General features: G+C 42.8%; 1 protein-coding gene across 1 annotated transcript; it reads right to left on the bottom strand.

Annotated features, from left to right (window-relative positions):
- Positions 1-22,071: 22,071 nt before the first annotated feature.
- LOC121560998 (CD209 antigen-like protein 2) lies at positions 22,072-37,011 on the bottom strand. Its single transcript, XM_045214783.1, has 7 exons — positions 36,723-37,011; positions 26,981-27,082; positions 26,494-26,603; positions 26,088-26,463; positions 25,833-25,975; positions 25,536-25,636; positions 22,072-22,823 (listed from the first exon to the last, which is right to left on the bottom strand). Exons 1-7 carry the CDS (start codon positions 36,823-36,825, stop codon positions 22,664-22,666), a joined length of 1,095 nt encoding a protein of 364 aa, XP_045070718.1. The 5' UTR covers positions 36,826-37,011; the 3' UTR covers positions 22,072-22,663.
- Between the last annotated feature and the right edge of the window lie 35,078 nt (positions 37,012-72,089).

Below are 72,089 nucleotides of genomic sequence, written 5' to 3'. Positions count from 1 at the left end.
ATCATACTATGTGATTTTCTGGATTTTTGTTTTAGATTCCGTCTCTCACAGTTGAAGTGTACCTATGATACAAATTACAGACCTGTATATGCTTTGTAAGTAGGAAAACCTGCGAAATCGGCAGTGTATCAAATACTTGTTCTCCCCACTGTAGAATATACATAAAATGCATCCTCCATTTGCAACGTCTGCCTATGCACACACATATTGTCTCTAGAAAAAGTTATAATGTTTTAAAAATCTCAAAACACACCAAGTTAGGCATACCTAATTTCAAAATAGGCAAACATCACTGTCAATCTTGAATGATAATTCTTCACGTTTTACTGGTGAAATGTCCAAACTGCATTCCAATCATCTCAATCATTTTCATGGGAATATGCATTTAGATCTTCTTGAATTACTGTTTTGTGAGGTAATCAACCCAGATGGTGTTAACATAACTTTTAGCCTTTCTTGTAGGCCTATTTTGTTTCAATCAAAGCATATATCCTGCCTACAGTGCTGTTGAGTTCTTCAGATAAGAAATGACTGAGGAGGTGTTTTTGGTGTAACATATTATAGACCTACTATGCTACAGTACAGTGCTCATAGAAGGTCTAAACCCCCTTGATATTTTTTTCACATTTTGAGCCTTAAAATGACATCTTAAAAGGGTTTAATAAAAAAAAAAATCTACAGATCTACACAACCTACTCCACATTTTCAAAGTGAAAGACAGTTATAGAACAAAGAAAACTGAAATAAAATAATTGGATAAGTCTCCACCCCCCTGAGTTAATACTGCTGCAATTACAGCTGTGAATCATTTGAATTAAGATTCTACCAATTTTGCACAACAAAAATATACCCATTGTTTTTGTCAAAATTGCTCAGACCGCTTGCCTTCTGCCTAGGCAGCATTGCTACAATGCTTGAGCTGGTCCCATGGTTGATTCAGAGCGGTAGCAAAGACAGTGCAGTATGAAGATATGCTAAAACTGCGTCTCCAATAGAAATCCCTGATCACATTTGTAGGCGATGTCATGGCGACGTTGGCTAGAGAAGCTCATGCGCAGAAACACGTCATTGGGTCTAATGGTCATCTTGCGCCGAAGTGCATATGTACAGGACATATACATTTGTTTTTGTTACATTCATGAGGTTGGAGTAATAACATGTAGAACTATTTAAGACATTGGCTTGAATCTAGGTTGTGCCTTTAGATTTTGAGAAAATTAACAACTAAGGAATAATTTTTCACATCTCTCATTAACTTCCCCAAACGCCAGCCTTGTCTGTTTGGTCTGTTTCGCAAGTGTTCAGGAAGTCTTGCGATGTTGTGCTTCTGGGTTTAGCAACCCTGCATTATTGTGACGCTGTTGTCTTAACCTTTGTCATTTTCAAGCTAGGATCAGTGTCACTCCTAGTGGCCATTGACTTTAATGCAGGAAAACTGAATTCTGTTTAACCTCATTTCTACCAGCACTTCACCTGTGCAACTGGAAGTGAAAAACTCGAAATCACCTTTACTCCACACACAGAGACACATACAAAGCTCTCCCTTGCCCTCCATTAGGCACATCTGACGATAACTCTATCCTCCCTGATTCTTGCCTACAAGCAAAAACTAAAACAGGAAGTACCAATGATGCACTCAAAACAGAAGTGGTGCAATGAAGTGAATGTTAAGCTACAGGACTGTTTCTCTACAAATGACTGGAATATGTTCTGGGATTCATCATATGGCATTAAATAATTTACCACATCAGTCACCAGCTTCATTAATGAGTGCATTGACGACATATTCCCCACAGTGACCATACGTACATATCCCAACCAGATCCATGGATTACAGGGAACATCGGCAGTGAGCTAAAGGCTAGAGCTGCCACTTTCAAAGAGCGGGACACTAATCCAGACCCTTGAAAGAAATCCCGCTACCTCCTCTGATGAACCATCAAACAGAAAAAGCTTCAATACAGGACCAAAATCGAATTCTACTACACAGGTTCTGACGCTCGTTGGATGTGGCAGGGCTTGCAAACTATTACAATGGGAAACCCAGCAGCGATCTGTCCAGTGACGCGAGCCTACCAGACAAGCTAGTTACACTATATATACAATAGTATGTGGACACCCCTTCAAATGAGTGGATTCGGCTATTTCAGCCACACCCGTTGCTGACAGGTGTATAAATTCGAGCACACAGCCATGCAGTCTCTGTAGAAAAACGTTGGCAGTAAAATGGCCTTACTGAAGAGCTCAGTGACTTTCAATGTGGCACCATCATAGGATGCCACCTTTCCAACAAGTCAGTCAAATTCCTGCCCTGCTACAGCTGCCCCGGTCAACTGTGAGTGCTGTTATTGTGAAGTGGAAATGTATAGGAGCAACAACGGCTCAGCTGTGAAGTGGTAGGCCACACAAGCTCACAGAACGGGACCGCCAAGTGCTGAAGCATGTAAAAATCGTGTGTCCTCGGTTGCAACACTCACTGCCGAGTTTCAAACTGCATCTGGATGCAACATCAGTACAATAACTGTTCGTCGGGATCTTCATGAAATGGGTTTCCGTGGCCGAGCAGCCGCACAGAAGCCTGAGATCACCATGTACAAAGCCAAGCGTCGGCTAGAGTGATGTAAAGCTCGCCGTCATTGGACTCTGGAGCAGTGGAAACGTGTTCTCTGGAGTGATGAATCACGCTTCACAGTCTGGCAGTCCGACGGAGGAATCTGGGTTTGGCGGATAACAGGAGAACGCTAACTGCCCGAATACATAGTGCCAACTGTAAAGTTGGGTGGAGGAAGAACAATGGTATTGGATGTTTTTTCATGGTTCGGGCTAGGCCCCTTAGTTCCAGTGAAGGGAAATCTTAACGCTACAGCATACAATTACATTCTAGACGGTTCTGTGCTTCCAGCTTTGTGGCAAAAGTTTTGGGAATGCCCATTGCTGTTTTAGCATGACAATGTCACTGTGCACAATGCGAGGTCCATACAGAAATGGTTTGTCGAGATAGTTGTGAAAGAACTTGACTGGCCTGCACAGAGCCCTGACCTCAACCCAAATGAGCACCTTTGGGATGATTTGGAATGCCGACTGCGAGCCAGGTCTAATAGCCTAACATCAGTGCCTAACCTCACTAATGCTCTTGTGACTGAATGAAAGCAAGTCCCCGCAGCAATGTTCCAACATCTAGTGAAGAGTGGAATCTGTTATGGCAGCAAAGGGGGGACCAACTCCATATTAATGCCCATGATTTTGGAATGAGATGTTCATCGAGCAGGTGTCCACACACTTTTGGTCATGTAGTGTACCTTCTATGCTTGCTTTGTGGCTAGCAACATTGAACCATGCAGGAGTGCACCAGCTGTTCCGGACGACTGTGTGATCACGCTCTCCATGACTATGACCTTTAAACAGGTTAGCATTCACAGACAGATTACCAGGACGCGTACTCAGAGCATGCGCTGAGCAACTGGCAAGTGACTTCAACAACATTTTCAACCTCTCCCTGACCCAGTCTGTAATACCTACATGTTTCAAGCAGACCACCATAGTCCCTGCGCCCAAGAATGCCAAGTTAACCTGTCTAAATCACTATCGCCCTGTAGCACTCACCCCTGTAGCCATGAAATGCTCTGAAAGGCTGGTCATGGCTCATATTAACACCTTCATCCCAAACACCCTGGACCCACTCCAATTCGCATACCTCCCCACAGATCCACAGATGATGCAATCTCTATGCTGTTCATTGACTACAGCTCAGCGTTCAACACCATAATGCACTCCAAGCTCTTCACTAAACTAAGGACCCTGGGATTAAACAACTCCCTCTGCAACTGGATCCTGGACATCCTGACGGGCCGCCCCCAGGTGGTGAGGGTAGGCAATAATATATCCGCCACACTGACCCTCAACATGGGTTCCCTCAGGGGTGCATGCTTAGTCCCTTCCTGTACTCTTTGTTCACCCATGACTGCGTGGCCGCGAACAACTCCAACACCATCATTAAGTTTGCCGACGACACGACGGTGGTAGGCCTGATCACCGACGACGATGAGACGACCTACAGCGAGGAGGTCAGAGACCTGGCAGTGTGGTGCCAAGATAAGTTTTGTTTTATTTCATACGATCAGTTACGAGTTCTGTAAATGTTTTCATTGAGTTTTGTTAGAGCGCGCCATGTGAGCAATGAGCATGTTTCTGGTTTCTCTGTCCTCTTAACGTTGATGGAGCGTGTGAGCCAGAGCATGCATAGATGTAGGCTAACTGGCCTGCTGCGTGCAAGTGTAGGTAAGTGCCATTTGGGGATGTCTGATTTCTGATTGCTTTAACTCACCATCACTAATAAGCTGAGCTTCTCAGTATTTATTTTTCACCACACACAGTAAGTCAACGAAGTCAATATTTTTCAATTTCAATTGTGAATTTTAGTTCCTCAAAGTATTTCAAAAATCTTTCCAACACTCTCCCTTTCGATAAACACCAGTCCACGGTGTGAAACAGCTAAATGTCATGTTCTGAAGATAGCATATAAAATACCTGAACACATCTACCTTTGCGTGAAAACAGCTGCGTCTCTGTCCCGAGCTCACTGGCACAAAAAACTCTGAGGGCCCGGAATAGGCTAGTTAATAAAATGTTGCAAGTTCGCTATCGTCAGCTTCCCAGTTGATTGATTTGATACAACTTTGCACTTCACTAGTGATAGCGCAAGTCAAGACCGAAAGGGACGCAGACAGGCAGAGTAAAGAGATTAATGAGATTGAAAGATCCTGCATTTTCATCAGGATATTTTCTGTTTATATTTCTGGGGTTTATGCATTTTTACTTAGTTGACAATGGAAGTTATACTACTGCTACATTGGCCTATAGGCTATATTGCTTAGTTCCATGCGCTAATTTATTAAGCCACCAATGGATCAAGGTGTATCAATGTGTCCATATGGCAGAGGCTGGTTGATTTTGAGAAACCAAAACGTTATTGAAATTAAACTGTTCCACGAAAATACACATGAAAATCAGAACTGGCACGCAGATCAGTAGAAATGCTAGGGTAAACTTCCTCAAACTTGAAACTCCCGCACCACAAAAGAATAGACCGTTGTGAACAGGGTGCACATTTCTTTGTACTACATAATTACAACGGGTGTGTTTTTGTGTGTCAAAAATATTGAAACATTTCTGGAATTGTGATACTTGCTTTGTCATTACATAACTACATTGTGATAATACAATATATATATAGTATATCTGCTCCATGAGCCCTGGTAAAAAAATAGTGCATTAGAAAAGGGGAAGTCCCAAATGGCCCCCTATTCCACATATGGTGCACTACGTTTGAACAGAGCCCTATGGGGCCCTGGTCAAGGCAACTGTGCTAATAGGGTAGCATTTGGGACTATATTGAGATTGAGGGTTGGCAGCAACAGTTTGATCAAGCTTGCAGTCATCTCAAACATGATAAACAGGAAGGTACTGGAAGACATTACCAAAAATTACACAATATAGCTGTAGCATGATTTAAATGTGCAAACTGTGATTTTTATATATATATAAAAAAAATGCTTTAAAATTAATGATATTTCCCCATTGATTTTTGAAGAATGTAACTTATACTGTAAATGCCTCATAAGCTTAGTTTAACCGTCTAACCCCATCACGACCCAAAATATACGCTTGTTTCACGATGAAATTGTAAACAAACACCATATAGCCTCAGATGGTTAAAACTATCATTTTGATCTCGTGGATGGTCAGTCCTTGCATACATATCTCTCTCTATGAATTTGAGAGTGGTTACATTTTTCCAGCCCCGTCCTTTAGCTGTTTACCAAACAGTTGCGGGGTGTCCCCTGTGTTGTTGTTTAAAAGGTTATTTTCAATTGATCGCCTTTAAATAGTTTCAATAAGTGTAGTAACAAAATACTTTGAATTGATACATTTTAGTGTACGTGACCCCAGCAGGTTTTGAACTCCATGCTCTGTAACAACTGAACCACAGAGAAGACAGAACCCAAAAAATTTTACAAGTGTTTTTCTATTATGTGGTATTAGTGTGTGTGTGTGTGTGTGTGTGTGTGTGTGTGTGTGTGTGTGTGCGTGCATGCGTTCAGTTAGTGCGTTCATAACTGCCTGCCTCCGCGTGTGAGAGAGTGAAAGATAGAGATCATTCTTTGTACCTGAGAGATGGGTCTTAGTCTTCACGCCCCTTGTTGCTCTGTTCCGGTTTTCTTCAGTAACTTTGTTTAATTCAATCACCTGTTTGTTGATGTAGCTGGCCATCTTAACTAACTGTACCGAATATCAATGATTACCCCAATCAATCAATTAATCAACTAATTCAGTCTGTCTGACCTCTTATAGTGTTAACTTACTTATGATTACCTTTCTAACTGACTCGTAATGGTAATATCTACTGAATGATTCTAACTTCAATGACCAGTAGTTGAGTATACTCTGATATGCGTCTCTATTGGTACCTCTCTGATGTCTGTCTGTGGTGCACTGCAGTTGATAGAATGTTTTAAGTATCCAATCACTTTCAAGCAGGACGTCATATTTCACAAGGCCTGTCTGTGGCATTGTTCATAAGGAAGTCACGTTAAGTCTTGCACTCCGTGACTGGCCATCGATGTCCAAATAGGGGGCTTGTTTTCTATCTATGCTGTCTGTGTGTGACATCAGTGTGAGGAAATATTCAGAAGTGTGTTTAAGAAATCTGTTTGCACCATTATCAGAGGTTTTAAAGGGGAACTTCACAGATGTGCATGTGTTGGTGGGTGCGTGCGTGTCTGCCTGCGAACAGTGTGTGTCCTCTAAGTTCTGTTCTGCCCTCTGCCTGTGCCTCAGTAACTGGTCTCATTCCCTCTCTAGCTGGTTCATGTGCTTCCGACGCTGGTCTATCTCCTTCTGCAACTGGTCTCTCTCTGTATACAGGTCAGTGATACCACTATTGGTATCTGGCTGGTCTCTGTCTTGTGCCAGTCCAGTGGTGTTTTAACAGGCCTCTAACTGGTTTCTCTCATCGTTAGAGCAGGCTGAAAATAAAATAAGTTCCTGCATGCCATGCGTCCCAAATGACACCCTATTCCTTCCATAGTGCAGTACTTTCTACCAAAGCCCTATGTGCCCTGTTCAAAAGTAGTGCACTTTAAAGAGGATAGGGTGCCATTTGGGACAAAAACCTGGTAGTGGTATGTACAATGTACACCATGTTCAGTGACTTACACAAGGCCAAGGGCACCAGTTACCGTAGTTACTACATTTTCCGTTGACAATGTCGACATTCTTTTTTTTGTGTGTCAACAATATTGACAAACTACTGGTCCCACAAGCCATGTAAATAATATAATAATAATATGCCATTTAGCAGACGCTTTTATCCAAAGCGACTTACAGTCATGCGTGCATAAATTTTTTTTTTGTGTATGGGTGGTCCCGGGGATCGAACCCACTACCTTGGCGTTACAAGCGCCGTGCTCTACCAGCTGAGCTACAGAGGACCACATGGTAAAGTCAAGTCTGAATTGTGATCCTTGCTTTGAGAGATCAGAACTACAGTGTGTTATAAAATACATATCTGTCCTATGGGCCCTGGTTTAAAGTAATGCAGGACATATCTTCCCGCACGATATTGTGTTGTTTCACACACTACAAATGGTAAAGAGTGCGAGAAAAGTGGGAGACAGGCAGACAGGCAGGGAGACAGGCAGACAGGCAGACAGGCAAGGAGCGAGGCAGACAGGCAGGCAGACAGGCAGGGAGACAGACAGGTCTTGGTGCTATGTTGAAACAGCAGGCTCAGGGAGGAGGAAGACAGAGTGAAGGCACACAGCAAACCTTTTTCTTTCATTTTTGCTTGTTTTCACCTACACACTTTTCCATACTTTTATTACCGTCGGGTCCAGTGGACCAAAACACCACATATGTAATATAGATGTGTAGGGGGGTGCACAGTGTGCACTCAATGAAAATGTGTTCTTTAACATGTTCTTGAAAACATTATTCATTGTATCATTTTTATTTTAGTAAACATTGAAAATGGGTCCCACAGACCCGAACACCACACAACAACTAGATGTCAGTCCATACCATAGTGATTCCATTAGTCCTTAACAACTAGATGTCACTCCATACCATAGTGATTCCATTAGTCCTTTAACAACTAGATGTCAGTCCATACCATAGTGATTCCATTAGTCCTTAACAACTAGATGTCAGTCCATACCATAGTGATTCCATTAGTCCTTAACAACTAGATGTCACTCCATACCATAGTGATTCCATTAGTCCTTTAACAACTAGATGTCCCTCCATACCATAGTGATTCCATTAGTCCTTAACAACTAGATGTCAGTCCATACCATAGTGATTCCATTAGTCCTTTAACAACTAGATGTCACTCCATACCATAGTGATTCCATTAGTCCTTTAACAACTATATGACCTTACTTCTCACTTCTTTTTGTATTTTCAGACTAATTAAGCTATAATATATTGTAATGTATGAATGTGAACTCTGTATGAATGTTAAATTACAACATACTGTATTACAGTAACTGGTCTGTAGCTGGTCTCTCTCCTCAGTCAGGTTGTTGTAACTGGCCAGTAACTGGTCTGTAGCTGGTCTCTCTCCTCAGTCAGGTTGTTGTAACTGGCCAGTAACTGGTCTGTAGCTGGTCTCTCTCCTCAGTCAGGTTGTTGTAACTGGCCAGTAACTGGTCTGTAGCTGGTCTCTCTCCTCAGTCAGGTTGTTGTAACTGGCCAGTAACTGGTGTGGGTGGGTGGGTGTGTGTGCTTATGTGAAGCACATGGGGATGTGTGAAACTTACTCCTCAGCCTGAAGTGTCTTCACTTGTGCCAGCGAATAGCTTGCTCTTCATGTGGCGTCGACTGTTAAAACTGTTAGGGAGGGCTCAGCTTAGATGGCCTCAAACATCATCTCCAAAAATGTACTGTGTTTTCTGTCTAACAGGTCTATGTTAAGTCTACCCAGGTTCTTTAGATATGTTTACCTCTGCCCTGTGTCTGTTCCTCCGCCTTACTGTAAGTGACACTGTTTTAACTTATGAGAAACTGTCAAATCAACACGTCACTGGCCACCACATGACTTCCCATACTTTATAATTATATATATATTTTTTATCCCCTTTATTCCTCAATTTCGTCATATCCAATTGGTAGTTACAGTCGCTGCAACTCCTGTACGGACTCTGGAGAGGCGAATGTCGAGAGCGGTGCGTCCTCCGAAACCCTAACCCCGCCAAGACACACTGCTTCTTGACACTATGCACGCTTAACCCGGAAGCCAGCCGCACAAATGTGTCAGAGGAAACACAGTACACCTGGCGACCGTGTCAACGTGCATGCGCCCGGCCCGCCACAGGAGTTGCCACAGCGCAATGGGACAAGGACATCCCACCCGGCCAAACCCTCCCCTAACCCGGACGACGCTGGGCCAATTGCGCGTCGTCTCATGGGTCTCCCGGTCGCGGCCGGCTGCGACACAGCCCGGAATCGAACCAGGATCTGTAGTAACTCAGCTTGCACTGCGATGCAGTGCTTTAGACCGCTGAGCCACTCGGGAGGCTGACCCCACTTTAGTTTCTAACATAAACTTTTTTGTTTCGCACCATGCACATGTTTTAAACATATGATTAAAGTTATAATTGAAGTGATACCCTCTGAATTCACATATAGATCATATAGGACTACTGAGGCTTTGACAAGCCAGCCTTCAAACGGAGGTCACGTTATGGCTTGCACTCTGTGGCCAGCCACCGATTTCATCACATACATCACCAGAATTATGCATAAGTGTGTGTGGGAAATCTATGTCTGCACCTTTCTCAGAAGTTTAAAAAGGGAAGTGTGTGTGTGTGTGCTCTCAGCACTGTTCTGCCTTCTGTGTGTGTCCAACTGCAGGTCACACTGTTTTATGAAAAAAAGCAAGAAAATGATTAAACTAAGCATAAGCCCATGGCAATGTTGCTAATAAACATAATTAATAGAATCATTTTACAGAGTACAGTATGTCTACATCCTATCCTCTAAATCTAAACAAAACTATTATTTGTCTTATGTTTTCTCTCTTCCTCATTCCCTTAATGTTCTTCTTCCTCCTCTATGTCTCTCTGACACTAAGGCTCTATCTCAATAAGTCTTATCTAGATTCCTCTCCTCCTATCTCCTCTCCTCCTATCTCCTCTCATCTTATCTCCTTTGCCATCTCCTCTCCTCCGATCTCCTCTCTACTCAGGTTGTTGCAACTGATCTTTAGCTGGTCTCTCTCTTTAGTCAGGTTGTTGTAACTGGTCTGTAACTGGTTTCTCTCTTTAGTCAGGGTGTTGTAACTGGTCTGTAGCTGGTCTCGTTCTTTAGTCAGGTTGTTATAACTGGTCTGTAGCTGGTCTCGTTCTTTAGTCAGGATGTTGTAACTGGTCTATAAGTGGTCTCTCTCTTTAGTCTGATTGTTGTTACTGGTCTGTAACTGGTCTCTCTCTGCAGTCAGGTTGTTGTAGCTGGTCTGTAACTGGTCTATCTCTTTAGTCAGGTTTCTGTAACTTGTCTGTAGCTGGTCTCTCTCTTCAGTCAGGGTGGTGTAGCTGGTCTGTAGCTGGTCTCTCTCTTTAGTCAGGCTGGTGTAGCTTGTCTGTAGCTGGTCTCTCTCTTCAGTCAGGCTGGTGTAGCTGGTCTCTCTCTCCTTCTTGAGAAGTTGTAACTTTTATCCTCAATCGTTGATGGCTCTCTTATCTGCAAAGTATAAATACATAGTTACTAGCTAAAACATCAGGTAAATAGTAACCATCTATTACATCTAGGGGATAAGCAATGAACATATGGCACAAACATTAAACTTACAGTGGACAGACAAGCCTATGATCCCAGCAGTGGAGGCTCCTCAGAGGAGGAAGGGGAGGTTATCCTCTTTAGATAAAACTATACTAAATATATTCATATATTGACTTCAATACAAAATCTAGGACACTCATGGTTCCCACCCCCTTCCATAGACTTACACAGTAAATATGACAAATTCCGGAGGACATACTCCAACCTATCATTTGGCCACCCAATCAAAGGATCAGAGAATGAATCTAGTACTTAAAGCATACGCTACAGCTGGCTAGCACTGCAGTGAATAAAATATGGTGAGTAGTTGACTTAAAGAGAGAGAAAGACAATATTTGAACAGTTTTTAACAAATTCATTTATTTTAAAAGGAAGGAGAAGCGAGAGAGAGAAGGAGCTAGCTATATTTTGTTGTATTTTTTTTCCACTTTCACTTAGCTAGCGAATGCAGCCTTCTAGTTTAGCCTACTCAAACACCTGACTCAAATAGAGAGGGATGAAATGTTAGCTAGCTGGCTATGGCTATCCAACACTGGAACTCTTCCAAGTCAAGGTAAGGTTTATAAATGTATTGCCACCGGGGCCCGCTGGTGTAACTGCTAAACTGCTTGCTGACTGTACACTGTACTGCACGATTGTGGTGGGTTTACTAACGCATTAGTTCTAGTAGCTATGTTGAGTAGCTATGACATTAGCTAAAATGGTGACAATAATGTATGCTGTGTGTAGCGGTTAGCGGTTATGATATGGTTTGAGTACTACACATTGACTGTAGTACTCCCGCTGGGAAAACACTGGACCACTGCTGTTCTCTCTTCGGCAAGTCAGATCACGACTTCATTTTGCTCCTCCATTCCTATAGGCAGAAACTAAAACAGGAAGTACCCGTGCAAAGGTCTATTCAACGCTGGTCTGACCAATCAGAATATGTTCTGGGTAGCCTTGGAGAATAACATTGATGTACACATGGACACGGTGACTGAGTTCATCAGGAAGTGTATAGGGGATGTTGTTCCCATTGTGACTACTAAAACCTACCCACACCAGAAACCGTGGATAGATGGCAGCATTCGCGCTAAAATGAAAGCACGAACCACCGGATTTAACCATGGCAAGGTGACTGGGAATATGGTCTAATACAAAGAGTGTAGTTATTCCCTCCGTAAGGCAATCAAACAGGCAAAACGTCAGTACAGACACAAAGTGGAGTCGCAATTCAACAGCTCAGACACAAGACGTTTGTAGCAGGGTCTACAGACAATCACGGATTACAAAGGGAAAACCAGCCACGTCGCGCACACCGACGTCTTGCTCCCGGACAAGCTAAACACTTTCTTCGCCCGCTTTGAGGATAACACAGTCCCATCGACGCGGCCCACTCCCAAGGACTGTGGGCTCTCGTTTTCCGCGGCCGACGTGAGTAAGACATTTAAGCATGTTAACCCTTGCAAGGCTGCCGGCCCAGACAGCATCCCTAGCCGCGTCCTCAGAGCATGCGCAGACCAGCTGGCTGGAGTGTTTACGGACATATTCAATCTCTCACTATCCCAGTCTGCTATCTACACTTGTTTCAAGATGGCCACCATTGTTCCTGTATCCAAGAAAGCAAAGGTAACTGAACTAAATGACTATCGCCCCGTAGCACTTACTTCTGTCATCATGACATGCATTGAGAGGCTAGTTAAGGATCAATCACCTTTACCTTACCTGACACCCTTGACCCACTTCAATTTGCTTACCGCCCCAATAGATCGACAGATGATGCAATCGCCATTGCACTGCACACTGCCCTATCCCATCTGGACAAGAGGAATACCTACGTAAGAATGCTGTTCATTGACTATAGCTCAGCCTTCAACACCATAGTATCCTCCAAGCTCATCATCAAGCTTGGGGCCCTGGGTCTGAACACTGCCCTGTGCAACTTGGTCCTGAACTTCCTGACGGGCCGACCCCAGATGGTGAAGGTAGGGAACAACACCTCCACTTCACTGATCCTCAACACAGGGGCCACACAAGGATGAGTGCTCAGCCCCCATGTTCACCCATGACTGCGTGGCCAAGCTTTACTTATTTCATATGTATATACTGTATTCAATTCTAGTCAAAGCCACTCCGACATTGCTTGTCCTAATATTTATATATTTCTTAATTCCATTATTTTACTTTTAGATTTGTGTGTATTGTTGTGAATTGTTAGACATTACTGCACTGTTGGAGCTAGGAATACAAGCATTTCGGCTACACCCGCAATAACGTCTGCTAAATGTGTGTATGTGACCAATACAATTTGATTTGATTTACTGGGAAATATATTTTTTCGCCTGGTCACAGACAGCTGATGTGTTGTTGTACTGAAGTCCACAAGTGAAAGTAAGAGAAGGAGGGCGCGTGAAGATCGTACTCCTGAGTGGCACAGTGGTCTAAGGCACTGCATCGCAGTGCTAACTGTGCCACTAGAGATCCTGGTTCGAATCCAGGCTCTGTCGCCGCCGGCCGCGACCGGGAGACTCATGGGCGGCGCACAATTGGCCCAGCGTCGTCCAGGGTAGGGGAGGGAATGGCCGGCAGGGATGTAGCTCAGATGATAGAGCATGGCGTTTGCAACGCCAGGGTTGTGGGTTCGATTCCCACGGGGGGCCAGTATAAATATACATGTATTCACTAACTGTAAGTCGCTCTGGATAAGAGCGTCTACTAAATGACTAAAATGTAAGATGATGCGAGAAGGAATCATGCTGTTTGTATGTGGCTGCTATGAAAGTAAACCGTGTGATCAGGGGTGTATTCATTCTGTTGAAAAACATTTTTGGAACGAAACGGGGATAAACATACCTGATTGTGTCTAATAGAAACTCTTGTTTGAAACTGTTGGACTAATGATTACACCCTAGACCAGCTAGATACAGGCAAGTGTGTGCAAGGTGGGAAAAGTGTCACCGTCTATAACCTTGATTACTCCATTTTGTCTCTTGACCTGTGTGCACCTACGTTGTAAACTTTCATTCATAGGCTAGGTTGTAGCAACCTCATGATATTGTAGGTATAGGGAAAATGTGTATATCATGTAGTAGCCTAAAACTATCGATGATACATAGAGCTGGGTGAATGGAATATGAACACACAGCAGCCCCAGAAACACTGCAGCAACTCTGGAGGATCTCTTCCCTGTGCTATCAGGCTCTGTGGACAGACAAAATATATTGGTAAAAAAAATTAAAAGAGAACAAAACAAAAGAGAATGAGAAATGGTATTTGTGTGTGTTACCTGTGGGCTGATTTCCTGGTTGGCTCGTTGGCGTGGTAACGGAGTCTGCTGCCTCTTCTCTCTTGGTGCTGGTCTCACCGTCTCTCAGGGTGTCTGTACTGATGTAGATATCCACAATCCTCTCCTCCATCTTATCTCTGTCAAATTTGACCTTTTGGTAATATCTGGCTTGGTATAGACAGCCTCAACAATGTTTTTTGACTATAGCTACAGTGCCTTACATGCTGACCAAACCGCTTGCATTACGTGTGTGAGCGTTGCAAAATACATTTACAAGTACATGTTATTCAATAATTTCCTCCAAACTGCTTGAGCCCGTCGATGAGAGTCTGTGTAGCCAGGCTTGGTTCTATTTTTGACTCTTGACGCGGTGCAAGTCCCGCCTCTCCCATCTCCTCATTGGTTTTTAGGAGCATATACCCATTTGGGTGATTGAAAGATGAACTGAGGTCCACACTCCAGTCCAGTTGGTGGTGGTAATGCACCTTTAAAGTTGGTTGCCAATCGCCATATAAAGTCCAAAGAAGAAGAAGAAGAAGAAAAAGACTGAAGGAGGAGAGATCACTAGAAACTAAATACATTTCCCCTTTTTATCAGTGGATTAATTGTCGGAGTAGAGAACACACAATATTGTGTGAGTCAAAATTCTACCAAGATCCAGGAAAAAAAGGACCTTCTGCATTTCAGGTAAAATAACAACCCAATGTTTATATCCAAGGACAAATTAGCTAGCAACAGCAAGCTAGCTAGCTTAATGTCCATTAATATTTCATGTGTTAGCGACCTGTCCCCAAATTAATATAATTGGTTCAGAGTTCATTTTGATATTTCAACCTGTGTGTCCTGATCGCGTTTGGTGTGGATGGACAAAATCAACATGCGTGCGATGGCGCACGCAGACACACGCGTGCCTGGTGTAGTCAGCATGTTAAAGTACGCAAGACAATTTCACTGGTTCAAGAGGGTATCTCTGCCCTGTGTCAGTGTCTGAAACGAACTGCTTTTGACCCTGTTGTAGGTGGGGGTTATCCCCATCACACAGGAAGTATAAAATATCAAAAGAGGAAGATGGCAACAACATTTACATGGATTTGTGGTACAGAAACATGTCCTGGCTGGTTATAGTTGGGACACTTTCTTCTCTACATTTACATTTACGTCATTTAGCAGACGCTCTTATCCAGAGCGACTTACAAATTGGTGCATTCACCTTATAGCCAGTGGGATAACCACTTTACAATATGTTTTTTTCTTTTCTTTTTTTCTTTGGGGTGGGGTAAGGGGGGGTAGAAGGATTACTTTATCCTATCCCAGGTATTCCTTAAAGAGGTGGGGTTTCAAGTGTCTCCGGAATGTGGTGAGTGACTCCGTTGTCCTGGCGTCGTGAGGGAGCTTGTTCCACCATTGGGGTGCCAGAGCAGCGAACAGTTTTGACTGGGCTGAGCCGGAACTGTGCTTCCGCAGAGGTAGGGGGGCCAGTAGGCCAGAGGTGGATGAACGCAATGCCCTCGTTTGGGTGTAGGGACTGATCAGAGCCTGAAGGTACGGAGGTGCCGTTCCCCTCACAGCTCCGTAGGCAAGCACCATTGTCTTGTAGCAGATGTGAGCTTCAACTGGAAGCCAGTGGAGTGTGCAGAGGAGCGGGGTGATGTGAGAGAACTTGGGAAGGTTGAACACCAGACGGGCTGCAGCATTCTGGATGAGTTGTAGGGGTTTAATGGCACAGGCAGGGAGGCCAGCCAACAGCGAGTTGCAGTAGTCCAGACGGGAGATGAAGTGCCTGGATTAGGACCTGTGCCGCTTTCTGTGTAAGGCAGGGTCGTACTCTCTGAATGTTGTAGAGCATGAACCTACAGGATCGTGTCACCGCCTTGATGTTAGCGGAGAACGACAGGGTGTTGTCCAGGGTCACGCCAAGGCTCTTTGCACTCTGGGAGGAGGACACAACGGAGTTGTCAACCGTGATGGCGAGATCATGGAACGGGCAGTCCTTCCCCGGGAGGAAGAGCAGCTCCGTCTTGCCGAGGTTCAGCTTGAGGTGGTGATCCGTCATCCACACTGATATGTCTGCCAGACATGCAGAGATGCGATTCGCCACCTGGTTATCAGAAGGGGGAAAGTAGAAGATTAGTTGTGTGTCGTCTGCGTAGCAATGATAGGAGAGGCCATGTGAGGATATGACAGAGCCAAGTGACTTGGTGTATAGCGAGAATAGGAGAGGGCCTAGAACTGAGCCCTGGGGAACACCAATGGTGAGAGCACGTGGTGCGGAGACAGATTCTCGCCACGCCACTTGGTAGGAGCGACCGGTCAGGTAGGACGCAATCCAAGAGTGAGCCGCGCCGGAGATGCCCAACTCGGAGAGGGTGGAGAGTGGGATCTGATGGTTCACAGTATCAAAGGCAGCAGACAGGTCTAGAAGGACAAGAGCAGAGGAGAGAGAGTTAGCTTTAGCAGTGCGGAGAGCCTCCGTGACACAGAGAAGAGCAGTCTCAGTTGAAAGACCAGTCTTGAAACCTGACTGGTTTGGATCAAGAAGGTCATTCTGAGAGAGATAGCAAGAGAGTTGGCTAAAGACGGCACGCTCAAGAGTTTTGGAGAGAAAAGAAAGAAGGGATACTGGTCTGTAGTTGTTGACATCGGAGGGATTGAGTGTAGGTTTTTTGAGAAGGGGTGCAACTCTCGCTCTCTTGAAGACGGAAGGGACATAGCCAGCGGTCAAGGATGAGTTGATGAGCGAGGTGAGGTAAGGGAGAAGGTCACCGGAGATGGTTTGGAGAAGAGAGGAGGGTATAGGGTCAAGCGGGCAGGTTGTTGGGCGGCCGGCTATCACAAGTCGCAAGATTTCATCTGGGGAGAGAGGGGAGAAAGAAGTCAAAGCATAGGGTAGGGCAGTGTGAGCAGGACCAGCAGTGTAATTTGACTTAACAAACGAGGATCGGATGTTGTCAACCTTCTTTTCAAAATGGTTGACAAAGTCATCCACAGAGAGGGAGGAGGGGGGAGGGGGAGGAGGATTGAGCAGGGAGGAGAAGGTGGCAAAGAGCTTCCTAGGTTTAGAGGCAGATGCTTGGAATTTAGAGTGGTAGAAAGTGGCTTTAGCAGCAGAAACAGAGGAAGAAAATGTAGAGAGGAGGGAGTGAAAAGATGCCAGGTCCGCAGGGAGTCTAGTTTTCCTCCATTTCCGCTCGGCTGTGAGCTCGCAATGAGTCGTCAAGCCACGGAGCAGGAGGGGAGGACCGAGCCGGCCGGGAGGATAGGGGACATAGAGAGTCAAAGGATGCAGAAAGGGAGGAGAGGAGGGTTGAGGAGGCAGAATCAGGAGATTGGAGGGAGAAGGATTGAGCAGAGGGAAGAGATGATAGGATGGAAGAGGAGAGAGTAGCGGGAGAGAGAGAGCGAAGGTTGCGACGGCGCATTACCATCTGAGTAGGGGCAGAGTGAGTAGTGTTGGAGGAGAGCGAGAGAGAAAAGGATACAAAGTAGTGGTCGGAGACATGGAGGGGAGTTGCAGTGAGATTAGTAGAATAACAGCATCTAGTAAAGATGAGGTCAAGCGTATTGCCTGCCTTGTGAGTAGGGGGGGACAGTGAGAGGGTGAGGTCAAAAGAGGAGAGGAGAGGAGTGGAAAGAAGGAGGCAGAGAGAAATGAGTCAAAGGTAGACGTAGGGTGGTTAAAGTCACTCAGAACTGTGAGGGGTGAGCCATCCTCAGGAAATAAACTTATCAAGGCGTCAAACTCATTAATGAACTCTCCAAGGGAACCTGGAGGGCGATAAATGACAAGGATGTTAAGCTTGAATGGGCTAGTGACTGTGACAGCATGGAATTCAAATGAGGAGATAGACAGATGGGTCAGGGGAAAAAGAGAGAATGTCCACTTGGGAGAGATGAGGATTCCTGTGCCACCACCCTTCTCGGGGTATGCGAGAACACATGGTCAGACGAGGAGAGAGCAGTAGGAGTAGCAGTGTTTTCAGTGGTAATCCATGTTTCCGTCAGCGCCAAGAAGTCGAGGGACTGGAGGGTAGCATAGGCTGAGATAAACTCTGCCTTGTTGGCTGCAGAACGGCAGTTCCAGAGGCTGCCGGAGACCTGGAACTCCACATGGGTCGTGCGTGCAGGGACCACCAGGTTAGAGAGGCAGCAGCCACGCGGTGTGAGGCGTTTGTATAGCCTGTGCGGAGAGGAGAGAACAGAGATAGACAGAGGCATAGTTGACAGGCTACAGAAAATGGCTACAATAATGCAAAGGAGATCAAAATGAAATGAACTAAACATCTGGGAAAGCGAGAGAGCGGGGCCTCCCTCACTTACGTTTCACTGAAACACCCAAATATAACTCTCCCAACTTCCACCTCAGAAACTATAATTGTTGTAAACTACAGCGGTTCAATGTTTTCTAGAAATAGACTAACTTAGTTTATTCAGCTAGCTAACTTGGTACAGTATTCTTCTGTGAAAACCGTCCAGGGCACCTAGTCCTATGACGCCACAGCCAACTAGCATGCCAGCCTCCAACAACATGGTTTAGCACCAATGCTCGGCCACAACAAACCACCAGTGTGTCAACACGCCAAGCAGATCATACGTGTCCGTGTCTAACGTTGTGGGTTAGTCCCGACAACTTGAGCGAGTCCGTCGTCAACTTATTCAGCCAGTTAGTTAGCTAGAATAGTTAGCATACTAGCTAGCCATTGCTCTCTGTCAACGAACCAACCCCTCCTCCCACGGCACGAACACACAGAGAGAGCCAAGCTAACATTAACTAGTCACCCATGTCCCGAATTCCCTTGAACAACTCTGGCTACCAGTATGTAAAAACAAAACACAAATGTAGGTTATAACTTACCCCTAGCAGCTACTGTTAGCTAGCCAAGTGCAAAGCTAGCCACTGAATTCACTCAGTCAGTTCGCGTCTGTTCGCTAGGTCGTTCCAGCTAATGTTTAGTTAGCTATCCAGGTAGCAACAAGCTAGCTACATTTCGAGCACAGTAGCTACTTAATACCTAATGTTAACGCTTCAGACAATGAGGTTAGAAAAACAGCTGAATGGTAGGCATTATTGTATGTAATTATTGTAGGCAGCTAGCTGGCGTAATTACAGGTACTCTCAAGCGTGAAACAACTATCCACAGTTGCTAATAGTTACCAGTAGCTGCCCGCTAGCTAGTCCAGGTAGTGGGTTAGCTAGCCTCGTGCTTCACCGGGCTCAGCCGAATACAATACTTACCTACAATAATTACATACAATAACCCACGATAACTACCTACAATACCTAACTACAATCTAAATACATAGTTTAAGCTTTACTCTACACCATATAAACCATATATGCCAAGCTTACCTCCCGCCAGAGAGAGACACAACCTCACCCGACGACGACGACCCTGACTTAATTTACCTTTCTTCTTCTATCACCTTTTTATCTGATTCCTGAGTAACTTCCTGGTCTACTGGGGGAAGTTCCACCCACATACACCAGGTACAAACACCCTCTTATATGGTCTCTTACTGCTCTATATCACTGATTAACATATTGGACGTATTAATGGGACTTTTTTTTCCTTCTGTTTATCTTAATGTTTTTCTGTATTGGATAGGTCTTAATTTACCTTCTGTTTATCTCTACCGTAAATCAGGTAGAGTCTGGCATACCCCAGAGAAGCTGTCTAGGCCCCTTACAAATTTTTTTTTTTTTTTACTAATGACCTACCACTAGCACTGAGTAAAGCCTGTGTTCCTATGTATGCTGATGACTGAACATTATACAAGGCAGCTACCACAGCAAGGGAAATCACTGCAACACTTAACAAAGAGCTGCAACCTGTTTAAGAATGGCTGGCATGTAGCTAATCCTAAATATATCAAAAAACAAAAGGCATTATATTTGTGACCAATCATTCGCTAAACCCTAAACCTCAACTAAATATTTTAATGAATAATGTGGAAATTGAGCAAGTTAAGGAGACTAAACTGCTTGATGTAACCCTAAATTGTAAACTGACATGGTCAAAACATATTGATGCAATGGTAGCTAAGATGGAGAGAGGTCTGTCTGTGATAAAGCGCTGTTTTGTTTTCTTGACTTCACAATCAACCAAACAAATCATACAAGCCCTAGTTTTATGACAACTGCACTACTACCCAGTTATAGTGTCAAGTGCTGCAAAGAAGGACATGGGCAAATTACAGTTGGCCCAGAACAGAGAAACAAGGCTAACATCAATAACATGCATGTTAATCTCTCCTGGTTCAAAGTAGAGGAGAGATTGACTTTATCACTACTACCTGTTATTGTGAGAGGTATTGACGTGCTGAAAGCACCAAACTGTCTGTTCAAACAGCTAACACACAGCTCAGACACGCATACATACCCCACAAGACATGGCACAAGGGGTCTCTTCACAGTCCCCAAGTCCAAAACACACTCTGGGAAACGCACAGTACTACATAGAGCCATGGCGACATGGAACTCTCTTCCACATCAAGTAACTCAAGCGAGCAGTAATATCAGATTATTTTTTTTAAACACCTCACGGCACAACGCGGACAGTGAAGTGACACGCACACATTCTAACACAGGCACTCTACACACATACACACATTGTAATATTGTAGTATTGTACATTTTCTTTTGTACATTTGTAGTATTAGAGTAATTATGTAATAATGTCTTGTATGATGTATTGTTTTATTTATGATGTAGACTGTTGTTACATTTTGTTGTGATGTAATTGTTTTTTATCCTTTTTGGAGCCCAAGAAGAGTAGCTGCTGCCTTGGCAGGAACTAATGGCGATCCTAATAAATACAAATACAAAACATACATCAATTTGCATATTTAAAGTGGAATCTGCAGTTGCTACATAATTTTTTTTTACTTATACATTTATGATATGTACCGATTTGATTCTTGAACAATATAATCTATAAATGCCTCATGAGCTTCTTTAACTGTTGTAACCCATTAGAACCCAAAATATACATTTGACAATGTTTGTAAACAACGTAAATGTAAACAAACACCATATAGCCTCAAAAGACGGTTACAACTATCATTTTGATAAAAGGGACGGTCATTCCTTGCATCCATAGCACTGTTTATGAGAGTGGTTACATTTCTTCAGCCCCATCCCTCAGCTTTTTACCAAAACAGGTGTGGAGAGTCCCTTTCTTTTAGTTTCAACTGCTGATTGTCCTTTTAAAGGTAAAATCAATAAAAAAAACCTGAGACTTCTTATCGTTTTTTTTGCAGTGTTTTTGTGTCATGTATTTGTGTAAGTCTTTGTCAGTGTGTGATAGTTTTCTTAGTTCTTACGTGAGCGATGGGTCTCAGTCTTCACTCTACTCATTGCTGTGTTCTGATTTTTTTCAAAAACCTTGTTTTCTTCCACAATCTCGTTTAATGCAATAACCTGCTTGTTGACTCAGTCATCCATCTTAACTAACTTTATGATTACCTTTCTAACTGACTCAAAATGGTAATATCTACTGTATGATTACCTTTCTATCTAACTCCTAATTGTAATATCTACTGTATGATTGTAACTTCACTGACAAGTAGTAGATCTGATGTAGTTGGTCTCTACCTGGTACCTCTGATCTCTGTTTGTGGTCCACTACAGTTGATATAATGTTGTAAGTATCCAATCACCTTCAATCAGGAAGTTAAACATGACAGGATATTCTAAACACAGTGATATAACATGATAGCTGCATGACAACAAGTAGTGATGAGTGCAGCCTTTCATCCTATCACTTTGCCAGGCCTGTTTGTGGCATCCCCAGCCTTCAAATGGAGTTCACATTATGGCTCTTAATCTCTCTATGCCAGCCACCGATGTAGGGCCATATATGTGGTCCTCTGTAGCTCAGCTGGTAGAGCACGGCGCTTGTAACGCCAGGGTAGTGGGTTCGATCCCTGGGACCACCCGTACACAAAAATGTATGCACGCATGACTGTAAGTCGCTTTGGATAAAAGCGTCTGCTAAATGGCATATTATTATATATGGGCCTTTTCTTTAATATATGCTGTATGTGTGTGACATCAGTGTGAAGAGTTATTCAGAGGTGTGTGTGGGAAATCTACGTCTGCATCTTAATCAGAAAAGGGGGACTTCCCACCTCTGCCTGTGTGTGTGTCTGCCTGCGTCCTGCGTGTATCCTCTCAGTACTGTTTTGCCGTCCGTCTGTGTCCAACTGCAAGTCACATTGTTTTAACGATCCAATCACATTAAATCAGGAAGCTGGTAACCCTGCTAGGACATTGTTCCTTTCTTACTTAATCTGAGCCTTAGATAATCTTCTTATTAGAGAGATTTATGCTAATAATTGATCATGAAAAAAGCACAAGCTTTGGCAAATCACATAACATGTTTCTACTTAAAACAATTATTTTACAGATTACAGAGAGATGTTCAGCCTACATGCATTAGCAATGCTATGAGAGAGAGTGGGAGAGAGAGAGAGATAGAGAGAGAGATAGATGCACTGTAGGGTGCTTTATGTGTGGCTGTCCTCCCACCACCAGCCTCCTCTGTTGTCATGGTGTTGTTAAACCACTTTCTCACAAATCCAGTGACGATTGTCTAAACATGATTGGTCATTCCATGCCTTTACAGGAAGCCATGTTTCTGTGTTCAGCTCAACACAGTCCTCCTCCCCATTTGCTGGGTTGTCACCACCATTATCAGGCTGCTGTGGGTACCAGTGACTACAGGGTAAACAAGACAGAGAAAATTAAATAATAAACATTGTATTTGTCACATGTGCCAAATAAAACAGGTGTAGACCTTACCATGAAATGCTTACTTACTAGTGCTTTTCCAACAATGCAGAGTTAAAAAGTAATAAAAAATTAATAAAAAATGTGCTAAATAAAAAAAGGAAAATAGTAACACAACAAAATAAAAATAGTCTATGTAGGACTACCAGTGCCGAGTCAATGTGCAGGGGTACGAGGTATGTAGTTGAGGTAATTGAGGTAATACAGTGCCTTCAGAAAATATTCACACCGCTTGACTTTTTAAAAATGTTGTTGTTTTACAAAGTGGGATTAAGATTGATTTAATTGTAATTTTTTGACAACAATCTACACAAAATACTAAAATGTATTCTAACATAAAAAAAAAACACTAATATATCTTGATTAGATAATTATTCAACCCCCTGAGTCAATAAATGTTAGAATCACCTTTGGTCTTTTGGGGTACATTTATTAAGAGCTTTCCACACCTGGATTGTGGAATATTTGCCTATTATTCTTTGAAAAATTCTTCAAGCTCTGTCAAATTCATTGTTGATCATTGCTAGACAACCATTTTCAGGTCTTGCCATACATTTTCAAGCAGATTTAAGTCAAAACTATAACTCGGCCGCTCAGGAACATTCACTGTCTTCTTTGTAAGCAACTCCAGTGTAGATTTGGCCTTGTGTTTTAGGTTATTGTCTTGCTGAAAGGTGAATTCATCTCCCAATGTCTGGTGGAAAGCAGATTTTCCTCTAGGATTTTGCCTGTGCTCAGCTCCATTCTGTCCTTTAAATCTTTACGAGATTTTACCTGTGCGTCAATCTAAGTAACGCAATAAAACAATATTTTATTTATTTATTTATTTAACCTTTATTTAACCAGGTAAACCAGTTGAGAACAAGTTCTCATTTACAACTGCGACCTGGCCAAGATAAAGCAAAGCAGTGCGATAAAAACAACAACACAGAGTTACATATGGGGTAAAACAAAACAAAGTCAAAAATACAACAGAAATACATATATATATATACAGTGTGTGCAAATGTAGCAAGTTATGGAGGTAAGGCAATAAATAGGCTATAGTGCAAAATAATTACAATTAGTATTAACACTGGAATGATAGATGTGCAAGAGATTATGTGCAAATAGAGATACTGGGGTACAAAATCTCCATCACAATCCGTCAATTTAAGCTAAAGATATCTGTTTTTTTTGCATGGGAAGGTGGCCAAGCTACAGCGGTGTTTATCAGACCATGAGAATGTCTGTGCAAACCCCTCTATAGAAAGGGGAGACTCTCACGAACATGATGGTGTTCATCCGTTTTGCTCTACAACCCTCACAAGTGTCACGGGACTCGTCTGAAGTCGGTAACACTGATGTGCCAACTTCTGTCTGTAGCGTCCGAACCGTTTTAGCATTTTTTGCAGTATTACTTTAGTGCCTTATTGCAAACAGGATTCCTCCGTTTTCTCCTATCACAGCCATTCAACTCTGTAACTGTATTAAATGTCACCATTGGCCTCATGGTTTTCTTCCTCTCCGGCAACTGAGTTAGGAAGGATGCCTGTATCTTTGTAGTGACTGGGTGAATTGGTACTCCATCCAAAGTGTAATTAATAACTTCACCATGCTCAAAGGGATATTCAATGTCTGTTTTTACCCATCTACCAATAGGAGTCCTTTGCGAGGCATTGGAAAACTTCCCTGGTATTTGTGGTTGAATCTGTGTTGGAAATTCACTGCTCGAATGAGGGACCTTACAGATAATTGTATGTGTTGGGTACTGAGATGATGTAGTCATTCAAAATCATGTTATAACCATTATTGCACTTATTATGTCACTTTTAAAGCACATTTTTACTCCTGAACTTATTTAGGCTTGCCATAACAAAGGGGTTGAAACTTATTGACTCAAGACATTTCAGCTTTTCATTATAAATGTATCCCTGCAAATTTTGAAACACATAATTCCACTTTGACATTATGGGGTATTGTGTGTAGGCCAGTGAGAAAAAACATCTACATTTAATTAATTTTAAATTCAGGCTGTAACACAACAAAATGTGGAAAAAGTCAAGGGGTGTGAATACTTTCTGAAAGCACTGTTTGTACATATAGGTATGGGTAAAAGTGACTAGGCAATCAGGATAGAAAATAAACAGAGTAGCAGCAGTGCGTGTTTGTGTGTGTGTGTGTGTGTGTGTGTGTGTGTGTGTGTGTGTGTGTGTGTGTGTGGCGTCAATATGCATGTGCATTGTGTGTGTGTGTATGTGTAGTATGGTTAGTATGTGGGTAGAGACTAGTGAGGGTGCAGATAGCCAGTGCAAGAGAGGCAGTGCAAGAGAGGCAGTTCAAATAATACATTTGAATTTAAAAAAGGGTCAAAGTAAATAGTCAGACACTGTGGTCGAAAACATAATTCTAAATTATAAACATGTTTTTTCAGCTTTAAAATGAGCATAGCCTTATCAAGCGTGGACCAACAACCAAACCTTTATTTGTATTTTTTAAAATGATATTTTCACATGCAAATATTACTTGGTTACTATGATATATTGTTAGTGCTCATGGAATGACATCTATGACTGGAAGCAATATTTTTTATGAACATGATTTGAAGCAATATGTAATTTGCTAAAAAGTCTCTATCACACCTGGATGGACAAATCTCACCTTATGGTCAGTGGTGTGCCGTCCACCCATTTCCAGATCCCCTCATTAACAGAGTCAGTCAGACCAATCCAGGCTCTCTTATTGAGGCCAAAGAGAAACTCCTGTTGTTGATAAAGATACTGATATTGTCAACTGCAATAGGCTAAATGCGTTAAATACTGGAAGATACATTACTGACCAAGGATGTTTGATCTCTCTCTCTCTCTCTCTCTCTCTCTCTCTCTCTCTCTTTCTCTCTCTCTCTCTCTCTCTCTCTCTCTCTCTCTCTCTCTCTCTCTCTCTCTCTCTCTCTCACACCTGTTCCTTATCACTGTTTATGATGACCAGGTCTGCTCCTCTCTCCTGACAGTCCTGGCTACTCTCCCTCCAGGTTTTAGTCTCAGTAGAGATGAAGTACCAACTGGATTCAAACTTCTGCCAGCCTTTAGGACAGGTTTGTTCTACAACACAAAAACATGAATTATTATTCTGCACCTGTTATTGAACAATACAAATACAAGTTGACTGCATTTTAGGAATGTGATGTTATGATAATTGATTAGGTAATCTCACTCAGATTAGAGAACTTTGCCATGAGATCATTGTTCTCCCTCTTTTGTTGGTCTCTCTCTTCAGTCAGGGTGTTGTAACTGGTCTGTAGCTGGTCTTTCTCTTTAACCAGGGTGTTGTAACTGGTCTGTAGCTGGATTTTCTCTTCAACCAGGGTGTTGTAACTGGTCTGTAGCTGGCCTTTCTCTTTAGCCAGGGTGTTGTAACTGGTCTGTAGCTGGCCTTTCTCTTTAGCCAGGGTGTTGTAACTGGTCTGTAGCTGGATTTTCTCTTCAACCAGAGTGTTGTAACTGGTCTGTAGCTGGCCTTTCTCTTTAGCCAGGGTGTTGTAACTGGTCTGTAGCTGGCCTTTCTCTTTAGCCAGGGTGTTGTAACTGGTCTGTAGCTGGCCTTTCTCTTTAGTCAGGGTGTTGTAACTGGTCTGTAGCTGGTCTTTCTCTTTAGTCAGGGTGTTGTAACTGGTCTGTAGCTGGTCTTTCTCTGCAGTCACATTGGTTTTATCTCCCATGCCTCTGTTATCTGGAAAGGATTGAAACATATAGCTACTGGGGAAAACGCAATTTCATATTGCTACTGTACGTGACAGGCATTAAAAACTGACGGTCTACACAGTTTTTTAGAAGTGGACAGAATATCTTGGATTAGGTTTGCTAGTTCCTTAAAAATGCTCTTACACAGATTTACATTGACATTTTAGTCATTTAGCAGACCCTCTTATCCAGAGCAACTTACAGTTAGTGAGTGTATACATTTTCATACTGGCCCCTCTGGCCCTCCGTGGGAATCGAACCCATAACCCTGGCGTTGCAAGCGCCATGCAGATAACAACATTCATCTGAATTTGGGACCTTGTGAAAAACTGATATAGTGTAATGATTAGATAACAATTCACTCACAGACTAGTCTCAGAGAGATGTTGAGCGTGACTTGTAGAACACACAGCATCCCAAAACTCACAGCAACCATCCTGTAGAGTCTTCTCCCTGAATCCTCAGGTCCTGAGGAGATACACACTGATGTGAGAACACACATACACAACGTACCCATTCACACATACCCACACACACAAACACATGTTGAAGAGGGTGGGGTTTGTACATGACCAGCTACAAGAGGACTGTATCTCAATGTTGTTTTAGAGGAGGTTACCATATCAGTATGACATGTTAGAAGCACATAATTACATTAAAAGACACTGAAAACATACAGCTATTTGCATATTTACATTCAAGGTAAAATCATTATAAAAGACTTCCACTGGGACTTGCTACCAATTAGCATTTTTCAGTGTTTTTGTGTCATGTCTTTGTGTGTGTGTGTGTGTGTGTGTATGGGTCAGACCTGAGATACAGTGGGGAGAACAAGTATTTGATACACTGCCGATTTTGCGGGTTTTCCTACTTACAAAGCATGTAGAGGTCTGTAATTTTTATCATAGGTACACTTCAACTGTGCGATACGGAATCTAAAACAAAAATCCAGAAAATCACATTGTATGATTTTTAAGTAATTAATTTGCATTTTATTGCATGACACAAGTATTTGATACATCAGAAAAGCAGAACTTAATATTTGGTACAGAAACCTTTGTTTGCAATTACAGAGATCATACATTTCCTGTAGGTCTTGACCAGGTTTGCGCACACTGCAGCAGGGATTTTGGCCCACTCCTCCATACAGACCTTCTCCAGATCCTTCAGGTTTTTGGGCTGTCGCTGGGCAATACGGACTTTCAGCTCCCTCCAAAGATTTTCTATTGGGTTCAGGTCTGGAGACTGGCTAGGCCACTCCAGGACCTTGAGATGTTTCTTACGGAGCCACTCCTTAGTTGCCCTGGCTGTGTGTTTCGGGTCGTTGTCATGCTGGAAGACTCAGCCACGACCCATCTTCAATGCTCTTACTGAGGGAAGGAGGTTGTTGGCCAAGATCTCGCGATACATGGCCCCATCCATCCTCCCCTCAATATGGTGCAGTCGTCCTGTCTCCTTTGCAGAAAAGCATCCCCAAAGAATGATGTTTCCACCTCCATGCTTCACGGTTGGGATGGTGTTCTTGGGGTTGTACTCATCCTTCTTCTTCCTCCAAACACGGCGAGTGGAGTTTAGACCAAAAAGCTATTTTTTTGTCTCATCGGACCACATTACCTTCTCCCATTCCTCCTCTGGATCATCCAGATGGTCATTGGCAAACTTCAGACGGGCCTGGACATGCGCTGGCTTGAGCAGGGGGAACTTGCGTGCGCTGCAGGATTTTAATCCATGACGGCGTAGTGTGTTACTAATGGTTTTCTTTGAGACTGTGGTCCCAGCTCTCTTCAGGTCATTGACCAGCTCCTGCCGTGTAGTTCTGGGCTGATCCCTCACCTTCCTCATGATCATTGATGCCCCACGAGGTGAGATCTTGCATGGAGCCCCAGACCAAGGGTGATTGACCGTCATCTTGAACTTCTTCCATTTTCTAATAATTGCACCAACAATTGTTGCCTTCTCACCAAGCTGCTTGCCTATTGTCCTGTAGCCCATCTCAGCCTTGTGCAAGTCTACAATTTTATCCCTGATGTCCTTACACAGCTCTCTGGTCTTGGCCATTGTGGAGAGGTTGGAGTCTGTTTGATTGAGTGTGTGGACAGGTGTCTTTTATACAGGTAACGAGTTCAAACAGGTGCAGTTAATACAGGTAATGAGTGGAGAACAGGAGGGCTTCTTAAAGAAAAACTAACAGGTCTGTGAGAGCCGGAATTCTTACTGGTTGGTAGGTGATCAAATACTTATGTCATGCAATAAAATGCAAATGAATTACTTAAAAATCATACAATGTGATTTTCTGGATTTTTGTTTTAGATTCCGTCTCTAACAGTTGAAGTGTACCTATGATAAAAATTACAGACCTCTACATGTTTTGTAAGTAGGAAAACCTGCAAAATCGGCAGTGTATCAAATACTTGTTCTCCCCACTGTATATATAGTTGTAATTATACTTTGTGGAAGGAACAATTTTTCCGGGGGAAGAAATCGTTTATTTAGAGGTCACTACAACTTTTTGAATACAGATCCCAAAAAATGACAACTCTTTAAAACTGTTTGAATACAGATCTGAGAAAGCATCCACTCAGTCGGGCTTTCAACTTAGTAGAATACACAATGTGAATACACAATGTGCAATTTGGATATTAGGATGTGCATCAGCAGTTTTTCTCTTGTTACGTCAGTCACTCTACTAGCCTTGTCAGCTAACAATTTTTAGATTGTCAGTTAGTCTAGCCAGCTATCTAAACTCTTTGCAATCATGGCCGAATACCGACCGGGCACATAGGATATGTTCCCAGGGGCCCTGGCCTCCAGAGGGTCCCCATTTACTTATTTTGTCACTCTCACTCATGTATCATTAACATGTCATAAGTCTTGACAAAATGTGTAGAATTGCAGGAAATGTGCTTTAAAAATGCAAAAATGTCTCTCCAGTCCATGGCAAAATGATTAGAATAGCAGAAAGCTTGCTTTAAAACGGCAACATTTTCTCTACTCCTTATGGCAAAATGTGTACAATTTCAGGAAATTAACTTTAAAACTAAAAGGTATTGACCAGGAGGGGGAGCTCCCCTCTCTCCCAGGTCACCCCCTCTCATGCTCACTTTTTGTTGCGGCACATCCTGATTTTACAAACAAAGAACACAGGTAGTCTAGACTAGCTAACCACCATACAGCCCACTAAAATATCCACACAAGCCACAAGCCAGCCATATCTCATGAGATAGAAGTTTGTTGACATTAGGCTATATTATGAAGTTATCATTTAAGAGCATTGAAAAAAATAATGATGTCATAATTTCTCATAATTTGTAACAACTGATGTCGTCTTGGAATATCTTTATAGAATATACATAAAATGCATCCTCCAATTGAAACGTCTACCTACACACACACATACTGTCTCAATAAAAAGATATAATGTTTTAATAACCTCAAAACACCAAGTTAGGCATACCTAATTTCAAAACAGGCAAACATCACTGTCAATCTGGAATGATAATTATTCACATTTTACTGGTGAAATGTCCAAACTGCATTCCAATCTTCACAATCATTTTCATGGGAATATGCATTTAGATCTTCTTGAATTACTGTTTTGTGAGGTAATCAACCCAGAAGGTGTTAACATAACTATTAGCCTTTCTTGTAGGCCTATTTTATTTCAATCAAAGCATATATCCTGCCTACAGTGCTGTTGAGTTCTTCAGATAAGAAATGACTGAGGAGGTGTTTCTGGTGTAACATATTATAGACCTACTATGCTACAGGACAGTGCTTATAGAAAGTCTATACCCCCTTGATCTTTTATCACATTTTGCTGCCTTAAAATGACATCTTAAAAGGGTTTAATTCAAATTATTTTCTACAGATCTACACAACCTACTCCACATTTTCAAAGTGAAAGAAAGTTATAGAACAAAGAACACTGAAATATCATAATTGGATAAGTCTCCACCCCCCTGATTTAATACTTGGTGGAAGCAGCTTTTGCTGCAATTACAGCTGTGAATCATTTGAATTAAGATTCTACCAATTTTGCACAACAAAAATATATATCCATTGTTTTTGTCAAAATTGCTCGGAGTGCTTGCCTTCTGCCTAGGCAGCATTGCTACAATGCTTGAGCTGGTCCCATGGTTGATTCAGAGCGGTAGCTAAGACAGTGCAGTATGAAGATATGCTAAAACTGCGACTCCAATAGAAATCCGTGATCACATTTGTAGGCGATGTCATGGCGACGTTGGCTAGAGAAGCTCATGCGCAGAAACACGTCATTGGGTCTAACGGTCATCTTGCGCCGACTTGCCCATGTACAGGACATATAAAGTTGCTTTTGTCACATTCATGAGGTTGGAGTAATAACATGTAGAACTAATTAAGACATTGGCTTGAATCTAGGTTGTGCCTTTAGATTTTGAGAAAATTAACAACTAAGGAAGAATTTTTCACATCTCTCATTGACTTCCCCAAACGCCGGCCTGGTCTGTTTGGTCTGTTTTGCAAGTGTTCCAGGAAGTCTTGCGATGTTGTGCTTCTGGGTTTAGCAACCCTGCATTATTGTGACGCTGTTGTCTTAACCTTTGTAATTTTCAAGCTAGGATCAGTGTCAAGGGGTATCTTGCTCTCAAGTGGAAATAAAGTTACACATACATACACAGAAACTGCAACATCACAACCTTTACAGCATCACCTTATGAAGACCCCCTCTGCACACTTTAACTTGGTGAGGAGAGGAAATCGGTATGTTTTCTTGCGTCACTATGAGGAAACATTAGTTGTGGCTCTTCCACAATTCCATTTCCTCCTACACTGAACATATAAAAAAAGTAAATCATGCTTCTATTTATCTGAAACCCACAGCATGGATGATTCAGAGATGCTTTGATTTCGTAACAGTGATTTCCACATGATCCTGCTTGTTGTTCCCATCTTCTGACAGATCTCTTTGTCTTCTTTCTGTTTTTACTCAACAACTGTAGTTTAGACATGTTTGTGATCTAACTAACCCACAATCCTAATATTTGTGTAAACTCTTCACAGTTGTGTTCCGTGTGTGTAACTGAGTAGACTGACACCCCCTTTCATTGATCCACAATCCATAGGTAAGGCTGTACAGTGAAATTTCAAGTATGCCCCGAGTCGTGGCTGAACAAGGACATGGTAAATATGAATCTAGCTGTTTTTTCTGTACACCGGCAGGACAGAACGGTGGTGGCAGGGAAGTTCAGCGGAGGGGGTGTGTGTCTCTTTGTTAACAACATCTGGTGTTATCAAGGAAGTCTCAAGATTCTGCTCGCCTGAGTTAGAATACCTCATGATAAGCTGTAGACCATAATATTTACCAAGAGAGTTTTCATCTATATTTTTTGTAGCTGTGTATTTACCACCACAAACCGATGCTGGCACTAAGACCTCACTCAAGGAGCTGTATATGGCCATTAGCAAACAAGAAAAAGCTCACCCAGAGGTGGCACTCCTAGTGGCCGTTGACTTTAATGCAGGAAAACTTTAGTCTGTTTTACCTAATTTCTACCAGCACGTGACCTGTGCAACTGGAACTGAAAAAACTCTAAATTACCTTTACTCCACACACAGAGACACACACAAAGCTCTCCCTTGTCCTCCATTTGGCAAATCTGACCATAACTCTATCCTCCTGATTGTTGACTACAAGCAATAACTAAAACAGGAAGTACCAATCACGTGCTCAATACAGAAGTGGTGCAATGAAGCGAATGTTAAGCTACAGGACTGTTTCTCTATGACAGACTGGAATATGTTCTGGGATTCATCCTATGGCATTGAAGAATTTACCACATCCGTAACCGGCATCATTAATAAGTGCATCGACGACATCTTCCCCACAGTGACCAGACGTACATATCCCAACCAGAAGCTATGGATTACAGGCAATATCGGCATTGAGCTAAAGGCTAGAGCTGCCACTTTCAAGGAGCGGGACACTAATCCAGACCCTTATAAGAAATCCCGCTACCTCCTACGATGAACCATCAAACAGGCAAAGCTTCAATACAGGACCAAAATCGAATCCTACTACACAGGTTCTGACGCTCGTTGGATGTGGCAGGACTTGCAAACTATTACAAAGGGAAACCCAGCAGTGATTTGTCCAGTGACGCGAGCCTACCAGACAAGCTAGTTACACTATATATACAAAAGTATGTGGACACCCCATCAAATGAGTGGATTTGGCTATTTCAGCCACACCCGTTGCTGTATAAAATTGAGCACACAGCCATGCAATCTCCATAGAAAAACACTGGCAGTAGAAAGGCCTTACTGAAGAGCTCAGTGACTTTCAATGTGGCACCATCATAGGATGCCACCTTTCCAACAAGTCAGTCAAATTTCTGCCCTGCTAGAGCTGCCCCGGTCAACTGTAAGTGCTATTATTGTAAAGTGGAAATGTATAGGAGCAACAACGTCTCAGCTGTGAAGTGGTAGGCCACACAAGCTCACAGAACGGGACCGCCGAGTACTGAAGCGCGTAAAAATCGTCTATCCTCGGTTGTAACACTCACTGCCGAGTTCCAAACTGCCTCTGGAAGCAACATCAGTACAATAGCAGGAAGAGCTTGACTGACCTGCACAGAGTCCTGAACTCAACCCAAATGAACACCTTTGGGATGAATTGGAATGCTGACTGCAAGCCAGGCCTAATCGCCTAACATCCGTGCCTGATCTCACTAATGCTCTTGTGGCTGAATGGAAGCAAGTCCCCGCAGCAATGTTCCAACAAAGGTGGGACAAACTCCATATTAATGCCCATGAATTTAGAATGAGATGTTCGACAAGCAGGTGTCCACATACTTTTGGTAATGTAGTATACCTTCTATGCTTGCTTTGAGGCTAGCAACACTAAACCATGCAGGAGAGCACCAGCTGTTCCAGACTACTGTGTGATCACGCTCTCCATGACTAAGACCTTTAAACAGGTTAGCATTCACAGACAAATTACCAGGACACATACTTAGAGCATGCGCTGAGCAACTGGAAAGTGTTTCTACAACATTTTCAACCTCTCCCTGACCCAGTCTGTAATACCTACATGTTTCAAGCAGACCACCATAGTCCCTGCGCCCAAGAATGCCTAATTAAACTGTCTAAATGACTATCGCCCTGTAGCACTCACACCTGTAGCCATGAAATGCTTTGAAAGGCTGGTCATGGCTCAGTTCAACACCATCATCCCAAACACCTTGGACCCACTCCAATTCGCATACCTCCCCACAGATCCACAGATGATACAATCTCTATGCTCGTCATTGACTTCAGCTCAGCGTTCAACACCATAGTGGCCTCCAAGCTCAACACTAAACTAAGGACCCTGGGATTAAACAACTCCCTCTGCAACTGGATCCTAGACTTCCTGACGGGCCGCCCCCAGGTGGTGAGGGTAGGCAACAACATATCCGCCACACTGACCCTCAACATGGGGTCCCTCAGGGGTGCATGCTCAGTCCCTTTCTGTACTCTTTGTTCACCCATGACTGGGTGGCCGCGACCAACTCCAACACCATCATTAAGTTTGCTGACGACACAACAGTGGTAGGCCTGATCACCTACGACGATGAAACGGCCTACAGCGAGGTCAGAGACCTGGCTGTGTGGTGCCAAGATTAGTTTTGTTTTATTTCATACGATCAGTTACGAGTTTTGTAAATGTTTTCATTGTGTTTTGTTTAGAGTGCTCCATGTCAGCAATGAGCATGTTTCTGGTTTCTCTGTCCTCTTAACATTGACGGAGAGTTTGTGCCAGAGCATGCATAGATGTAGGCTAACTGGCCTGCTGCATGCAAGTGTAGGTAAGTGCCATTTGGGGATGTCTGATTTCTGATTGCTTTAACTCACCATCACTAATAAGCTGAGCTTCTCAGTATTTTTGTTTCTCACCGCACACAGTAAGTCAAAGAAGTCAGTATTATTGAATTTCAGTTGTGAATGTTAGTTCCTCAAAGTATTTAAACAATCTTTCCAACACTCTCCCTTTCGATAAACACCAGTCCACGGTGTGAAACAGCAAAATGTCATGTTCTGAAGATAGCATATATCCAGTGAAAATGTCAAAAAATACCTGAACACATCTCCCTTTGAGTGAAAACAGCTGCGTCTCTCCCGATCTCACTGGCACAAGAAACTCTGAGGGCCCGGAATAGGCTAGTTGATTAAATGTTGCAAGTTCGCTAGCGTCAGCTTCCGGCCGGACCTCCATATAAACAGTCATTGGGCCGGACCCAGTTGATTGATTTGATACAATGTTGCCATTCAATAACTGATTGATTTGATACAACTTTGCACTTCACTAGTGATATCGCAAGTCAAGACCGAAATGGAGGCAGACAGGCAGAGTAAAGAGATTAATGAGATTGAAAGAACCTGCATTTTCATCAGGATATTTTCTGTGATTCTTTGTGGGGTTTATGCATTTTTACTTAGTTGACAATGGAAGTTATACTACTGCTACATTGGCCTATAGGCTATATTGCTTAGTTCCATTAGCTAATTTATTAAGCCAATCAAGGTGTATCAATGTGTCCATATGGCAGAGGCTGGTTGATTTTGAGAAACAAAAACGTTATTGAAATTAAACTGTTCCACGAAAATACACATGAAAATCATAACTGGCACGCAGATCAGTAGAAATGCTAGGGTAAACTTCCTCAAACTTGAAACTCACGCGCCACAAAAGAATAGACCGTTGTGAACAGGGTGCACATTTCTTTGTACTACATAATTACAACGGGTGTGTTTTTGTGTGCCAAAAATATTGAAACATTTCTGGAATTGTGATACTTGCTTTGTCATTACTTAACTACATTGTGATAATACAATATATACTGTATATCTGCTCCATGGGCCCTGGTCAAAAATAGTGCATTAGAAAAGGGGAAGTCCCAAATGGCACCCTATTCCATATATGGTGCACTACGTTTGAACAGAGCCCTATGGGCCCTGGTCAAAGCAACTGTGCTAATAGGGAAGCATTTGGGACTATATTGAGATTGAGGGTTGGCAGCAAATGTTTGCTCAATCTTGCAGTCATCTCAAATATGATAAACAGGAAGCTACTGTATGATTAAATTGCCAAAATTACACAATATAGCTGCAGCATGACTTAAAATGTGCAATCTGTGATTTCTAAATTAATGATATTTCCCCATTGATACTTGAAAATGTAACTTATACTGTAAATGCCTCATAAGCTTAGTTTAACCGTCTAACCCCACCACGAACCAAAATATAAGCTTGTTTCACAATGAAATTGTAAACAAACACCATATAGCCTCAGATGGTTAAAACTATAATTTTGATCTCGTGGGATGGTCAGTCCTTGCATACATATCTCTCTCTATGAATTTTAGAGTGGTTACATTTTTCTAGTCCCGTCTGTCACTCCCTGGCTCTGGGACTCATTATGTTGAGCCAGGGTGTGTTCATTCTATATGTGTATTTCTATGTTGGTAATTCTGTTGTGTTTAATTCTATGTTTGCCTGAGTGACTCCCAATCAGAGGCAACAAGTGTCAGCTGTTGGCTGGTTGTCTCTGATTGGGAGCCATATTTAAACTGTCTGTTTTCCCTTTGTGTTTGTGGGTTTTTGTTCCATGTTCGGTCATTGATACCGTGGACGTCACGAGTCGTTTCTTGTTTTGTATTCATGTTTAAACTTTAACTAATTAAAGTATGTTTGTTCATCACGCTGCGCCTTGGTCTACTCCTTACCTCGATCGTGACACCGTCCCTCAGCTGTTTACCAAAAACAGTGGCGGTGTGTCCCCTGTATTGTTGTTTAAAAAGGTTATTTTCAATTGATCGTCTTTAAATAGTTCAAAATAGTTTCGATAAGTGAAGTAAAAAAATACATTGAATTGATACATTTTAGTGTACATGACCCCAGCTGGTTTTGAACCACACGCTCTGTACCAACGGAACCACACAGAAGAAAAATGTGTTTTTTCTATTACGTGGTGTTAGTGAGTGTGTGTGTGTGTGTGTGTGTGTGTGTGCGTGCGTGTGTTCCGTTAGTGCGTTCATAACTGCCTGCATCCGCGTGTGAGAGAGAGAAAGATAGAGATCATTCTTTGTACCTGAGAGATGGGTCTCAGTCTTCACGTTCCTTGTTGCTCTGTTCCGGTTTTCTTCAGTAACTTTGTTTAATTCAATCACCTGTTTGTTGATGTAGCTGGCCATCTTAACTAACTGTACCTAATATCAATGACTACCCCAATCAATCAATTAATCAACTAATTCAGTCTGTCTGACCTCTTATAGTGTTAACTTACTTATGATTACCTTTCTAATTGACTCGTAATGGTAATATCTACTGAATATTTCTAACTTCAATGACCAGTAGTTGAGTAGCTGCTCTGATATGCGTCTCTGTTGGTTCCTCTCTGATGTCTGTCTGTGGTGCACTGCAGCTGATAGAATGTTTTAAGCATCCAATCACTTTCAAGCAGGATGTAATATTTCGCAAGGCCTGTCTGTGGCATTGTTCATAAGGAAGTCACGTTATGTCTTGCACTCCGTGACTGGCCATCGATGGCCAAATAGGGGGCTTCTTTTCTATCTGTGCTGTCTGTGTGTGACGTCAGTGTCAGGAAATATTCAGAAGTGTGTGTAAGAAATCTGTCTGCATCTTTGTCAGAGGTTTTAAAGGGGAACTTCACAGACGTGCGTGCGTTGGTGGGTGCGTGCGGGTCTGCCTGTGAACAGTGTGTGTCCTCTAAGTTCTGTTCTGCCCTCTGCTTGTGTCCAACTGCAGGTCACACTTTTTTGAAGATCCAATCACATTCAATCAGGAAGCTGGTAGACCTCAGAGGACATTGTTCCTTTATATTTTAATCTGTGCTTTTGTTCTTCTTATTATAAAAGTGATTTATGATAACTGATCATGAAAAAACTCTAGAAAAATAATGAATAAACTTATCAGAAGCCCACATGGCAAATCACATGACATGTTGCTAATTAAAAGAGGTAGAGGGAGAGAGAGAGGTAGAGAGAGATTTGTGTAGAGCCTACATGCAATGTTACATAATGAACTGTTAACATTGACAACAGCTATTGAGTGATATATACCTAATTTGATATGTGTGCGTGCATGTGTGAGTGCATTCTTCCGTGTGTGTGTGTGAGCCTTTCTCTCCTACGTCTAGTTCAGAGTGCCATTCTACCAAAATATATCATCAGTCTTCAAAGTTCCTTAAACAGCAGTACTACAAAGAGTATTTTTCACAGATCCAGTACTGTGGAGTGGAACACCCATAGACCCACGAATATCCTGATGATCTCCCATTGTCCCACCAATATCTATCGCCTGATAAACTCACAAAATGTACCACCACACAGTTCTCCACTCCACCACCATTAGACTCTCCACTCCTCCAATACCTGCAGTAGAAACAACAGAGTTAGACTGGCCACTCTCTCAGAACCTAGAGTATGAACAACGCAGAGAATCAGTCCTACTCCTTACACTGTGGTCAGTGTTATTAAAGCAGTAGTATATTACCTTGTGGTGGTCAGTGTGGTGCCGTCCACCCATTTCCAGGTCCCCTCAGTAACAGTCAGACCAATCCAGACAGGACTGACTGTTTTAAGCCCATTGATAAATGTCTGTTGTTGTGACAGAAAACAACGTTATTAATACAGTCTCCACCTCTCTCTCTCTCTCTCTCTCACCTGTTCCTTATCACTGTTTACGATGACCAGGTCTGCTCCTCTCTCCAGACAGTCCTGTCTGCTCTCCCTGCAGGTTTTAGTCTCAGTAGACAGGAAGTACCAACTGGATTCAAACTTCTGCCAGCCTTTAGGACAGGTTTGTTCTACAAGACAAAAACATGAATTATTACACTGCACCTATTATTGAAGAATACAAACACAAGTTGACTGCATATTAGGCATGTGATGTTCATAATTTATTAGGTGAACTCACTCAGATTAGAGAACTTTCTCTTGAGATCATCTCTCTCATTCTGTAGCTGGTCTCTCTCTTCAGTCAGGGTGTTATATCTGGTCTGTATCTGGTCTCTCTTTTTAGTCAGGGTCAGTGGCGGCTCCTGAAAAAATTCTCAGGGGGGTGCAATTTTTCTGATGATTTAGGTGACCTACACACATTTTAAAAAAGATATGTCCAGCAACAACATGAAGACAGGGGCATCATATAAGTCAATACCAGAAGCATTTATTGACTGATCTCAAAAGTGTTGGCTTACAAAAGCAAAATAAGTTATCACAGTAAAAATAATCAAGGGTGTTCTTTCACATTCCTCAACACTGCATAAACAATATGCATTTCCATAAAACACCTCATCTAATTGTGCCACAAAGTTGACAAGTCCAAGAAAAATACCAGGGTTGGTGGAGCCCTCAGTTTCATCTTTGCCTCGCAAAGCTAACTCAAACACTCCGCAAAACTTCACACACTGGATTTGCCGGCTGAGGATGAGGCGGTTCTTGCTAACCTCATCGTTGTGGCGGCGGACAGCTAGCCTGTATCCCTCATCCAGTTGAGTGGCAATGTTCACTCTCCCCAAAGCAGACAATCTCAAACAGCTATCCATGTGGGTCTTTGACAGCTCATGTTTCTTAATCTTTTCTGAAAGATGGTGCATGTCCGTTACACCAGTCGCTGTCCAAGCGGTGCTGTCTGCCGTGCCGCCTTCAGGGTGAAAGAGTAAGCAGGGGTAGCAGAAGACTTCATTAGCTACATCGCAGCCTGCAAGCCAGGTTTTTCGTTCGTACCAATTTTTGGAAAATCCTCGGGTGTAGGACTTTCCCCCTTTAGTAGAAACCTGTTGAATTATTAAATTTGGTCTGGGAGGTCCTAATTGTTTCGTTGCCAATTTATCTTGATTTGTTCGCCGACAAAAAGGAACTTCTTTCAAAGAGAAAATCGAGTTGCACTGAACGCTAGCCATCTTGACAGTAGTACGTGAATTGATTGACGCTGCTACCCGCTCTTTTCTTAGTTACGTTCATGGTTATGTTACGTATGACGAAAGCGCGTAAGTGCAAGCCCTCCCGGAACCCATAGAGATTGTATTGAAAGCTCTGATATTTGAAAAAAAAAGATTTTACATGAGAGTCTATGAGAGACTTCTGGGGCGATTTTCAACCTGACTGAAATCGCCCCAAAAGGTGCGGGGCCATTTGAAGCACGACTTTAGCCTGATTGGACATTTAGTGGCAGATCAGACGTCTAGATTAGAACACTGATAACTACTGTTGCCTTGATTTAATTGATTAGAAAAAAAATCCCTTCCTTTTCCCGTTTGGCAGTGCGTCGCCCATATCGCCCTAATGAACACACCGCCCCTTGTCAGGGAGTTATATCTGGTCTGTGGCTGGTTTCTCTCTTTAGTCAGGGTGTTGTAACTGGTCTGAGCTGGCCTCTCTCTTTAGTCAGGTTGTTATAGCTGGTCTGTAGCTGGTCTCGCTCTGCAGTTGTGTTGGTCTTATAAACAGAAAAACTATTTGACAAGATCTAAATGCCTATTCCCATGAAAATGATTGAGATGATTGGCATGACATTTGGACATTTCACCAGTAAAACGTGAAGAATTATCATTCAAGATTGCCATTGATGTTTGCCTATATTTAAATTAGGTATGCCTAACTTGGTGTAGGAAGGTATAAAAAACAGAACACTTTCTTGAGACAATATGGATAGAGGCAGATTTTGCAATCGGAGGATGCATTTTGTGCATATTCTATAATGATATTCAATAGGCGACATCTGCCAGTACAAACTTTGATTGAGAAATGATGACGTCCATAAAAAAAAAAAAAGTGTGCTCCCTTGCCTAAACAAATATCACTACACCACTGGTTACAGTGCCTCCAAAATACATGATTGACATTGGCAAAAGAGGATGGACTATCAGTTGATCATTAATGTTGATGAAGTAAATATGCTAGTCAGCTAAAACAATATTGTTTTCACTGATTGTGATTAATCTTCAACGCTCTTACATAATAACTTCATAATATAGCCTGACCTTGCTTTCATAAACGTTCAGCTTATAAAGGCTTCATAAAGCCTTCATAGTGCCTTCATAAGCACTACATAAATGTGTTATAAGCATCTATAAGCATATGTCATGCTTTACAAAGGGTTCATAAACGTGGCATAACTGTGTGACATAATCACCCAAGTCAAATGTGACATAACCCACTGTCAAATATGATATAAATATGTGCTTTATAAAGGGTGATATGTTTTCACATTACATCTAATCTCGTTCCCAGACACTTCCGCCCAAATGCTTGACAGTTTAGGTGGACCAACGCATGAAACTTGGCTTCATTAGTTAGTGTTCATTTTAAAATCACATTTTAACAATACAACAAGCCATACCACGCAGTGCTGGGCCCATTCAGCTCTTTGACACATTCATCCACTCCCCCGCTGAAATGTTACCACTATTACATTTTGTTTACATTTTAGTCATTTAGCAGACGCTCTTATCCAGAGCGACTTTCAGTAAGTTAATGCATACATTTTCATACTGGCCCCCCGTGGGAATCAAACCCAAAACCCTGGCGTTGCAAACGCCATGCTCTACCAACTGAGCTACACAGGAGCTCAGCCCTACTCCAAATCAGTTTGGTTCTCACACACACACACACACACACACACACACACACACACACACACACACACACACACACACAAACACAAGCACAAACACAAACACACAAACACAAGCTTTGCAGGTCCATCAAGCCATTTAAATACCTCTCACACCCTACTGCAGGGTTGCCCAAGCCTGTTCCTGGAGAGCTACCCTCCTGTAGGTTTTCGCTCCAATACTTAGTTTGGAGTGAGACACCTTCGGTCATTCATAACACATCCATAAAGTCTCTATATCGCATGATGCTGTACTTAATTTAAAGTCAGACCCCTTAGGTCATTTATAACATACGTAAATGCCATGTATCATATGACGCTGTACTTATTATCAAGTCAGACCCCATTTGTCATTCATAACACATACATAAAGGCTGAATGATGTGAACACAAATGTATTAATACTTAAAGAATTATCAAATTTTACATTACATTTACGTCATTTAGCAGACGCTCTTATCCAGAGCGACTTACAAATTGGTGCATTCACCTTATAGCCAGTGGGATAACCACTTTACAATTATTATTATTATTATTATTTATTTATTTGGGGGGGTGGGTTGGGGTAAGGGGGGAGGGGGGTAGAAGGATAACTTTATCCTATCCCAGGTGTTCCTTAAAGAGGTGGGGTTTCAAATGTCTCCGGAAGGTGGTGAGTGACTCTGCTGTCCTGGCGTCGTGAGGGAGCTTGTTCCACCATTGGGGTGCCAGAGCAGCGAACAGTTTTGACTGGGCTGAGCGGGAACTGTGCTTCAGCAGAGGTAGGGGAGCCAGCAGGCCAGAGGTGGATGAACGCAATGCCCTCGTTTTGGTGTAGGGACTGATCAGAGCCTGAAGGTACGGAGGTGCCGTTCCCCTCACAGCTCCGTAGGCAAGCACCACAGCTAAAACAAATAAACATTAAAGAAATGATTAAACCATACATTTTATTTTATTTGTACATTTATAAAACATTATCAATACATTAAGTTTCAAAAAGTCCAGCAATGCAGTTACATTGAACATTACACATGGCTGTGAATAGGGTAGCTTGTTCCTGAGCTGGCGGATGAATGGTTCTTGCCTCTCTGCCTGCTGGAGGTACTGCATGTTGGTTCCAACCTTCAAAGTAACAACAAAGAAAGTTAGCAGGTCTGTTAGGAAATGCCTTTGTCACACCATCTGGATAAGGTCATTTCTGTGCTGCGCCAGAAATACTCTACATGGGGAGATGGGAAACTCCATTAGATCCGTATTATTATATTCCTCTTTCAATTACAAATCTCATGATGTGACTATAAGACGTGGCTGTATCTAGGGGGATTTTTATATAGCTGAGTCTGCTTACTAGCAATTGCTGTGAAGTCACCAAAATTATTTGAAATAACGATTGCGGTAGCTATGTAATCTAACTTCACACTAAACTACTACAAATTAATTTAAGGTTAACTTACTAGTTTTCTCGCTCTCCAGTGGCACCACAAGTGGGCGTTTGATTTGCAAACTCATCACATGTGCGCTTACAGCACTACAGAATCACTGCTAACCAAACAACAGTGCAGGGCATGTGCACTGAATTAATGGAAAACAACAGTCAAAGATCTAAGTTTCTTAGATTTTTCCCAGAACTCAAAAGTCGTCCCCTGACGTTGTTTAAGCATAATTGTTAACACAGAAAATCAAATGTTGTTGTTTTTCTATTAAATAAGTGTGAAAACTGGGGGAAAATCAGAAACAATTTTGGAGAAATCTGAAACCTGGAAAAACAAAACAGAGGAAACTGAATTTTGTGTGCATGACTGCACTTTAGAGAGTGTGCCATCCTGCAGCAGAGCATTTTGGGGGAAGTTGAGGTCAGGTCCAATATTGACTATGCACCCAAGAGGGAAAGAAGTTGGGCCATCCTAGATATGTTTTAGAGTAAAACAATATATAAAATGTACATGCTTTGTGAAGCCTCAATTTAATATGATTTATAAAGCCTTTATTAAACAATGCTTATAACAAACTTTATAAAGCACAGGTTTGCGTCATATTTTAGGGTTAGGTCACTTTTGACATTGGTGGTTATGTCACATTTACGAACCCTTTATAGAGCAGGATGTACGGTTCTAGATGATTTGTCACACATTTATGTAGTGTTTATGAAGGCTTTATGAAGGCTTTATAAGTTGCACGTCATTTAAAGCAGGACCATATTCATAATCTTCTATCTCATGATATATGGCTGGCTGGCTAGTGGCTTGTGTGGATATTTTAGTAGGATATATGGTGGTTAGCTAGAGACTAGACTACCTGTGTTCAGTGGCGACCCATCATTCAGGGCAGGTTGGGTAAAGCCCCACCTGTTTAGTATGTTATTTTGGCATTGATACGTGTCACATATCAGTTTGCAAACAATGTAAAAAAAAATACTCTTTGACTTAATAAAGCCGCATACAAACATGGTCTCTTCTTTGCTTTATTGACTAAGGCAGCTCCAACATGCAGGTGTTTCAGCCTAGCTTAGTGCTTTCTGTGGTGGTGGGGCAGCCAGACAAAACACAGCGCGTAGGGGTTGGTAATGTTCTCTAGTTGCGCCGTGATTGGCTCAGTGTTCTGTCACTCATGGGGACACTACGTCCCTGCAAAATCTACAAGGGGAGCTAAAAAAATTAAAGCCCCTTGGGTGCTGCCATAGATTTACATTAGAAGTGCCCATCCAAGAAGGCTCAAGGTCATTGGCCACAGATAAAATAAAGTCAAATCATGTTAAATCTACCATAGCATTGATTGGACTGATCATGTCAACATCATACTTTCAAAACCTTAGCTAGCAAGCTAGACAAGCAGTCATCATCAATCAAGTCGACAATCTACTGGCAAATCCTTTTCAATCCTTGTCATATGAAGAGAAATTACAGAGAAAACGTATCGGTGCTCATCGGCCATTGGACATAAACATTACACAACAAGTTGGAAATCGCAAATTCAACAATGAGTGATTTGGAAGGAATCAGTGGCTAACTGCAAGCGTTGCAAAGCAATACTAGCCTGCTATTCAGTGGAGAGGGTATGTGGTCCAAGTCTGGGGTTAAGGGTCTCTTTTTTCCAAGCTTAAAAGGATAAACATTCCCATGCAACACCATGGGCAAGAAAAGGTTGAATACATTGGCCATGCTGTAAATCCAGCATGTCTTCTTCCGCGTTCAAAACAACTGGAAACTCTGAACTGGGAAATCTCATACTTCAGTGAGTTCAAGAGAACTGGGAACTGAAATAAACTAGCTCCGACTGGAAGAATACATTTTGAATGGTCATCCAACTCAGAATTCCAAGTCGGGAAGTCTGGCCTCTTTCTAGAGCTCCGACCTGAAGATCACTGACGTCATGATTCGACCTTGTTTTTTTCAAAGTTCCCAGTTGTCTGGAAACCAACATAACCATAATGGTGCTCTGTAGCTCAGCTGGTCGAGCACGGCGCTTGTAACGCCAAGGTAGTGGGTTCGATCCCCGGGACCACCCATACACAAAAAAAATGTATTCACGCATGACTGTAAGTCGCTTTGGATAAAAGTGTCTGCTAAATGGCATATTATTATTATAACTCCAGAGAATGCAAGACTTTGATGACAAAGTTTGATGACAAAATTTGCCCACAAGAAGGACCTCCACGCCACCTTCCTGTTCAAGTGAGCACAGCACAACAAGGTGAGTCCAAAAATGTATTCTATGCTGCTGCATAAATGATGTAATATGCCAGGGAGATACAGTGGGGCAAAAAAGTATTTAGTCAGCCACCAATTGTGCAAGTTCTCCCACTTAAAAGGATGAGAGAGGCCTGTAATTTTCATCATAGGTACATGTCAACTATGACAGACAAAATGAGGAAAAAAATCCAGAAAATCACATTGTAGGATTTTATGAATTTATTTGCAAATTATGGTGGAAAATAAGTATTTGGTCAATAACAAAAGTTTCTCAATACTTTGTTATATACCCCTTGTTGGCAATGACACAGGTCAAACGTTTTCTGTAAGTCTTCACAAGGTTTTCACACACTGTTGCTGGTATTTTGGCCCATTCCTCCATGCAGATCTCCTCTAGAGCAGTGATGTTTTGGGGCTGTCGCTGGGCAACACGGACTTTCAACTCCCTCCAAAGATTTTCTATGGGGTTGAGATCTGGAGACTGGCTAGGCCACTCCAGGACCTTGAAATGCTTCTTACGAAGCCACTCCTTCGTTGCCCGGGGGTGTGTTTGGGATCATTGTCATGCTAAAAGACCCAGCCACGTTTAATCTTCAATGCCCTTGCTGATGGAAGGAGGTTTTCACTCAAAATCTCACGATACATGGCCCCATTCATTCTTTCCTTTACACGGATCAGTCGTCCTGGTCCCTTTGCAGAAAAAACAGCCCCAAAGCATGAAGTTTCCACCCCCATGCTTCACAGTAGGTATGGTGTTGTTTGGAGGCAACTCAGCATTCTTTGTCCTCCAAACACGATGAGTTGAGTTTTTACCAAAAAGTTATATTTTGGTTTCATCTGACCATATGACATTCTCCCAATCCTCTTCTGGATCATCCAAATGCACTCTAGCAAACTTCAGACGGGCCTGGACATGTACTGGCTTAAGCAGGGGGGACACGTCTGGCAATGCAGGATTTGAGTCCCCTGGCGGAGTAGTGTGTTACTGATGTTAGGCTTTGTTACTTTGGTCCCAGCTCTCTGCAGGTCATTCACTAGGTCCCCCCGTGTGGTTCTGGGATTTTTGCTCACCGTTCTTGTGATCATTTTGACCCCACGGGGGTGAGATCTTGCGTGGAGCCCCAGATCGAGGGAGATTATCAGTGGTCTTGTATGTCTTCCATTTCCTAATAATTGCTCCCACAGTTGATTTCTTCAAACCAAGCTGCTTACCTATTGCAGATTCAGTCTTCCCAGCCTGGTGCAGGTCTACAATTTTGTTTCTGGTGTCCTTTGACAGCTCTTTGGTCTTGACCATAGTGGAGTTTGGAGTGTGACTGTTTGAGGTTGTGGACAGGTGTCTTTTATACTGATAACAAGTTCAAACAGGTGCCATTAATACAGGTAACGAGTGGAGGACAGAGGAGCCTCTTAAAGAAGAAGTTACAGGTCTGTGAGAGCCAGAAATCTTGCTTGTTTGTAGGTGACCAAATACTTATTTTCCACCATAATTTGCAAATAAATTCATTAAAAATCCTACAATGTGATTTTCTGGAATTTTTTTTCTCAATTTGTCTGTCATAGTTGACGTGTACATATGATGAAAATGACAGGCCTCTCTCATCTTTTTAAGTGGGAGAACTTGCACAATTGGTGGCTGACTAAATACTTTTTTTCCCCACTGTATGTATACCGTAGCTAAAAAAGTAATACTAAGTATATGTTGTGTAGTAAGCTGTTTGTAGCCCATGTGCTTCACCCTAATAATTTGGTCCCTTTCCCTCTCAGAACTTAGGCAAATGTTCTGACTTGGTGGTGCACATGTAGCCTATAGCCTGTTTTAGAGAAATGTCATCATCAAATATTGTAAGAGCTTTCATTGTCTGCTTATATGCCCCCTTTATTTATCCTACGGTTCTGACTTGGAGCACAGTGCAAAGCTGTCATCAAGGCAAAGGGTGGCTACTTTGAAGAATCTCAAATATAAAATATATTTTCATTTGTTTAACACTTTTTTGGTTACTACATGATTCTATATGTGTTATTTCATAGTTTTGATGTCTTCACTATTATTCTACAATGTAGAAAATAGTAAAAATAGAGAAAGACCCTGGAATTAGTAGGTGTGTCCAAACTTTTGACTGGTACTGTATATAAGTATCAAAATTATAAATCATTTCAAATATCTTATATTAAGCAAACAAGACGGCACCATTTTCTTGTTTATAAAATGTATTTATGGATATCCATGGGCACACTCCAACACTCAGCCATCATTTACAAACAACACATTTGTGTTTAGTGAGTCTGCCAGATCAGAGGCAGTAGGGATGAAATTGAATGGAAGTTCTCTTGATAAGTGCGTGAATTGGACCATTTTCCTGTCCTGCAAAGCATTCAAAATGTAACGAGTACATTATGTTCTTTAGGAATGTAGTGAAGAAAATGTTATTTGTAAAAAATATAAACAGTAAAGTACAGATACCCCAAAAAACAACTTAAGTAATACTGTAAAGAATTTTTACTGAAACTCATGCACAGTCTAGGAATAGACCATTGTAAACAGAGCGCACATTTCTTTGTACTGCATAAATTAAACTGTTTACCAAAAAGTTTGTCTGAGGAGGAGACGTAAATGCCTGGGCCTGGGCACACAAGGTAAACTAGATGGATGGGGAAGAAATGTGGGGTGTAATGAACTAAAATAACCAGACAACAACCAGATCTCAAGGTTAGCCCTCGGGGGACGTTTAGTAAGGTACTTAAACAAAATATACAACACCCATAAAGAAACAGTAAGGAAACAACAAATCAATCAAACAAACAAACCAGGGAAGGTAAGAGAAGGGAATATTTGGGAACGGGGTCCAAGTAATGAAAATAAACAAAAGGTCCCTCCTCTTCTACACACCTAAACCTTCCTATCACACTCTAACCCTAACCCACTAAACTGCCTGTTTACCAAAAAAAATACATGGGTGACACCCGCCCGGCTAACCTAGTGTATAAAACAATGGGTTATCTACGTGGGAATGTACACCCATGGGCAGATCTACCTTTCCCTTCTCCAGGACCCAGGTAGGGTGGAGTACATCAGGAGGACAGGCTGGAACACAAACAAAGATAAATTAACACCACCAAACAGCCAAACAACAAGTGTCCTCTCCCCTCTTTTCTTCGAGCTCACATGGCAAACAGGTATACTCTCGTCAATCAGAGACAGCTGCCAGGACTCCGGACCGAAGCCATGCCCACCATCTTCAGCTGCAACTCAGCACACCTGTAATGCCCAGAACACACAAACACACTACAAAGGAAAAATGGGGAGAAAGAAAAATACGTCACACGTAACAGGGTCCCAAATGGAATAAGGTCCCAAATGGAATAGGGTCCCAAATGGCACCCTATTCCCTATATAGTGCACTGTCAAAAGTACTGCGCTAATAGGGTCTCATTTGGGACTCAGACTCACTCACAGAAAGCCAGCCTCAGGGAGATGTTGAGAGTGACTTGTAGAACACACAGGACTCCAAAACACACGGCAGCCAGGCTGTAGAGTCTTGGTTTTCCATCTGCAGAGGAACACACACACACACACACACACACACACACACACACACACACCATTATCACTAATGATTTAGATTAAAACAGAACACACATCATCCCACAAAACCTTAACTAATTCTGATAACCTAACATTTCCAATGTGTCATTGGTTTTACCCCAAATGTGGGTTGGCAGCACCAGTTTGCTCAAGAGTGTGGTCATCTCAAATCTGATAAACAGGAAGCTACTGTATGATGACATTACCAAAATTACACAATATAGCTGTCTCATGATTTAAAGAGGCTATCTGCGATTGCTGCATACATTTTTAGGATTTTGAAATGTATGATATTTACCCATTCATTCTTGAAGTATGTAACTTATAAATAACCCCATCAGGACCCAAAATACACACTGAGTGGAGAAAAGTCATCACTCTCAAATTCATAGACAGAGCTATGTATGCAAGGACTGCCCATCCATGAGCTCAAAATGATTGTTTTAACCATTTAAAGATGCTCTATGCAGAAATTGCTCCGCCATTTCCTGGTTGCTAAAATTCTAATATGTTATGTGAAAAAAACAAGCAGTCATTGTGTAAAATAAATTTTGTATATTCAGCTGTTTGAAGTTGCTGTACAAAACCTAAAGTAAAAGACGCAAAAATGAAACTTTATAAAGGGAAGCATAGAAATAGCACACATAGAACAGATCTACCACTTCTTAGACTTGCTTTGGATGGGGATGAAAGATCTATATAACATGTATGTGAATTTGGTTGGGTCGCCCAAAAAAATGTACTGTAGCTTTAAGGCAATATAATGTTTGTACAATTCCATTATTTACAATTCCAGAGTAAAACAAGCTTACACTGAGCATACATAGCTCTGTCTATGAATTTGAGAGTGCTTACACGATAGATAATTCTTAGTTCATACCTGAGCGAAGGGTCTCAGTCTTCAAGCTCCTCATTGCTCTGTTCCGGCTTTCTTCATTCCTCTTGTTTAATTCAATAACTTGTTTGTTGACATAGTTGGCCATCTTAACTAACTGTACCGAATATATAAATGATTACCCCAATCAATCAATTAAACAACTAATTCAGTATGTCTGACCTCTTATTGTAATATCTATGATTCTAACATACTTTTCCTTATAGTATTAACTTACTGTATGATTACCTTTCTAACTGACTGAGCAGTAGTTAGTCTGATGTGTCTAAACCCTGTACTTCTCTGTTCTCTGTCTGTGTCCAACAGCTGGATGTTTCAAGGCTCTATCCACCAATAAGAAGGCTGTAGGTGTCAGGATGTTTCAAGGCTCTTCCACCAATAAGAAGGAGACTCTTATCTCGATACAGTGCACTATATAGGGAATTAGGGTACCATTTGGGACACATATTTTAGACCAGACAGTTTTTTGTAACACCCTGTTCATCCCCCTTGTTCATTCTGTTCTGTGGTTTCTTTTTTCTTCTTTATAACGTTTTTTATTTTTTCAATGTTAATATTTATAATTCATTATGTAGCATTGCATCTCTCATGGGAAACGTATGTTAACATTGCCAAAGCAAGTGAAGCAGATAGTAAACACAAGTGAAATGAACAATAAATATTATATATTCTCTCTCTCTCTCTCTCTCTCTCTCTCTCTCACTGCTGAGTTGTTAAGTGATGTTGTCACCTAGTGGTTAGAGAGAGAGATATTAAGAGAGAGAATAGAAGTGGAGACTGTAGTAACAATGTTGTTTTCTGTCAAAACAGACATTTATCAATGGGATTGAATCAGTCAGTTATGTCTGGATTGATCTGATTGACTCTGTTACTGAGGGGACCTAGAAATGGGTTGGACGGCACCCCACTGACCACCCCAAGGTAAGAGACTACTGCTCTAATAACACTGACCACAGTGTAAGGAGTAGGACGGATTCTCTGTGTTGTGGTCTGTCGTACGGCAATTTGGTAAAAAGCCAATTTGACATTTACTCAGTACATTGTTTTCACTGAGGAAATGTACGAGTCTGTTGTTAATGATAATGGAGAGGATTTTCCCAAGGTTGCTGTTGTCACATATCCCACGGTAGTTATTGGGGTCAAATTTGTCTCCACTTTTGTGGATTGGGGTGATCAGTCCTTGGCTCCAAATATTGGGAAAGATGCCAGAGCTGAGAATGATGTTAAAGAGTTTAAGTATAGCCAATTGGAATTTGTTGTCTGTATATTTTATCATTTTATTTAGGATACCATCAAGACCACATGCCTTTTTGGGTTGGAGGGTTTGTATTTTGTCCTGTAGTTCATTCAATGTAATTGGAGAATCGAGTGGGTTCTGGTAGTCTTTAATAGCTGATTCTCTACACATAGTTACTAGCTAAAACACCAGGTAAATAGGCCTAGTAACCAGCACTTCTTACAACTAGGTGATAAGCCATGAACCTAGACAGAAACTCACAGTAGACAGACAGGCCTATGATCCCAGCCAGTAGGAGAACACACAGCAGCACCAGACACTGCAGAAACTATGGAGGATCTCTTCCCTAAAGAACATCTCTTCCCTGAGCTATCAGGCTCTGTGGACACATCAAATATAGGTTTACGTGAGTCTATGTGCTTGTGTGTGTGTGTCTTGGTGATGGTCTCACCGTCTCTCAGGGTGTCTGCACTTATGTAGATATCCACAATCCTCTCCTCAGCTTCACCTCTGTCAATCTTGAATGTATACAACAGTTACGATAGCGGCTGAAAACTCATTATGAGGGGTATCTTGTCTGAAAGCCATGTTTCAGAAAAATAAGAGAATATTGCAGTTACCTGAGTCCCGTCATCCATCTTATTATCAAGTAACTGAATGGAGGGAAGAGGTGGCTGGTTTTCCCTTTGCCTTAATCCCTCCAGGACTCCCCCTCTCTTGCCTCTGTATCGCCGGCGTTTCCTCTTGGATTCCCTGAAAATTAGGTCGGAATTCCATAAAGAGCCCAGGGCAGATGAGTCAAAGTTGAAGCCGGAATTGAGGTTACTAACTCCCGATCTGATGTTCAAAAGTTATTGTCTATCATAAGAAACTATAGTGGATACATTTAGTGAAAATAAAGAATCACAAAACAGCAAAGTTGGGTCGGGCGTTCACACAGTGTGTGTGAGTGTGCAATTTTATCTGAATGTTGAGCAAAAACTCTATCTCTTGGACTGAGCTTGAAGGCTCTTACGTTGCCATATAATTGGCCATCAATGTCCGTGTTCTTCATTGCATTAGGTTCGTCGTCTTCAAATCTATCTGAGTTCTCATAGACTCCCTCTGACATCTTAACACACTTGTGGTCAAATACAGTAACTTCTACTTCTAACCTCAGCTCTAATGTACTTCTGTACCTGTGTCTTCTCCCTGCACTGTACTGCCTCTGTGTGATTTATGGTAGTGAAACTATTTATCAGTCAACCACAGTGGATTAGAAACACTGGCCACCACGTGACTCCCACCAGCCTTAGTCTGATAATATAATACATGATATGACTCTATACCATGTTATATGATGTATATCTGAATTCACAGGGTCCCAATTTTAGATCTGCTAATATAAATTGGGATCCTGTTAATTGACATATAAACTACATATATCCTTACTGAGTTTACAGCACCACCAGCCTTGCGTCTATGTGACTTACTGTATTGACACTATTTTTCTTTGTCTTGGGTCAGTTTTGCATTTCCACCACAAATAGTTAAGGTTAAGATTGGGGGAGGGAAAGCTGATCCTAGATCTGTACCTAGTGAAAAGACACCACACAGTGTGACCGGCCACCGATTAATTTTTTTTACATTTTTTAGGAGTCTTTTTTCTATCTATGCTGACTGTGAAGAGTTATTCAGAATGAAACTCTGGGGGTCAACTTGGTTTACAGGGGAATTTCACCAAAAGCAGAAGTTGTGACAAGATCGCCATAGTTTCAGTTTGACAGATTTAAAAGAATAGAAAGAAGAATTAAAACCCTTCACATGTATTATGACAACAAGATCATATATTTCCACCCTGTCTTTTAGTACAACATCACAAGTGGGGGCTGGTGGGAAGAGCGATAGGAGGTTGGGCTCATTGTAATGGCTGCAATGGAATTAATGGTATAGTATCAAACGCATCAAACATATGGAAACCACATGTTTGACTCCGTGCCTTTAATACCATTCCAGCCATTACAATGATCCTGTCCTCCTATAGCTCCTCCCACCGGCATAGACAGGGCTTAGACTGTACAAATAATTTATCAAAACTATGTCTCCTGATCTTTCTGATATCTCTCAGACACTTCAGAACAAACTTTAGATTTGGGGACTATGTGTTGTTCCATGTAGTGCATCTGTTATTCAATGTACAGTGGGGGAAAAAAAGTATTTAGTCAGCCACCAATTGTGCAAGTTCTCCCACTTAAAAAAGATGAGAGAGGCCTGTAATTTTCATCATAGGTACACGTCAACTATGACAGACAAAATGAGGAAAGAAAATCCAGAAAATCACATTGTAGGATTTTCTATGGATTTATTTGCAAATTATGGTGGAAAATAAGTATTTGGTCAATAACAAAAGTTTCTCAATACTTTGTTATATACCCTTTGTTGGCAATGACACAGGTCAAACGTTTTCTGTACGTCTTCACAAGGTTTTCACTCACTGTTGCTGGTATTTTGGCCCATTCCTCCATGCAGATCTCCTCTAGAGCAATGATGTTTTGGGGCTGTCGCTGGGCAACACGGACTTTCAACTCCCTCCAAATATTTTCTATGGGGTTGAGATCTGGAGACTGGCTAGGCCACTTCAGGACCTTGAAATGCTTCTTACGAAGCCACTCCTTCGTTGCCCGGGCGGTGTGTTTGGGATCATTGTCATGCTGAAAGACCCAGCCACGTTTCATCTTCAATGCCCTTGTTGATGGAAGGTGGTTTTCACTCAAAATCTCATGATACATGGCCCCATTAATTCTTTCCTTTACACGGATCAGTCGTCCTGGTCCCTTTGCAGAAAAACAGCCCCAAAGCATGATGTTTCCACCCCCATGCTTCACAGTAGGTATGGTGTTCTTTGGATGCAACTCAGCATTCTTTGTCCTCCAAACACGACGAGTTGAGTTTTTACCAGAAAGTTCTATTTTGGTTTCATCTGACCATATGACATTCTCCCAATCCTCTTCTGGATCATCCAAATGCACTCTAGCAAACTTCAGACGGGCCTGGACATGTACTGGCTTAAGCAGGGGGACATGTCTGGCACTGCAGGATTTGAGGCCCTGGCAGCGTAGTGTATTACTGATGGTAGGCTTTGTTACTTTGGTCCCAGCTGTCTGCAGGTCATTCACTAGGTCCCCCCGTTTGGTTCTGGGATTTTTGCTCACCGTTCTTGTGATCATTTTGACCCCACGGGGTGAGATCTTGCGTGGATCCCCAGATCGAGTTGGGTTCATTTAAAGCAGGACCATATTCATAATCTTCTATCTCATGATATATGGCTGGCTGGCTAGTGGCTTGTGTGGATATTTTAGTAGGATATATGGTGGTTAGCTAGAGACTAGACTACCTGTGTTCAGTGGCGACCCATCATTCAGGGCAGGTTGGGTAAAGCCCCACCTGTTTAGTATGTTATTTTGGCATTGATACGTGTCACATATCAGTTTGCAAACAATGTAAAAAAAAATACTCTTTGACTTAATAAAGCCGCATACAAACATGGTCTCTTCTTTGCTTTATTGACTAAGGCAGCTCCAACATGCAGGTGTTTCAGCCTAGCTTAGTGCTTTCTGTGGTGGTGGGGCAGCCAGACAAAACACAGCGCGTAGGGGTTGGTAATGTTCTCTAGTTGCGCCGTGATTGGCTCAGTGTTCTGTCACTCATGGGGACACTACGTCCCTGCAAAATCTACAAGGGGAGCTAAAAAAATTAAAGCCCCTTGGGTGCTGCCATAGATTTACATTAGAAGTGCCCATCCAAGAAGGCTCAAGGTCATTGGCCACAGATAAAATAAAGTCAAATCATGTTAAATCTACCATAGCATTGATTGGACTGATCATGTCAACATCATACTTTCAAAACCTTAGCTAGCAAGCTAGACAAGCAGTCATCATCAATCAAGTCGACAATCTACTGGCAAATCCTTTTCAATCCTTGTCATATGAAGAGAAATTACAGAGAAAACGTATCGGTGCTCATCGGCCATTGGACATAAACATTACACAACAAGTTGGAAATCGCAAATTCAACAATGAGTGATTTGGAAGGAATCAGTGGCTAACTGCAAGCGTTGCAAAGCAATACTAGCCTGCTATTCAGTGGAGAGGGTATGTGGTCCAAGTCTGGGGGTTAAGGGTCTCTTTTTTCCAAGCTTAAAAGGATAAACATTCCCATGCAACACCATGGGCAAGAAAAGGTTGAATACATTGGCCATGCTGTAAATCCAGCATGTCTTCTTCCGCGTTCAAAACAACTGGAAACTCTGAACTGGGAAATCTCATACTTCAGTGAGTTCAAGAGAACTGGGAACTGAAATAAACTAGCTCCGACTGGAAAAATACATTTTGAATGGTCATCCAACTCAGAATTCCAAGTCGGGAAGTCTGGCCTCTTTCTAGAGCTCCGACCTGAAGATCACTGACGTCATGATTCGACCTTGTTTTTTTCAAAGTTCCCAGTTGTCTGGAAACCAACATAACCATAATGGTGCTCTGTAGCTCAGCTGGTAGAGCACGGCGCTTGTAACGCCAAGGTAGTGGGTTCGATCCCCGGGACCACCCATACACAAAAAAAATGTATGCACGCATGACTGTAAGTCGCTTTGGATAAAAGTGTCTGCTAAATGGCATATTATTATTATAACTCCAGAGAATGCAAGACTTTGATGACAAAGTTTGATGACAAAATTTGCCCACAAGAAGGACCTCCACGCCACCTTCCTGTTCAAGTGAGCACAGCACAACAAGGTGAGTCCAAAAATGTATTCTATGCTGCTGCATAAATGATGTAATATGCCAGGGAGATATGTATACCGTAGCTAAAAAAGTAATACTAAGTATATGTTGTGTAGTAAGCTGTTTGTAGCCCATGTGCTTCACCCTAATAATTTGGTCCCTTTCCCTCTCAGAACTTAGGCAAATGTTCTGACTTGGTGGTGCACATGTAGCCTATAGCCTGTTTTAGAGAAATGTCATCATCAAATATTGTAAGAGCTTTCATTGTCTGCTTATATGCCCCCTTTATTTATCCTACGGTTCTGACTTGGAGCACAGTGCAAAGCTGTCATCAAGGCAAAGGGTGGCTACTTTGAAGAATCTCAAATATAAAATATATTTTCATTTGTTTAACACTTTTTTGGTTACTACATGATTCTATATGTGTTATTTCATAGTTTTGATGTCTTCACTATTATTCTACAATGTAGAAAATAGTAAAAATAGAGAAAGACCCTGGAATTAGTAGGTGTGTCCAAACTTTTGACTGGTACTGTATATAAGTATCAAAATTATAAATCATTTCAAATATCTTATATTAAGCAAACAAGACGGCACCATTTTCTTGTTTATAAAATGTATTTATGGATATCCATGGGCACACTCCAACACTCAGCCATCATTTACAAACAACACATTTGTGTTTAGTGAGTCTGCCAGATCAGAGGCAGTAGGGATGAAATTGAATGGAAGTTCTCTTGATAAGTGCGTGAATTGGACCATTTTCCTGTCCTGCAAAGCATTCAAAATGTAACGAGTACATTATGTTCTTTAGGAATGTAGTGAAGAAAATGTTATTTGTAAAAAATATAAACAGTAAAGTACAGATACCCCAAAAAACAACTTAAGTAATACTGTAAAGTATTTTTACTGAAACTCATGCACAGTCTAGGAATAGACCATTGTAAACAGAGCGCACATTTCTTTGTACTGCATAAATTAAACTGTTTACCAAAAAGTTTGTCTGAGGAGGAGACGTAAATGCCTGGGCCTGGGCACACAAGGTAAACTAGATGGATGGGGAAGAAATGTGGGGTGTAATGAACTAAAATAACCAGACAACAACCAGATCTCAAGGTTAGCCCTCGGGGGACGTTTAGTAAGGTACTTAAACAAAATATACAACACCCATAAAGAAACAGTAAGGAAACAACAAATCAATCAAACAAACAAACCAGGGAAGGTAAGAGAAGGGAATATTTGGGAACGGGGTCCAAGTAATGAAAATAAACAAAAGGTCCCTCCTCTTCTACACACCTAAACCTTCCTATCACACTCTAACCCTAACCCACTAAACTGCCTGTTTACCAAAAAAAATACACGGGTGACACCCGCCCGGCTAACCTAGTGTATAAAACAATGGGTTATCTACGTGGGAATGTACACCCATGGGCAGATCTACCTTTCCCTTCTCCAGGACCCAGGTAGGGTGGAGTACATCAGGAGGACAGGCTGGAACACAAACAAAGATAAATTAACACCACCAAACAGCCAAACAACAAGTGTCCTCTCCCCTCTTTTCTTCGAGCTCACATGGCAAACAGGTATACTCTCGTCAATCAGAGACAGCTGCCAGGACTCCGGACCGAAGCCATGCCCACCATCTTCAGCCGCAACTCAGCACACCTGTAATGCCCAGAACACACAAACACACTACAAAGGAAAAATGGGGAGAAAGAAAAATACGTCACACGTAACAGGGTCCCAAATGGAATAAGGTCCCAAATGGAATAGGGTCCCAAATGGCACCCTATTCCCTATATAGTGCACTGTCAAAAGTACTGCGCTAATAGGGTCTCATTTGGGACTCAGACTCACTCACAGAAAGCCAGCCTCAGGGAGATGTTGAGAGTGACTTGTAGAACACACAGGACTCCAAAACACACGGCAGCCAGGCTGTAGAGTCTTGGTTTTCCATCTGCAGAGGAACACACACACACACACACACACACACACACACACACACACACCATTATCACTAATGATTTAGATTCAAACAGAACACACATCATCCCACAAAACCTTAACTAATTCTGATAACCTAACATTTCCAATGTGTCATTGGTTTTACCCCAAATGTGGGTTGGCAGCACCAGTTTGCTCAAGAGTGTGGTCATCTCAAATCTGATAAACAGGAAGCTACTGTATGATGACATTACCAAAATTACACAATATAGCTGTCTCATGATTTAAAGAGGCTATCTGCGATTGCTGCATACATTTTTAGGATTTTGAAATGTATGATATTTACCCATTCATTCTTGAAGTATGTAACTTATAAATAACCCCATCAGGACCCAAAATACACACTGAGTGGAGAAAAGTCATCACTCTCAAATTCATAGACAGAGCTATGTATGCAAGGACTGCCCATCCATGAGCTCAAAATGATTGTTTTAACCATTTAAAGATGCTCTATGCAGAAATTGCTCCGCCATTTCCTGGTTGCTAAAATTCTAATATGTTATGTGAAAAAACAAGCAGTCATTGTGTAAAATAAATTTTGTATATTCAGCTGTTTGAAGTTGCTGTACAAAACCTAAAGTAAAAGACGCAAAAATGAAACTTTATAAAGGGAAGCATAGAAATAGCACACATAGAACAGATCTACCACTTCTTAGACTTGCTTTGGATGGGGATGAAAGATCTATATAACATGTATGTGAATTTGGTTGGGTCGCCCAAAAAATGTACTGTAGCTTTAAGGCAATATAATGTTTGTACAATTCCATTATTTACAATTCCAGAGTAAAACAAGCTTACACTGAGCATACATAGCTCTGTCTATGAATTTGAGAGTGCTTACACGATAGATAATTCTTAGTTCATACCTGAGCGAAGGGTCTCAGTCTTCAAGCTCCTCATTGCTCTGTTCCGGCTTTCTTCATTCCTCTTGTTTAATTCAATAACTTGTTTGTTGACATAGTTGGCCATCTTAACTAACTGTACCGAATATATAAATGATTACCCCAATCAATCAATTAAACAACTAATTCAGTATGTCTGACCTCTTATTGTAATATCTATGATTCTAACATACTTTTCCTTATAGTATTAACTTACTGTATGATTACCTTTCTAACTGACTGAGCAGTAGTTAGTCTGATGTGTCTAAACCCTGTACTTCTCTGTTCTCTGTCTGTGTCCAACAGCTGGATGTTTCAAGGCTCTATCCACCAATAAGAAGGCTGTAGGTGTCAGGATGTTTCAAGGCTCTTCCACCAATAAGAAGGAGACTCTTATCTCGATACAGTGCACTATATAGGGAATTAGGGTACCATTTGGGACACATATTTTAGACCAGACAGTTTTTTGTAACACCCTGTTCATCCCCCTTGTTCATTCTGTTCTGTGGTTTCTTTTTTCTTCTTTATAACGTTTTTTATTTTTTCAATGTTAATATTTATAATTCATTATGTAGCATTGCATCTCTCATGGGAAACGTATGTTAACATTGCCAAAGCAAGTGAAGCAGATAGTAAACACAAGTGAAATGAACAATAAATATTATATATTCTCTCTCTCTCTCTCTCTCTCTCTCTCTCTCTCACTGCTGAGTTGTTAAGTGATGTTGTCACCTAGTGGTTAGAGAGAGAGATATTAAGAGAGAGAATAGAAGTGGAGACTGTAGTAACAATGTTGTTTTCTGTCAAAACAGACATTTATCAATGGGATTGAATCAGTCAGTTATGTCTGGATTGATCTGATTGACTCTGTTACTGAGGGGACCTAGAAATGGGTTGGACGGCACCCCACTGACCACCCCAAGGTAAGAGACTACTGCTCTAATAACACTGACCACAGTGTAAGGAGTAGGACGGATTCTCTGTGTTGTGGTCTGTCGTACGGCAATTTGGTAAAAGCCAATTTGACATTTACTCAGTACATTGTTTTCACTGAGGAAATGTACGAGTCTGTTGTTAATGATAATGGAGAGGATTTTCCCAAGGTTGCTGTTGTCACATATCCCACGGTAGTTATTGGGGTCAAATTTGTCTCCACTTTTGTGGATTGGGGTGATCAGTCCTTGGCTCCAAATATTGGGAAAGATGCCAGAGCTGAGAATGATGTTAAAGAGTTTAAGTATAGCCAATTGGAATTTGTTGTCTGTATATTTTATCATTTTATTTAGGATACCATCAAGACCACATGCCTTTTTGGGTTGGAGGGTTTGTATTTTGTCCTGTAGTTCATTCAATGTAATTGGAGAATCGAGTGGGTTCTGGTAGTCTTTAATAGCTGATTCTCTACACATAGTTACTAGCTAAAACACCAGGTAAATAGGCCTAGTAACCAGCACTTCTTACAACTAGGTGATAAGCCATGAACCTAGACAGAAACTCACAGTAGACAGACAGGCCTATGATCCCAGCCAGTAGGAGAACACACAGCAGCACCAGACACTGCAGAAACTATGGAGGATCTCTTCCCTAAAGAACATCTCTTCCCTGAGCTATCAGGCTCTGTGGACACATCAAATATAGGTTTACGTGAGTCTATGTGCTTGTGTGTGTGTGTCTTGGTGATGGTCTCACCGTCTCTCAGGGTGTCTGCACTTATGTAGATATCCACAATCCTCTCCTCAGCTTCACCTCTGTCAATCTTGAATGTATACAACAGTTACGATAGCGGCTGAAAACTCATTATGAGGGGTATCTTGTCTGAAAGCCATGTTTCAGAAAAATAAGAGAATATTGCAGTTACCTGAGTCCCGTCATCCATCTTATTATCAAGTAACTGAATGGAGGGAAGAGGTGGCTGGTTTTCCCTTTGCCTTAATCCCTCCAGGACTCCCCCTCTCTTGCCTCTGTATCGCCGGCGTTTCCTCTTGGATTCCCTGAAAATTAGGTCGGAATTCCATAAAGAGCCCAGGGCAGATGAGTCAAAGTTGAAGCCGGAATTGAGGTTACTAACTCCCGATCTGATGTTCAAAAGTTATTGTCTATCATAAGAAACTATAGTGGATACATTTAGTGAAAATAAAGAATCACAAAACAGCAAAGTTGGGTCGGCGTTCACATAGTGTGTGTGAGTGTGCAATTTTATCTGAATGTTGAGCAAAAACTCTATCTCTTGGACTGAGCTTGAAGGCTCTTACGTTGCCATATAATTGGCCATCAATGTCCGTGTTCTTCATTGCATTAGGTTCGTCGTCTTCAAATCTATCTGAGTTCTCATAGACTCCCTCTGACATCTTAACACACTTGTGGTCAAATACAGTAACTTCTACTTCTAACCTCAGCTCTAATGTACTTCTGTACCTGTGTCTTCTCCCTGCACTGTACTGCCTCTGTGTGATTTATGGTAGTGAAACTATTTATCAGTCAACCACAGTGGATTAGAAACACTGGCCACCACGTGACTCCCACCAGCCTTAGTTTGATAATATAATACATGATATGACTCTATACCATGTTATATGATGTATATCTGAATTCACAGGGTCCCAATTTTAGATCTGCTAATATAAATTGGGATCCTGTTAATTGGACATATAAACTACATATATCCTTACTGAGTTTACAGCACCACCAGCCTTGCGTCTATGTGACTTACTGTATTGACACTATTTTTCTTTGTCTTGGGTCAGTTTTGCATTTCCACCACAAATAGTTAAGGTTAAGATTGGGGGAGGGAAAGCTGATCCTAAATCTGTACCTAGTGAAAAGACACCACACAGTGTGACCGGCCACCGATTACATTTTTTTTACATTTTTTAGGAGTCTTTTTTCTATCTATGCTGACTGTGAAGAGTTATTCAGAATGAAACTCTGGGGGTCAACTTGGTTTACAGGGGAATTTCACCAAAAGCAGAAGTTGTGACAAGATCGCCATAGTTTCAGTTTGACAGATTTAAAAGAATAGAAAGAAGAATTAAAACCCTTCACATGTATTATGACAACAAGATCATATATTTCCACCCTGTCTTTTAGTACAACATCACAAGTGGGGGCTGGTGGGAAGAGCGATAGGAGGTTGGGCTCATTGTAATGGCTGCAATGGAATTAATGGTATAGTATCAAACGCATCAAACATATGGAAACCACATGTTTGACTCCGTGCCTTTAATACCATTCCAGCCATTACAATGATCCTGTCCTCCTATAGCTCCTCCCACCGGCATAGACAGGGCTTAGACTGTACAAATAATTTATCAAAACTATGTCTCCTGATCTTTCTGATATCTCTCAGACACTTCAGAACAAACTTTAGATTTGGGGACTATGTGTTGTTCCATGTAGTGCATCTGTTATTCAATGTACAGTGGGGGAAAAAAAGTATTTAGTCAGCCACCAATTGTGCAAGTTCTCCCACTTAAAAAGATGAGAGAGGCCTGTAATTTTCATCATAGGTACACGTCAACTATGACAGACAAAATGAGGAAAGAAAATCCAGAAAATCACATTGTAGGATTTTCTATGGATTTATTTGCAAATTATGGTGGAAAATAAGTATTTGGTCAATAACAAAAGTTTCTCAATACTTTGTTATATACCCTTTGTTGGCAATGACACAGGTCAAACGTTTTCTGTACGTCTTCACAAGGTTTTCACTCACTGTTGCTGGTATTTTGGCCCATTCCTCCATGCAGATCTCCTCTAGAGCAATGATGTTTTGGGGCTGTCGCTGGGCAACACGGACTTTCAACTCCCTCCAAATATTTTCTATGGGGTTGAGATCTGGAGACTGGCTAGGCCACTTCAGGACCTTGAAATGCTTCTTACGAAGCCACTCCTTCGTTGCCGGGCGGTGTGTTTGGGATCATTGTCATGCTGAAAGACCCAGCCACGTTTCATCTTCAATGCCCTTGTTGATGGAAGGTGGTTTTCACTCAAAATCTCATGATACATGGCCCCATTAATTCTTTCCTTTACACGGATCAGTCGTCCTGGTCCCTTTGCAGAAAAACAGCCCCAAAGCATGATGTTTCCACCCCCATGCTTCACAGTAGGTATGGTGTTCTTTGGATGCAACTCAGCATTCTTTGTCCTCCAAACACGACGAGTTGAGTTTTTTACCAGAAAGTTCTATTTTGGTTTCATCTGACCATATGACATTCTCCCAATCCTCTTCTGGATCATCCAAATGCACTCTAGCAAACTTCAGACGGGCCTGGACATGTACTGGCTTAAGCAGGGGGACATGTCTGGCACTGCAGGATTTGAGGCCCTGGCAGCGTAGTGTATTACTGATGGTAGGCTTTGTTACTTTGGTCCCAGCTGTCTGCAGGTCATTCACTAGGTCCCCCCGTTTGGTTCTGGGATTTTTGCTCACCGTTCTTGTGATCATTTTGACCCCACGGGGTGAGATCTTGCGTGGATCCCCAGATCGAGGGAGATTATCAGTGGTCTTGTATGTCTTCCATTTCCTAATAATTGCTCCCACAGTTGATTTCTTCAAACCAAGCTGCTTACCTATTGTAGATTCAGTCTTCCCAGCCTGGTGCAGGTCTACAATTTTGTTTCTGGTGTCCTTTGACAGCTCTTTGGTCTTGGCCATAGTGGAGTTTGGAGTGTGACTGTTTGAGGTTGTGGACAGGTGTCTTTTATACTGATAACAAGTTCAAACAGGTGCCATTAATACAGGTAACGAGTTGAGGACAGAGGAGCCTCTTAAAGAAGAAGTTACAGGTCTGTGAGAGACAGAAATCTTGCTTGTTTGTAGGTGACCAAATACTTATTTTCCACCATAATTTGCAAATAAATTCATTAAAAGTCTTACAATGTGATTTTCTGGAAAGAAAATTCTCAATTTGTCTGTCATAGTTGACGTGTACCTATGATGAAAATTACAGGCCTCTCTCATCTTTTTAAGTGGGAGAAGTTGCACAATTGGTGGCTGACTAAATACTTTTCCCCCCACTGTATAGGCTAATAGCAGTAAGGCCAAAACACATTTTTTATTAAACATTTTTTACATATATATTTTTTATACTTCGAAGGGTCTTAAAATTCAAAATCAAATAGCAAAATGATTTTTTGGTATTTCCTTCTTTAATAAATTCCATATAGCTTAGTAGTCTGTAACAGCTGCAGTAAAGTTCTGCCAGCTGTTAGAACAAAGTTGTTCTGCAAGATGAACACATGAATTGCCTTCAACTTATCACACTGTACACTTAAAGAAAGAATACAGACTTACGATCAGGTGTGTGTGATTAATGACATTATCATTTATTCCTGTAGCTTTACTCACTGAGATTTGTAAGACTCCCACTAAGAAAATATCTCTGTCTGTAGCTGGTCTCTCTCTTCAGTCGGGGTGTTTTAACTGGTCTGTAGCTGGTCCAGAACAATCTGGTTCAAGTTATTGCTGGTATTGAAGTGATCAATCACATAATGGAAAATACATATTAATTTTCATGATGATTTTATAATTATTTTAGGACATGTCCCTCTGCACAGTTGACATGGTAGCTAAGGTGAGCTGTGTTAAGGTGAGTTCAGAGGTGTGGCCTCATTGGTCTAGCCAATCTATCCAGAGTTTGGGTGTATTTGCATACTGATGTGATTCTGCCGTAGAAATGCCATGTATCCTATCCAGCTACCTCCAACTTATGCTGGGTGACAGACAGAAAGCCTGTTAATGGCAGCATTATGGGGAAGACTGGACCTGAACCAAACAAGTACTTTTGGGAGTCAGGGAAAATGTATGGAGCAAAAATTACATGATTTTCTTTAGGAATGTAGTGAAGTAAAAGTTGTCAAAAATATAAATAGTAAAGTACAAAACCCCCCCAAAACTACTTAAGTAGTATTTAAAAGTATTTTTACTTAAGTACATTATACCACTGTGGGTGACCGACAGAAAGCCTGTTAATGGCAGCATTATGGGGAAGACTGGACCTGAACCAAACAAGTACTTTTGGGAGTCAGGGAAAATGTATGGAGCAAAAATTACATGATTTTCTTTAGGAATGTAGTGAAGTAAAAGTTGTCAAAAATATAAATAGTAAAGTACAGATACCCCCCAAAACTACTTAAGTAGTATTTAAAAGTATTTTTACTTAAGTACTTTATACCACTGTGGGTGACCGACAGAAAGCCTGTTGATCCCAGCATTATTGGGAAGTTAGGACCTGATGTCACGGTGCTGTGTATAGGTGTGGTGTGGAATCAGGCGCAGGCAGCAGAGGGTAAGTCCAACAAGACTTTACTTAGCACAAAATAATCCACAACAGCCCGGAGGCAAAAAGACGCACACAGGCGTAATGCAAGCGCACACAAAGGTGCGTAAATCTCTCCTAACAACAAGGAGGAAACTACGGAAAAATAGCGTACCGTAACAGGTAGCGCAACCACGACACGAACAATCACACACAACACAAACCTAACAACAAGGAAACTAAATAGGGTGCTAAACGAGACCTAACACAAAACAGGTGTGACTAACAGACAAAACCAAACAAACACGAAACATCGAGCGGTGGCAGCTAGAACTCCGGAGACGACGACCGGCGAAACCTGCCCGAACAAGGAGGAGGAGCCGCCTCGGCCGAAACCGTGACAGTACCCCCCCCTTGACGCGCGGCTCCAGCCGCGCGCCGCCTCCGGCCTCGGGACGACCAGAGGGACGCGGAGCAGGGCGCGTAGGATGACCACGATGGAATTCGGTCATCAGGGGACGAATCCAGAATGTCCCTCCTTGGCACCCAGCACCGCTCCTCCGGACCGTACCCCTCCCACTCCACGAGATATTGGAGACCCCCCATCCGGCGTCTCGAATCCAGGATGGTCCGAACCGTGTACGCCGGAGCCCCCTCGATGTCCAACGGGGGCGGAGGAGTCTCCTCAATCTCAAAGTCCTGGAGTGGACCAGCTACCACCGGCCTGAGGAGAGACACATGGAACGAGGGGTTAATATTCTTGTAATCAATAGGTAGTTCTAACCTGTAACTCACCTCGTTCAATCTCCTCAGGACTTTAAAAGGCCCCACAAACCGCCGACCCAGCTTCCGGCAGGGCAGGCGGAGGGGCAGGTTTCTGGTTGAGAGCCAGACTCGATCTCCAGGTGCGTACACTGGCCCCTCACTGCGGTGTAGGTCGGCGCTCGTCTTCTGTCGACGTATGGCACGCTGCAGATGGACGTGTGCAGCGTCCCACGTCTCCTCCGAGCGCCGCACCCACTCATCCACAGCAGGGGCCTCGATCTGGCTCTAAATGTATGCCATGGTGCCAGAACCGGCTGGTACCCTAATACACACTGAAAAGGGGTTAGTTGGGTGGAGGAGTGGCGGAGAGAGTTCTGTGCCATCTCGGCCCAGGGCACATATCTCGCCCACTCCTCCGGCCGGCCCTGACAATATGACCTCAGAAACCTACCCACATCCTGGTTGACTCGTTCAACCTGCCCATTACTCTCCGGGTGGTAACCCGAGGTAAGGCTCACCGAGACCCCCAAACGTTCCATAAATGCTCTCCAGACTCTGGAGGTAAACTGGGGGCCTCGATCGGACACTATATCCTCGGGCACCCCGTAATGCCGGAAGATGTGAGTAAATAGAGCCTCAGCGGTCTGTAGGGCCGTAGGAAGACCCGGCAGGGGAAGGAGACGACAGGCCTTCGAGAACCGATCCACAACGACCAGGATGGTGGTATTCCCCTGGGAGGAGGGAAGATCGGTAACAAAATCCACCGAGAGGTGAGACCAGGGTCGTTGTGGAACGGGCAGGGGCTGTAATTTACCCCTGGGCAAGTGTCTGGGCGCCTTACACTGGGCACATACTGAGCAGGAGGAGACATAAACCCTCACATCCCTGGCTAACGTTGGCCACCAGTACTTCGTACTAAGGCAGTGCACCGTCCGGCCAATACCCGGATGTCCAGAGGAGGGGACGTGTGAGCCCAATAAATCAGCCGATCCCGGACCTCGAGCGGGACGTACACCCGACCCACCGGACACTGGGGAGGACTAGGCTCGGTGCGTAACGCCCGCCTCGATCTCCGCATCGACCTCCCACACCACCGGTGCCACCAGACAAGACTCCGGTAGTATGGGAATGGACTCCACGCACCTCTCCTCCGTGTCATACCGACGGGACAGAGCATCTGCCCTCCCGTTCTGGGACCCAGGGATGTAAGTGATCTTGAACACAAACCGGGCGAGAAACATAGTCCATCGAGCCTGGCGAGGATTCAGTCTCCTAGCTGCCCGAATGTACTCCAGGTTACGATGGTCGGTCAGAATGAGGAAAGGGTGCTGAGCCCCCTCAAGCCAATGCCTCCACAACTTTAGGGCCTGTACTACGGCTAACAGCTCCCTGTCCCCTACGTCATAATTCCGCTCCGCCGGACTGAGCTTCTTAGAATAAAAAGCACAGGGGCGGAGCTTAGGTGGTGTACCGGATCGTTGAGAAAGAACTGCCCCGATACCGGCCTCAGACGCGTCCACCTCAACTTGGAAGGGTAAAGTGGGATCCGGGTGCGCCAACACCGGGGCCGAGGTAAACAGGTCCTTCAGTCTCCCAAAGGCCCTGTCCGCCTCAGCTGACCACTGCAAGCGCACCGACCCCCCTTCAGAAGAGACGTTATGGGAGCTGCCACCTGTCCAAAACCCCCGGATAAACCTCCGGTAGTAATTCGCAAAACCCAAGAACCGCTGCACCTCTTTAACCGTAGTTGGGGTTTGCCAATTACGCACGGCGGACACTCGGTCCACCTCCATTCTCACCCCCGACGCAGACAACTGGTAACCCAAAAAGGAAACTGACTCCTGGAAGAACAGACATTTCTCAGCTTTGACATACAGGTCATGCTCCAACAGTCTCCTCAATACCCTGCGCACCAGGGCTACATGCTCGGCCCGAGTAGCACTGTACACAAGAATATCATCTATGTACACCACTACTCCCTGCGCCTGCATGTCCCGGAAAAGTTCGTCTACAAACGATTGGAAGACTGATGGAGCATTCATTAACCCATATGGCATGACGAGATACTCGTAATGGCCGGATGTAGTACTAAATGCTGTCTTCCACTCATCGCCCTCCCTAATGCGCACCAAGTTATATGCGCTCCTGAGATCCAATTTTGTGAAGAACCTTGCCCCGTGTAAGGACTCCGTCATGGTCCCAATCAGAGGAAGTGGATAGCTGTACTTCACCGTCACCTGATTGAGACCGCGGTAATCAATACACGGACGCAAACCTCCATCCTTTTTCTTCACAAAAAGAAGCTCGAGGACGCGGGAGAAGTGGAGGCCCGTATGTATCCCTGTCTCAGAGACTCGGCAATGTAAGTCTCCATTGCCTTTTTCTCCTCCTGTGACAAATGATACACATGGCTCCGCGGAAGCGCTGCTCCTGTCTGGAGGTCTATCGCACAATCCCCTTGTCTATGAGGTGGCAACTGTGCCGCTCTGGTCTTACTGAACACGAGCGCCAAATCCTCATACTCAGGAGGAATGTGCAGTGCTGGCATCTGGTTCAGACTCTCCACCGAGGTCGCCCCTACGGAAACACCCAGACATAACCCCTCACACTGAGCAGACCACCCTTTAAGTGCTTTCTCTCGCCACGAAATAGTAGGATCATGGGTCATCAACCAGGGAAGCCCCAGTACCACCGGATACGCAGGAGAGTCGATAAGATAGAGTTGAATCGTCTCCTCATGACCCCCCTGCGTCCTCATCCTAAGTGGCGCTGTGACCTCCCCAATCAACCCAGATCTTAACGGACGACTATCTAGGGCATGTACAGGAAAGGGTTTGTCGACTGGAAGGAGGGGAATCCCTAACTTAACACAGAATCTCCGGTCTACAAAATTCCCAGCTGCGCCTGAATCGACTAGCGCCTTATGCTGGGACCGAGGTGCAACCTGTGGGAAACAAACAGGTAAGGTAATGTGAACGACAGAAAGCTCTGGGTAAGTAGGGCGCCTACTCACCTGGGTGGACTCCCCACTGTACGACCAGCTCTCTCCCTCACCAGGGGACCCTCCCCAGCACCTAGCCGCGGTGTGCCCTCCGCGCCCACACTTGGTGCAGGAGACTGCCCCCCTCGGGCTCCTACCTCTTCTCCCTCTAGCGCCAGCACCTCCAAGCTCCATCGGACACTGCTCGGAGGCGCTGGAGGGTGGAATGGGGGGCCCCCACCTGGGACGTCCGCGGGTCGCCAGCAGGTTGTCCAGTCGGATAGCCATGTCCACCAGCTGATCCAATGTTAGTGTACTGTCCCTGCAGGCTAACTCCCTGCGGACGTCCTCCCGAAGGCTACATCGGAAGTGGTCTATGAGGGCCCTCTCATTCCACCCCGCATCAGCCGCTAGAGTCCGGAACTCCAGCGCGAATGCCTGAGCGCTCCTCATCCCCTGTCGGAGGTGGAATAGACGTTCCCCCGCCGCTCTCCCCTCTGGTGGATGGTCGAAGACCGCACGGAAGCGACGGGAGAACTCCGCATAGGTGACGGTGGCGGCGTCTATTCCCCTCCACTCGGGCGTTGGCCCACTCCAACGCCTTGCCGGTGAGACAGGAGATGAGGGCGGAAACGCTCGTATCCCGAGGGCGCCGGGTGTATGGTGGCAATGTAGAGCTCCACTTGTAGGAGGAACCCCTGACACCCGGCAGCGGTGCCGTCGTACGCCCTCGGGAGCGAGAGCCGAATCCCACTGGGTTCCGGTCGATGGACGGGCTGGTTGTCCGGTGGTGAAGGTGATGGTGCGATAGGTGGGGCTATGGGAACCCCGCTGGTCTCCCATCGACGAAGGGTGTCCATGACGCCCTCCAAGGCGTGCCCGATACGGTTGATCCGGTGCTCGTGTCCAAGGAGACGCTCCTCCATGGGGTCGACGGGTGCTCCTGCTGATTCCATCTAGTGGTGTGTGATTCTGTCACGGTGCTGTGTATAGGTGTGGTGTGGAATCAGGCGCAGGCAGCAGAGGGTAAGTCCAACAAGACTTTACTTAGCACAAAATAATCCACAACAGCCCGGAGGCAAAAAGACGCACACAGGCGTAATGCAAGCGCACACAAAGGTGCGTAAATCTCTCCTAACAGCAAGGAGGAAACTACGGAAAAATAGGGTACCGTAACAGGTAGCGCAACCACGACACGAACAATCACACACAACACAAACCTAACAACAAGGAAACTAAATAGGGTGCTAAACGAGACCTAACACAAAACAGGTGTGACTAACAGACAAAACCAAACAAACACGAAACATCGAGCGGTGGCAGCTAGAACTCCGGAGACGACGACCGGCGAAACCTGCCCGAACAAGGAGGAGGAGCCGCCTCGGCCGAAACCGTGACACCTGACCAGAAGAGGTCACTAACAGACCTGCTATATTCAGTTCTAATGTTGGCTTCTTAGTACACTCTGGAATATTTCCTCCAAACTCCATGTCAAACATACAAAGAGAAGCTACTGAAGTGTGAAGGAGCTGGTGGCTTCCAGGCAAGTGTCTGAGGGAGAGCTGTCTGGCCCATTCGCCTGGACTAGATATTCCATGGCTCCAACTCCAGCTACCTCCAACTTATGCTGGGTGACAGAAAGAAAGCCTGAGAGTCTGATGCACCCGTGCGTCAAACTAAGTAACATAATACAAAAATTCCCATCAAAATCCATCAGTTTAACTTAAAGATAGATTTTGCATTGGCTGCGTCTCAATCCACCGCATCCGCCTATGTCAGCCTTCCACATCTGCGGTGGAAGGTGGCAGAGCTACAGCGGTGTTTGTCAGACCATGAGACATCCCGAAAATCGGTCTTCTCATGAAAACGTCTGTAGCGTCCGAACGGTTTGACCGACAAACTATTATGACCCCACTATGGAAAGGAGTATTCAAGGCTTGTATTCTCCAATGTGTTTTGAGAAGGAGGCGAAGAGAGACAGGATGCGAGGAGGAATTGAGGAAAGATGAATTGAGAAAGAGACCATTGGCGAGTCTTTAATAACCCTATTTAACCACAATGGTGAGTTCATCGCTCACTTTAACAGTGCCTTCAGAAAGTGTCCATACCCCTTAACTTATAAATGTTTTTGTTGTGTTACAGCCTGAATTCAAAATTGATTAAATGTACTATTTTTCTCACCCATCTACACACAGTGCCCTACAGTGACTAAGTGAAATCATGTTTTTAGAAATTTGAGCAAATGTATTGAAAATGAAATATACGTATATCCATTTACAAAAGTATTCACACCCCTGAGTTAATACTTTGTAGAAGGACCTTGGGCAGCGAGTACAGCTGTTAGTCTTTCCACACCTGGATTGTGCAACATTTGTCCATTATTCTTTTCAGAATTCTTCAAGTTCTGTCAAATTGGTTGTTGCTAGACAACCATTTTCAGGTCTTGCCATAGATGTTCAAGTAGATTTAAGTCAGAACTGTGACTCGGCCACTCAGGGACATTCTCTGTCTTCTTGGTAAGCAACTCCAGTGTAGATTTGGCCTTGTGTTTTAGGTTATTGTCTTGCTGATAGGTGAATTCATCTCCCAGTGTCTTGTGGAACGCAGACTGAACCAGGTTTTCCTCTAGGATTTTTCCTGTGCTTAGCTCTATTCCATTTCTTTTTTATCCTGAAAAACTCCCCACTCCTTAACAATTACAAACATACCCATAACATGATGCAGCCACCACTATGCTTGAAAATATGGAGAGTGGTACTCTGTAATGTGTTGTATTGGATTTGCCCCAAACATAACAAACATAACACTTTGTATTCAGGACCAAAAGTGAATTGCTTTGCCACATTTTTTGCAGTATTACTTTAGTGCCTTGTTACAAACAGGATGCATGTTTTGGATTTTTTTAAATTATGTACAGGCTTCCTTCTTTTCACTCTGTCAATCAGGTTAGTATTGTGGAGTAACTACAATGTTGTTGATCCATCCTCAGTTTTCTCCTTTCACAGCCATTCAACACTGTAACTGTTTTAATGTCACCATTGGCCTCATGGTTTTCTTCCTCTCCGGCAACTGAGTTAGGAAGGACACCTGTATCTTTGTAGTGACTGTGTGTATAGATACACCATCCACAGTGTAATAAATAACTTCACCATGCTCAAAGGAATATGTAATACCTGCTTTATTATTATTTTTTACGCATCTACCAATCAATGCCCTTCTTTGCGAGGCATTGGAAAACCTCCCTGGTCTTTGTGGTTGAATCTGTGTTTGAAATTCACTGCTAGACTGAGGGACCTTACATATATTGTATGTGTGAGATACAGAGATGAGGTAGTCATTCAAAAATGTTCATGTTAATTAAACACTAGTATTTCACACAGAGTGAGTCTATGCAACTTATTATGTGTCAAGGTTAAGCACATTTTTACTCCTGAACTTATTTAGGCTTGCCATAACAAAGGGGTTGAATATTTACTGACTCAAGACATTTCAGCTTGAAATTTTTATTCATTTGTTTTAAAAAATTTGAAAAACATATTTCCACTTTGACATTATGGGTTATTGTGTGTAGGCCAGTGACAATAAAATCTCAATTTAATCCATTTTAAATTCATGCTGTAAAACCACAAAATGTGGAAAAAGTCAAGGGGTATGAATACATTCTAAAGGCACTGTAGGTGACATCATGACGTTCAGCACGACCATCAACATGATAACTACGAGAGAGCGAGAGATAACTATATCTCACAGATCCAGTATCTGTTAGATAAACATGGATAGTCCATCCATGTTC

Source organism: Coregonus clupeaformis, unplaced genomic scaffold (assembly GCF_020615455.1).
Source record: "Coregonus clupeaformis isolate EN_2021a unplaced genomic scaffold, ASM2061545v1 scaf0312, whole genome shotgun sequence".
NCBI classification, from domain to species: Eukaryota; Metazoa; Chordata; class Actinopteri; order Salmoniformes; family Salmonidae; genus Coregonus; species Coregonus clupeaformis.
Note: the sequence above shows the minus strand (reverse complement) of the source record. Positions and strands in the feature narration are given on the sequence as shown.

Bases quoted from the DNA above. Each gene is read 5' to 3' on its own strand.
- LOC121560998 (XM_045214783.1), bottom strand. From the start codon at position 36,825: ATGGCCAGCTACATCAACAAACAGGTGATTGAATTAAACAAAGTTACT. The intron at 27,083-36,722 runs GTACAAAGAATG...GTATCTCCTCAG, and splicing joins GACTGAGACCCATCTCTCAG to GACCTGAGGATTCAGGGAGA. The intron at 22,824-25,535 runs GTGAGATTTGTC...TTTACCCTGTAG, and splicing joins GGCACACCACTGACCATAAG to TCACTGGTACCCACAGCAGC.